A 72,089-nucleotide genomic window follows, 5' to 3' on the forward strand; every position below is an offset into this window, starting at 1 on the left:
CAATGTTTTTAATAATATAAGTATTTAATCCTGAAATAACTCCAAGAGGCTGGCATCCTGTCACCAAGTCACCCTTTATTTACACATGTATATTGTTTGACACTGGTCCTGCTTCCTCAGATCCAGCTCGCACAGTGAACAGAACCTCTGACACTCCTGGTTACCTCTGTCAGTCAGGGCTCCCTGATTGGACCAGGTTAAAAGCCTCAATCAGGGAATTCCTATTCTATGAGGCTACCTGGCTGACCTGGTTACAATCATTACATCTCTCCCCCTCTACTTTCGGGGGCGTAGGCCTATTTTATTCTTGTAGCCTGTCCTGGGGCTTTTGTACCAGCTACGATTCCTCCGACCCAGCCTCAGATATAGGCACTGTGTCCCAAATGTCTCTTGCATCCAGAACATCTCGGAAGAAATTCATCCTCTTCTTCAGGTGGTAAAGAAATCTGCCTTGTTCATTTCAGATTCCGAGCTTTATCTGACATGCGATGGGGGATAAGAGCCCAGGGTTTCTAACAGTCTTTCCAGGTGCTCTGACAGCCCGTGTATCTTTTGCTCCTGCCCCATTTGCGAGTTTACAGCTTTCATGTGGCCCCTGTGCTTGTTCAGGGCCTCCTCACCTCTCCAAACTTTGTACGTCACGGGATCCTGACCTCACAATGACAACGCCTCTTACCCATGCAGGGCCATTTCTCTGGTTTTGGCACCAAACTTGGTCTTCTGAAGTAAACTGTCTCTCTCACTTGGAAGAGTCTTATGTCTGGCATTGGCATTCCTAATGCTGTTTCCCCCCAACCCCAACCCCTGCACCACCACCAGGCCTGATTTAACCTCATGTAGAGCCAGCTGCTCATTAGTAATTCTGTTAGAATTATTCCTGTGGTTGCATGAGTTCAAATAGGAAACGAGATATATTCGATGAGGTCCACCTGGCTGACCTCATTACAATCACCTTGCTGGAAAGATGCAGTCATATTTATGATGACTTTCTCATTCACAGTAGAGTTCTGATGTGTGCAAAATCAAGAATCATTCCTCCCTTAAGTCTGGTGGGTATGAGTTTGGGATTATTCTAAGTACCAAGAAAGTACAGCAGCTAGGTGGCCGAGTGGGACTGAATAGTTTGGTACACGTTGTGGATGTGATCAGTTAAGGAGCTGAATATAATTTAACATTTGACAAGTAGCAGTAACCAATTTTTTTCTTTAAGGAGCTAAAAATCTGTATTCTAAACAACCAGGACATTGTTATTTAGTGTTCAAAGTAAAAGAAACAATACTACACATTGAAATGGCTCATGCCAATCCAAGAATATGATCTTTTATTCGGGTCAAATTGCCTTGAATTTGAATTCAAGAAGAAACCGTACATTTCACAAAGCCTTTCACTGTGCCTTGGTACACATGACAATAAATTCAATTCAATCAGTTCATTCTTTTCATTTACAGTATAGCCATAACAATATAGCAATTGATACAACAATACACCAGAGATGACATTACAAATTTTTAAAGAAGTCATGGGGCTGGAATTACATCCCAGAGGTGGATGGTAGGAGCTGAGAAATTTCCCTCTCAGCATGTCTGCTTCAGGAGAAAGTGCCAGAGAATTGGTGATTTTCATGTTGGGAGCGGGTGGCAAGAGGAATAAGACACAGCATCTACTATCAAAATTCAGATACAGCCATTGGTGATATCAGATGTAAATGCAGATTGTTCAGAAGGTCTACCTCCATGATTTGAGCCTTTATCTCAATTAAAGTCAAATCAATAAAGAAGATGGTTCATTAACCTGGCACAAAGATTTAAGGTAAATGTCAGGAGGTTGATGGGGGATTTAAGGAAGAACCTTTTCACTCAGAAGGAGGTAGCTATCAGCCTGAAATGATAGTAAAGGTGGCAACCATCACAATATTTAGATAAGCACTGGAAGTTATATAACATACATGGGTACAGGGCAAGTTTTTGTTTGGGACTTGAGTTGATAACTGTTTGATGACCATCGCAAACACAACGCCTGAAGGACTTCTTTCTTATACTATGTTCTATGACAATGAATCGGATTTAATAAAAAGACCCTTTGCCCTTACACCTTAAACTCCATTGTATCCCATAAATTCACATCCCTAATCCATATCAAATCATGCCATCTCCTGCCCCCAACAAGTTATCATAGCTCCTCATATCATCCATGACAATGTATGCCTCTCCATCCATTCCATCATCCCATTCCATGCCAATCTACGACAATTTTATTGCCATTCACACACAACACACACTGTGCAGAGCCAATAAAACTTGTCCTAACTGTACAATATTTGAAAATTTCGCGATTACAGTAATTCATTCATAATTTCCTCTTTTCTCTCATAACAGTTTCACTCCCAGGACATAGTTAGCCATTTGGCCAGATCCATGAGCAGTCCAAGTGGATGACTGACCATAGACAAGCCCAAGGATGATGTGTGGACTGTTCTTATGACTGAGGTACCAGACACATCTGACAAACAGCTGTAGCCCCCCGGCTGGACTGAGGACCAGCCCCACCCTCCCTCCAACATGGTCAGACGTTTGAATAAACATGCAGAGTTTGCTGCACAGGTAACTGGCACATGTTGTTGCCATACTGATAGATTTTAGGTCTCTCTAAAGTAATGTGCTGACAGAAATGGCATGAGGGGTTGGCAAATGTCAGTGCCCATGTATGTGGAGAAGGGATATGTGCAGCCAGTGCCAGGGAACATGTCCTGAGATACCATTTGGTACTGAACACCAAGGGGGCTTCTTGCATCCAATAGTGATTTGAAGTACAACACTCTGTTGAGAATTTACGAAGAGTAGTTTCCTTCACGCAGTTGATACGACAGGAAACTGAATGATAATGGTGGAAGTTGCAACATTAATCAGGTATTTAACAAACTATAAATACTCTTTAATTGGCAAGTTAGAATTTGCCTCACTGTCTAGAAAATTTATCGAATTGCCCCAAGCTAATTAGAAGCAATACAACTTAAGGTGAATTAAGAGTCAAGACTACTTTGAATTCAAAGGTAAGTTTCACTTATTCAGACAATAAAGGTACATCTTACACAACTAAAAAAGTTGTGTTTCAGCATATATGGTATTGTTTAGATACACAGTTCCACAAGATACTGCTCTTTATGCATGTATGGCAGTTTAGAAATCCCACCCAACAATGATTTTCCCAAGCTTCATGGATAGGATTATCATTTATCAGGCACATTTTTACAAACTCCCTCTCTCAGGTCATGCCAATCCTGATAATGCAGCTTTGCAAAGTTTCTTTCAACCAATCACTGCTGGGTTCACAGAATGGTCCTCTTTTAGAAACACAAAGCAAATTATTTTGTGTCTTAAAGTTATTCAAAGAGTCTTCCAGGCTTTTGAACATCAGATCTCAATCACACACTTGCCCTAGAAATCACCTTCTGGCTCCAGACGTTCTTTGTCTTGCAACATCCCTTTGTTTCTTCCATATATCTTCTTAATATCTTTCCTGTTGGTAGTGCTTCCAGGTCAAGGATCATCAGGTGAAATGAACCAGCATTTCTTCTTACTAAGAAACTTACAATTAATCCTTTTACAACTCACACAATATCTTAAAACACGTCATTTTCAAACACTCTTAAAAAAAAGTTACAGCTGTCAGAGTTATTTTAAAAATATATAAACTTCCCTCACTGTACTGTTTCCATGTCAAATATCATTACAGTTTGGATTCTGTAGCAGAATATTATAAGTTTAGCAACATGCTCTGGAGAGAGCTGCATGGATACTTCGGGGCAGTCCAATGAATGGAGATGTCTGTCTAAATATCTGATCAGTCAAATGTCATTTGGCAGCATGTGTTTCATTACTTGCCTGCAACCCAAGTACATGTTGGTGTCATATGGCCAATGCTCAATAGATCATCCTTGTTACCCTTTAGCCACACTCTGCTTTGTTGTGCTGACTAAAATCAGATCACAATGCACACTGCCACAGAATAAAAGCATCATCACTTCAACCAACATATCAGGCATGGATCAATGTGATATTGTACATGTGGTTATCAATCAGGACCATTGGAAACTATACCATAAGGGACACTGATGAAAGATGCTTTTTGAGTTATTTGCATTAAAGTTAAATTTAAACTGATTCTATAACATTTTTCCACAATATTAATAATCAACGTTCCAATTGCTTCCAAGACCAAAAACAGAAAGATTCAGGTGTTAAAACTACTTTAAGTTCTGATGAAGTGTAATCAATCTGAAACTTCAACTCAATTTCTGCCTCCACCAAGGTTGTCTGCACAACAAAATGTTTTCAGCATTTTCTCTCTTTGTTTCAGATTTTTAGAACTTACATTTTTTTTCTTATGTAGGTTAATCGTTAATTTGAGACGTACTGTTCTCATTGACCATTGCAAATTCGATTTAAAGTCTATTCCAGTTCACCCCATGTTATTCAGCAGTTTATTAGTCTTTGTTTAATTATGAGTGCTGGGTGATGGATGTATACTTGATGTGCTTGATTGGTGAAGCTGTGGTGATGACCTGGAGTTAAAATTAATAGACGCATAAAAAGACATAGAAGATGGAGCTGAGGAGCATGGAGACATGTTATGATTGTAGAGATATTTTAAAGCACGGTAAATAAATGTACAGTACACTTTAGAAGCTAGTATCATGTCTGCATTCTCTGAGGAAAGAAATGAATATTAATATATACAACAAGCTGGTAAATAGACAACAAAATTGGCAACAAAGATGGTTGAAAGAAGTTCTGAGTGGAAATGTTAAATTGATGGGCCCCTTTTGCCAGTTTTCTTTGAAATTATAGACATCTGAATCATGAGTTGGAGAACGTCACTCATTCCTGTGAGCTTGCTTCACCATTCAGTAAGATCGTAGTTGGTCTGATTGTAACCTCAAATCTATATCCCTGCCTACATTTCATAACCTTCCATCTTGCCCTCGAAACAGCATCAAGTTAAAAACAGCTTAGCTTAAACCTGTGTTCTCTGATAAAAATCACTATTGGTCTGTGTAAGGCATTTGACTTTTATCCTATGAATTAATTTTAATAGAAAACCATGCACATAAAAACAATACAGTTACATTTACTTTCTATGTCTATATTTACACAATAATGATCTATTGTTGCTCACAAACCAATGAATTGTAACACTTACATGGAACAAATAAATCTGCTTTCAACCAACAAACACACATGAAGATTAAAGGGCACATAGCTCTGCGTATGAGTATTAAGATCACAAATGCAATAAAGGCATTTAGAATTCTTGTTCTATTTGGTAATCAGAAATGTAGTTAGGCCAATGGTTAACTTAATGAACAACTCTTGCCTGATGTAAAGTAACTGTCACTCCACTATATTTCAATGAAGCATCAAACTCTTTTTTTTGAGAAAAGGAACTGTGTTGCATCTGTGTAATATTTTTCCATTTTCTGCACTAGTCATCTGCTTGAAGAATCAAGCACTTGTTTTAGAAGTACGATTCCTGCCTCTGCATTAGAAAGCAGAGTTCAAATCCATGCCATCCTGTGTTAACATCCAGTGGATGCTTAGCCTTCTCATCACACTGTGGAATTCTAGAATCTTTCTTTGCTTCACACTAACTACCTCATCAATATAAAGATTATTTATAACCATGCAACTTGCACCTCACCACCTGACAGATTGTTAATCAGCCTGAGAATCCAATCACCTCTTCATCTTTTTCTGCAGGGAAGAGTGTGGTGATACATTATCGTGAGAACATCTTTGTTTTTAAGTCTTTTGTGTAATTCGTTTTAAATTTCACCCGAGATGTTTATTTTCACTTTGGGCTGTTAGAAAATGACATCAATAAAGAGATTGTTTGTCTTGAGATATTATTTGATCCAAATAATATTTTCAGTCAATATCATATGCTGTATTTAAAATATTGCTGGTTCAAAAATACTAAACATATAGGTAAATAAATTGATCGTTATCGTTTCACAACCGATCTTTTCTAAGGGAGCTGGGTTAGACCAGTAGAATAGATTACCTATAGTGTGGAGACAGGCCCTTCAGCCCAACCAATCCACCTCCAAAGAGCAACCCACCCAGAACCATTTCCCTCTGACAAATGCACCTAACACTATGGACAATTTAGCATGGCCAATTCACCTGACCTGCGCATCTTTGGACTGTGGGAAGAAACCCATGCAGACACAGGGACAATGTGCAAACTCAACAAAGACAGTCGCCTGAGGCTGGAATCAAACCTTGGACCCTGGTGCTGTGAGGCAGCAGTGCTAACCGCTGATTCACAGTGCCAGTATATACTGCTCATTCCTAATAACCATGAAGCAAGTGTTGGTGAACTGAATTCTTGTAACGCTGCGGTCCATATGACGTACTTACATCTTCAGTGTCGTTAGAAAAGCAATTCTAGGATTTCAAACCAGTGATCATGAAGAAATGGCAATAAGAGCTTTAACTCAGGAAGCAGAGGGGAACCTGCAAGTGGTAGTGCTACCATGCATCTGCTTTTCTTGTCTTTATAAACAGTGGAGTTCATGGTTTAGAAGGTGTTGTTAAAAATGCCTTGATAGGTTGCTGCAGCACACCCTGGAAGCAGTGCACGTGGCTGTCACTGTGTAATTGGTGGAAGTTAATGTTCAAAGTGAAGGATGCCTATGAGCCAGATTGCTTTCTCCGAAATGTATTTGAGTTTCTGGAGTGTAGTTGAAGGCATCCAGGAACTTGGGGAGTATTCTATCACAATCCCAACACTTACACTGAGAAGATAACCTGCACAGGCTTTGTGGAGCCAAGAGATGAGTTACCCACTGCAAAATTCCCAGCTTTTCACCTTGTGTTGTGACTATAATATTCATGTCAAATCCAGTGCAGTTTCTGGTCCATAGTAATCACCAGGATATATGTGGAAAATACTTACCTGCGCAGTCCTGAATGCTTTCTATGTCTTGCTGTGAACATGGAATAAATTTTTAACAGAGGAGTCATGAATGGTCCTGAACAGTTATCAGCAATCATTCTCACTTCTGACTTTATGATGGTGGCAAGATCATTGATGAAGCAGCTGAAGATAGTTGGGGCTAGGACATTATCCTTAAGCATTCTTGCGGTGAAATCCTGGGACTGAGACGGTGGACCTACATCAACCACAACCTTCTTCCTTGTGCTAGGTATGACTCCAAACAATGGAATATCTTCCCCTTGGCGCCCAGCAAGTCTAGTTTTGTTAGAGCTTATTGATACCAAACTCAGCTAAATATTGCGCTGAGATCAAGAACAGCCACTCTTGTGTCACCTGTTGTGTTCCATTCCTTTGTCCATGTTTGGATCAACGCAGCAATGAAGTCAGGAACTAAGTGGCCCTGGAATAACGCAAATTGAGCATTACTGAGCTGGTTATTATGAACTAAGTGCCAATTGTTTGCACTGTTAGCAATTCTTTGGATCATTTTGCCACTGATTAAAAGTAGACCAAGGTAGTTGTTGAGTGTTTTTGTGTAAAGGTTATGTATGGGTAATTTTTCATATTGCTATGCTCCTGAAACAGTCCTGGAAAAGTTGATGCAGGACAATTGTAGAGCAGGTTGATTTGATTGATTTGATTTATTATTTTCATATGTACCTAGATACAGTGAAAAGTACTGTTTTGCAGACTAACTAGACAAGACATACCTTACAAAAGTACATCAGAATCAAGAGTGTGGTGCTAGATAGGGACAGCTGGTCAGGCAGCATCCGAGGAGCAGGAGAATCGACGTTTTGGGCATAAGCCCTTCATTAGGAATGCGACTTGTGGGCCAGGGGGACTGAGAGATAAATGGGAGGAGGTGAGGTTGGGGGAAGGAGCTGAGAATGCGTTAGGCAGGTGAAGGTGAGGGAGAAGGTGATAGGTTAGAGAGGAGGGTGGAACAGAATGATGGGAAAGGTGATGGACAGGTCTGAAGCGCAGTGCTGAGTTGGAGGCTTGGGACTGGGATAATGTGGGAGGAGGGGAAATGAGGAAACTGTTGAAATCCACATTGATCCCATGTGGTTGAGTTCTTCCTCCAGGCGTCATGTGGTAAGGGTTTGGCAATGGAGTAGGCCCAGGACCTGCATGTCCTTGGCGGAGTGGGAGGGGGAGTTGAAGTGTTCAGCCACGCAACGGTGGGGTTGACTGTTGCAAGTGTCCCAGAGATGTTCTCTGAAACAATCCGCAAGTAGGCGTCCTTTCTCCCTGATGTAAAGAAGACTACACTAGGTACAACGGATACTGTTGGAGGTACAGGTAAATTTCTGATGGATGTCGAAGGATCCTTTGGGGTCTTGGGTGGAGGTGAGGAGAGTGGTGTGGGTGCAGGTTTTGCACGTCCTGTGGTAAGAGATAAATGGAAGAGGAGTGGGGTTGGGAGGAGAAGGTAGCTGAGGAAGCGGTAGGGAGATGATGGTGAGGGAGATGCTGATAGGTTGGAGAGGAGTGTGGAGCGGATAGATGGGAAAGAAGGTGGACAGGCCAGGAGAACGGTGTCGAGTTAGAGGCTTGGGACTGGGATAGTGTTGGGGAGGGGAAATGAGGAAACTGTTGAAATCCACATTGATCCCGTGAGGTTGCAGGGTCCCAAGACGGAGTATGAGGCGTTCTTCCTCCAGGTGTCTCTGGCTTATGCCCGAAACATTGATTCTCCTGCTCCTCGGATGTTGCCTGATCTGCTGTGCTTTTCCAGCGCCACATTCTCAACTCTGATCTCCAGCATCTGCAGTCCCTCACTTTCTCCCATAAGTCCATCAGAGTAATAGAACAGAATGCAGAATATAGTTTTACAGTTACAAAGAAAGATCAACTCTAATATTTGAAAGGTACATTCATAAGTCTGATATCAGTGAGGAAGAAGCTCCTCTTAAATTTGATGGTACGTGTTTTCAAACATTTGGACACAAGTTGCCTTGTTTTTGAAATGAACAAGGTGGAATATTTGAAGAAAAGCAAGAAATGACGTTGCTCCATAAGTCTGAATTATGAGAATTACCAAAGGACCTCAAGCCTGATTTCATAGATACTGAATTCATTTCTGGATTACCAGGTATCCCTTTGAGCACTGTTGACAAGATATCACGTTTCACTGGAACTGTTTACTTGACCGTCTCAACGTAAAAACCAATTGTGCTGTTTTTTTCTCAACTTTGCTTTTATAGAAACAGTCCCTGAGGAAGTTCAGAAAACGATCTCTGTTTTCACAACCCGACATGCTGCTCCCAACCTTAGTGACAAATTGACATATTCAGCTTAGAAGCAAAGTTATAAGTTGAAAGGCTTCTGTCAATATTGCATTAAATAAACTTATCTTGGTTGATTGGATCCGAAGAATTTACAGTTCAACTGTAAAGTATGTTATTTTGTGCTTTATTGAGTGGAGAAAAGAATTCAGAACAGTTGCAACTCTTCAGGAATAGTCAACATGGTGTGCACAACAATGAACTGCATTCCAGTGAATACTATTGTATCAAGAAACCGTCCAAGGAGCTACAAGGCAGCATATTCTGAAAGAAATGGGTTCCTAACCAAAGTACAAATTATTAAGGATTATAATCAAAAAAGGAGTTGTTAGAGATTCTAATCAGAAACTAGTTCAATGTCGTAGATTTAAAGAAGAGAAAGATTTAAAGGAAAGATTTTAAAAAGACAAGAGGGGAAATTGTTTTCCACAGAGAATGGTTTGTGTATAGAATGAATCTCCAGAGGAACTGGTGGATGTGGGTAGAGTTACAATAGTTAAAAGGCATCCAGATAAGTACATGAATAGGAAAGGTTTGGAGGGATATAAGCCAAACACAGGCAGGTTAGTTTGAGATATTAGTGGGCATGGGCAGGTTGGACCGAAGGGTCTATCTCTGTACTGATAACTCTATGATTATTTTGTAGGGTGGCACGGTGGCTCAGTGGTTAGCACTGTTCCTCACAGTACCAGGAATCTGGGTTCAATTCCAGCCGCAGGTGATAATCTGTGTGGAGTTTGCACATTTGACTCGTGGCTCTGTGGGTTTCCCCTGGCTGGTCCAGTTTCCTCCCACAATCCAAAAATGTGCAGGCCAGATAAATTGGCCATGCTAAATTGCCCATAGTGTTAGGTGCATTAGTTAGGGGTAAATGTGGGGAATAAGTCTGCTTGGATTACTTTTCGGAGGGTCGGTGTGGGCTTATTGAGCCAAAGGGCTTGGAGGGAATCTAATCTAATCTAAGAGAACAAAATGGAGAGGCGCTATGTTATAAGAAGAAAATTTCAGAGTATGTGGCATAAGTGGCTAGAATTGTAGCTGCCAGCAGTTCAAAAGGTGAGAGATATTTGTACAGATGTGCAATGGCAGTGAAGGGAAGAGTTCATGGAAAGGATCTCCAACAGAAAAGGCCAGAATCATTTCTATAGATGCTGTTTTCAAAGGCAGGAGTATAGATGAGGAAGAGAGAGCCAAGATTCTAAAGGAAGGACAGGAAGAGAACTCCATTTGAAAACTCTATGAAAATTAGGGGATTGATAAGAAAAGAAATGTGATTAATTGAGATGACAGCAAATTGGCTTGGAGGAGGATGCTGAAAATGTGTTGCTGGAAAAGCGCAGAGGTCAGGCAGCATTAAAGGAGCAGGACAGTCGACGTTTTGGGCATGAGCCCTTCTTCAGGAATGAGGAAAGTGTGCCAAGCAGGCTAAGATAAAAGGTAGGGAGGAGGGACTTGGGGGAGGGGCATTGGAAATGCGATAAGTGGAAGGAGGTCAAGGTGAGGGTGATAGGCCAAAGTGGAGGTGGGGCTGGAGAGGTCAGGAAGAAGATTGCAGGTTAGGAAGGCGGTGCTGAGTTCGAGGGATTTGACTGAGACGAGGTGGGGGGAGGGGAAATGAGGAAACTGGAGAAATCTGAGTTCATCCCTTGTGGTTGGAGGGTTCCTAGGCGGAAGATGAGGCACTCTTCCTCCAGCCGTCCTGTTGCTATGGTCTGGCAGTGGAAGAGTCCAAGGACCTGCATGTCCTTGGTGGAATGGGAGGGGAAGTTGAAGTGTTGAGCCACGGGGTGGTTGGGTTGGTTGGTCGGGGTGTCCCAGAGGTGTTCTCTGAAACGTTCTGCAAGTAGGCGGCCTGTCTCCCCAATATAGAGGAGGCCACATCAGGTGCAGCGGATGCAATAAATGATGTATGTGGAGGTGCAGGTGAATTTGTGGTGGATATGGAAGGATCCCCTCCTCCCTACCTTTTATCTTAGCCTGCTGGACACACTTTCCTCATTCCTGAAGAAGGGCTCATGCCCGAAACATCGATTCTCCTGCTCCTTGGATGCTGCCTGACCTCTGCGCTTTTCCAGCAACACATTTTCAGCTCTGATCTCCAGCATCAGCTGTCCTCACTTTTTCCTTGGAGGAGGATGCAACTGACAGTGCAAAATGCTGCTGAGAGATTGAAAGGGCAAAGGGGATTCATGCACAGAGATCACAGTTACAGCCACAGAATTGTAGGAAATAGAGACGAACATGGATTTGTGAAACACATCTACATTAAAAGATATAGCATCAAGACAGAGATTGGTGCTATGACCACTGCTTGTAAGAACCAGGTCATTGAAGGCAGATGTTTGAAAGGCAGCTGTTTTAAAAGGAAGAAGAAAACACTGAAGACAAGGAACCATTTATGATTTCTGCTTTCTTGGGATCCAGGAATAAAAGTTGGGTGGTCACTGAAAAGGAAGAAATTGACTAAGTTATGCTTAGGATTAGCTACTTATAATGGGATAGAAATTGATTAATGTTGATGTGTTTTGGGCAGGGATTTGCAATGAGAGATAGAAAGGTAAGGTTCTATGGGAAGGGAATGTGGGCTGAGTGAAGATTGTACCAGTTAGTTGGAACATCATTATTTTTATTGACTCACCTCATCTGTCTGGGCCTGAGTGGCTCCAGTATTGCTTCTCTCTCCTCCAACTGTCTGTGGTCTCTTTGGCTGACAGAAAATTATCTTTCAAAATTGGAAAATTAATCTGCTGGAAGGGAGAAGGTTGACTGACACTACACTTCATGTTCGAGTGGGCAAAGTTGAGTCAGGAAAGAAGGTAATGTTCCCCTGGAGGAGGCAAGAGGGGAGGAGTCAAATTAGGAGATGGAACAGGAGGAAAGCAAAATGACTGAGAGTAGAGTACAGGTTGAGAGAGATTAAATGATAACTGCGTAATCAAAGAATAAAGCAATGGGCTTGGTAATAGTTGTTGTAAAGAAACAGACATTTGTCCAAAGTAGGTGTGATTGGCAGAATGAACAGTTTCATTTGAACGTAACAACATGTAAAACCTTGTTTAGGCTGGTATAGAGGGCAAAGAAAGCAAAATCAAAATGAAAAAGAGTATTCATGGCCTGAAACTGTTGAACTTACCATTGGGTTCACATGGTTGTAAAAGTGTCTGATTAGTAGGTGAAGTTCTGTCACCACTGAAAACAACAAATGCTGGAGATCACAGCAGGTCAGGCAGTTTTCATGGAGAGAAAGTAGGCTAATGTTTTGAGTCTCCATGAATCTTTATCAGAGCTGGTGAAGGGTGGAGGGGACAGCATTTATCCAACAGTGACAGCGGGTGGGTTGGGAGAGAAAGGTTGATAGAGCAGATTAAGTGATTGGAATGGGAGAATGGCAGAACAATGGTATGTCTGACTGCCAGACAGGAAAGAACAGACAGTCGCATTGGGGTGTGGGAGAGAAGTGAGGGGGACAGAGAATGGAGCAAGTAAAGCTAAAAGAAAGGGAAGGAATGGATTCAAAATTTCTGTTCACCCGGCCTTATATTGAGCAGCACTGAAACACGACAGCAAGCAAAGGACAGAAATCTGACAGAGAGAGGCAACTGGTGAATTAAAATAACAAGCAAATGGAAGCTTGGCAACATATACATAGAGTCATAGAGATGTACAGCATGGAAACAGTCCCTTTGGTTCAATCCGTCCATGCCGACCAGATATCCCAACCCAATCTAGTCCCACCTGCCAGCACCCGGCCCATATCACTCCAAACCCTTCCTATTCATATAACTAAATGCCTCTTAAATGTTGCAATTGTACCAGCCTCCACCACTTCCTCTGGCAGCTCATTCCATACACGTACCACCCTCTGTGAAAAAGTTGGCCCTTAGATCTCTTTTATATATTTCCCCTAATTCTGGACTCCCCGACCCCAAGGAAAACACTTTGCCTATTTATCCTATCCATGCCCCTCATAATTTTGTAAACTTCTATAAGGTCACCCCTCAACCTCCGACACTCCAGGGAAAAAAAAGCCCCAGCCTGTTCAGCCTCTCCCTATAGCTTAGATCCTCCAACCCTGGCAACATCCTTGTAAATCTTTTCTGAACCCTTTCAAGTTTCACAACATCTTTCCGATAGGAAGGAGACCAGAATTGCACGCAATATTCCAACAGTGGTCTAATCAATGTGCCTGTACAGCTGCAACATGACCTCCCAACTCCTGTACTCAATACTCTGACCAATAAAGGAAAGCATACCAAACGCCTTATTCACTATCCTATCTACCTGCGACTCCAGTTTCAAGGAGCTATGAACCTGCACTCCACATAGCCTGACTCCACAAAATGATCATCAAATCTCTGCTTTTTTTCCATAATGGAAGAGAGTAACATTGAGAGCAGCAAATACAGGACGATAAAATAAAAGAAGTGCGAGGACATTGCTGCTGCGTATGCTAGGAGTCCATTAAACCATAAGATGTCAGAGCAGTGGTAGGCCATTTAGCTCATCGCGTCTGCTCTGCCAGTCCATTAGATCCATGGTTAGTCTAATAATGCTCAACTCCATTTTCCCGCTATTCCCCATAACTTTTGATTCCCTTACTGATTAAAAAAGTGTCTACCTCCACTTAGAATGTAATTAATGCCTCAACATCTACAGCCATCTGTGGTAAAGAGTTCTTCAAATTTGTTACCTTCTTAGCAAAGTAACCTTTCCACATCTGGACTCTGCCACAAGGGGTAACAATCTCTCCACATATACCCTCTCAAGTCCCTGAAGAATCTTGTATGTTCCATAGAGTCATAGACTCATAAAGCACAGAAACAGATCTTTTAATCTAACTCATCCACGCCAACTAAGTTTCCCAAAATAAATTAGTCTCATTTACTTTTTGAGTAAAAAGTGAGGGGTAACAATCTCTCCACATATACCCTCTCAAGTCCCTGAAGAATCTTGTATGTTCCATAGAGTCATAGACTCATAAAGCACAGAAACAGACCTTTTAATCTAACTCATCCACGCCAACTAAGTTTCCCAAAATAAATTAGTCTCATTTACTTTTTGAGTAAAAAGTGAGGTCTGCAGATGCTGGAGATCACAGCTGAAAATGTGTTGCTGGTTAAAGCACAGCAGGTCAGGCAGCATCCAAGGAACAGGAAATTCGACGTTTCGGGCCAGAGCCCTTCATCAGGGCCAGAGGATGAAAGGCTCTGGCCCGAAACGTCGAATTTCCTGTTCCTTGGATGCTGCCTGACTTGCTGTGCTTTAACCAGCAACACATTTTCAGCTCATTTACTTTTTGGCCTATATCCCTTTAAACTTTTCTTATTCGTGTAAAGTTGCCTCAATCTTCCAAACTCCAATGAGTATTGGCCCAAACACATGTTACACAACATGTCTATACCCAGGATAAACTTGTTGAAGCTTCTCTGAACTGCCTTCAATATAAGTACATCTTTTCTTCTATGAGGGGTCGACCTGTTCACAGTATTCCAGTTATGGCCTGGCTAGTGCCTTGTATAGACCTTAACAAGCTTCCTTATTTTTCGACTCCATTCCCTTTGAAATAAAGACCATCATTCCATTTGCCTTCTCTATTGCCCGCAGAACTTGAATGCTCACTTCTTATACTTCATAGATGAGGACTTTCAAATTTCTCTGTGCGGGAGCTTTCTAGTCTTTCTCCATTTAAATAGTATTTCACTGCTACATAATGCATAATTTCACATTTTCCCACTTGCTGAAGTTTTGTCCACTTGCTAAACTTGTCTGTTCCATGCTATCCTCACCACTTGTCTTCCCATCTATTTTTGTGTCGTTGGGAACCTTGGATATAAAATAACAGATAGTACATCTCCTGAGATGGCAAGCTAAGATTCTGTGGGAAGGGAATGAGGGCTGATTGAGGATTGTGCCAGTGTACTGTAGAGAGAATGGAAGGTTTGATGATGTGTTTGATGGTGACATTATACTGGTGGAAATGACAGACGATCATCCTTTCAATATGGAGACTGGGTTGGATGGAAAATGAAGATGAGGGGAATTAAATCATCATTTTGAGGGGCAGATGAAAAGAAGTGATAATAAAAGTCTGGGAAATGAGTCATGCACGATTGAGTTCCAGGCAAATCAAATCAGGAGTCTCATTAGTTGAGGAACGAAAAGGCAAGATAAAAGCCTTTAAGTGACGATTTACTGCACAATGTGCACACAGCCCTTTACTGAAAACTCGTGGGGGGAGCCAGCTAGCATTGTCGCACCAGTCAGACTAATGTTACAATGTGATCAATGATAAAGCAGCACCGTATCCGCCTACTAGCCAGCTATACTTCAACAGGCAGAGCTAGGACTTCGCATAATGCTGATCTTGTCAATGTTGACTTTGCCCAACACACATCCTGTGTGGTGTAACCTGTATGCCTGGCTTGATCCAAGCTTTATTTTCAGCCAATGATCTGAAAGTCCTTGCTTACTATGGTCTGTCTGTACTGCTTGCAAATAATGCCTTTCACTGTACTTAAGTGCACTTAACGATAAATAAATGAAATGAAATGAAATCAAAGCAGGTCATAAATTTTGATCTTGAAATCAATGTCACAAATCAATTTTAACCCCTGTATCTTGCAAGATTTTATGTAGAATATCTCTATTTCAGCTACAGGTCTTACCAAGCTGATCTTCTATGTGCTATCTGTCATGGATGCATGAGAAACGGCAGTAAAACTGTTTGTAATTGGACAGCAATACTCTGGGTGAAATGTCATCGCCAATGACCAATAACTGACTGCCAATCACTAATGGCAAAATAAGGGCCTTTATCCTCATGCAAAGCTTGCAAGCAAACTAAAGGTATGCAACTCGAAATTTCAAGATTGCCGGCAAGAGATCTCGGAGTGAAATGGAGACAAACTCTCTAACTCAGAGAATTTGGTATGTGCTGCCTGGGAGAGTGGTGAGGTTGATTCCAAAGAGAGCGAGATATATCTTTGAAAGTGATAATTTCAGAAGGCTTTGAAGATAGGGCTGAAGAAAGGAAGAAACTGGGTAGCCTTTTCAGGAACCGCTAGAAATACAATGGGCTGAATAGCCTCCTTCTGCAGTGTAAACATTCAATGATCATAAGTCTAACTTAAGAGCATATGAACCTTGGTAAGACCAAAAAAGACATTGATGAAAGGCCAGTCAAATCTCTTTGGGTGACTCAAACTAAACAGATTTATTTAAAACAATTCAATACTGAACAATCTGTAGAGAATGAAAAAAAACATGCAACACGATGAAAAACATCCAAATAACTGAAACTACATTCAATAAGTAATATCAATTTAGCTTTTGTATGTTGGATGGAGTATAAAATGATCAACTAGCTATTTCCTGAATGGTACATAATCCTACTTTTATTTTTAAATTATTTTGTATAAGTATAATTGACTATGAGGGGATCTAAGACCTTTCACCCTAACCCTAACCCTAACCCTGTTGCAGCTCTTGAAACATTACATTTTTCCTGGAATTATATACAGAAAGGATATAATGAATGTGAATACGTCCAACAGCAGAGAGAGGGGAATTTGTTTTCATAGGTACACACTGATATTATATTCTAACAGGAAACTTGGAACAGAACATTACAGCAGTTCATTTGGTGGGTAGATGACTGCAAACTCTTGCTGTTATTTAAAGTCATTTATCACCTGCTGTTTCCTCTCACTGAGAACATCCTGCATGTTCTGTACAGTTTTCAGTACAAGAGCCTTCTGTGACTTTAATTTACGAAGTACAAAGACCCTAAGCGTTGTATCTGGAGAATTTTGGCATCCTGCCTTAGGTATTCAACACATTTTGCTGCCTGCCATTCACTTCCCTACAAATTGAACTCCAAGGAGAGGAATTGTGGGCCTACAAGGCATCACTTTTTCTCTCTCACGATGATGAATATGTTAATGAAGCTACCAGCAGCAGGAAACAGGATCTGTTTGAAAGAGTTTTATCAACTCACAATTAATTTTATGTGTTGAGAACCATGAGGAGTGGGATCCATCTTTACTCACTCGGCAGTAATTAATCCTCCCTGTTGATGAAGAGGTAAGTGTTAGAAGTGCAATATTGTTATGCCACACTTTCAATGGACAGCCTCTGCACAGTAGGAAATTAAGTGTTCAGTGATAAATGTAACCTCTTACCTTTATGTCAATAAGTAATTTCAGTGCCATCTACAGAATAGTGATTTGCCTTTTCAGGCAAATTAATGGGCAGGAATCCTTAATTTCTTCGCGAGTATATCCCAATATGTCATTTCTGAGTCCTGGCAAGCAAAGCAATTCAAAATGAATATTCTTTTGGCAACATCTGTCCAGTTTGTCAGGGTGCTGTGAGGAAATCAACAACAACAGCTGCTCTGTATGTCATTGGCAAAGGTGGAAAGTGAATCCGAGTGGGAGTGTTGGAGGGGGGTGTTGGTGGGTGGGGGAACAAATATAAAGTGGATGCATGTTTGAAAACGCTTACATGTAGAACTCATTTTATATCTTAAAGTTATGATTGGAAGCATTGCTGGGATATGTTTCATAAGTTATTTATATTTGTAAAGTTGTTGAAAATAAATTGTACTGTTTTCACAGTGATTTCCATCCCCTAATCAAATTAAAGATTCAAATGGAAGCAATGTTGTCACCAGGGTTTCAATAAAGTGTAATAGCTGTGTATTTTGACTATATTATTCCCAATGGAACTGTGAAGAACAAGCAGTAGTGCCAAATTAAATCAGCTTTTATTTCAGTTCAGCTTCTAAGAATTTGTTTGTTTATACGGTTTCCCTGTTGGATCCTCCTGCCAAAGTTACAGACCAGTGTTTCAAACTCCCCATTTATAAACATGCCAATATTTGTTCAGAGAAGACTGGAACTTGGAAAATGTTGGGAGAGAAGGAAATTTCTTCACACATCAGTTCTTTTTGTTTTGAGTCCAAATATTAAGGGAGAATATGTCAGTGCTTGCATTACACACCATGAGCTGGAGAATCAACTCTTGAGTCAACCCAATCTCTGGTCCATGGTCCTTTCATGGATGCATGGGTTTGCTGTATTTCCAGCTTACTTCTGATTTAAAGTACATGAGAAACGATATTGATATTGTGAAATCACTTCACATCCAGATCCCCCAGACAGTAGTTAATAAGTTTCACACTATCAGCTTGAACTGAATGTAAAGTCTGTCTCCAACCAGGAATTGACAATGTTGTCACTGAGAGCATCAAGCAGTTCAAAAATGGATCTTCAAGGTCAAGTGACTTAATCCAGACTGAATTCAACTTATCACATGCTTATTTGTCTTTTTATTTAATTTTGAGAGTTTGCAGGATTGTTAATAGTTATCTGAATGTGTTTACATCCAAAGTAAGTTTATCTTAAACCAGAATACAAATAAGTAAATGAAAACTTTATGTACAACTTTCAAGGGTCTGTTAAACCTATGAAGATTAAAAAGCCCTGAAATAAATGAGAGATCTGTCTAATTTTACGGATGTTCCAGTTTGCCACTTTGAGAGAAAGGCTGATTGCGAGAATCCTGCATATCTAATATATTCCCTGATGAGATATTCTCCGAGAAAAAGAAAAGACCTGCATTTGTAAGGGGTCTGTCAGGACTTCAACATATTCCAAAGTCAATTCCAACTGATTATATCATATTTGCAGGCAGGTCACTATGGTATTGTAGGAAATGTGGCAGCCAATTTGTGCACAGCAAGGCCTCAGAACAACCTGAGATAATGACCAGAGAGTTTGTTTTATTATGTTGGTTGAAGTACAAAAATTGGCCAGTCCTTCAGGGACAGCTCATAGCTTTTTTTTTAATACAATGTCTTTTTTAGTCTACCTGAGAGTGCAGACCAATCACCATGGCTTTTTGGAACATGTGCACTGTTTCCTTTATTCCATTATTTCCACTGTACTGGCTTTACTCTACTGCTGTTTCACTGTCAGTACTTAAAAACATACAGAAATCAAACAAAATATATGAGTAAAGACTCTCCAGATTGACTTAAATGAGAAGCCACTTTCTAATATAACGTTGGTCTGTTGAGCTCAGCTAAAATTATAAAAGATGAAAGGGAAAGTTATTTTACTGAGGATTAGTGAAAATGGCTGCAGCTGTCATAAAGAATGTGTGAACATCCAAATTAGAATTAGGCTACTCAGCCCCTCTGAAGGGCTTATGCTCGAAACGTCGAATTCTCTATTCCTGAGATGCTGCCTGGCCTGCTGTGCTTTGACCAGCAACACATTTGCAGCTGTGATCTCCAGCATCTGCAGACCTCATTTTTTACTCAGCCCCTCAATCCTTCTGCACAATTCAGTGACATCATAACTGACCTGATTACTTCACATCCTGCCTAATCCAAATGAACTTTCACTCCCAACTTATCAAAAATCTATTTATGTATGCCTCATAAACATTCAAAGCCTTTGCATCCAAAAGCCTTTTTTCGAAATTAGAATTCTAAATACATCCACACACTGAAGAACAAACCCTTCTATCTCTGTCCTTATTGAATAACATTTTAAAACTATGATCCCTCGTTGGTAAAAGCAATGACTGCAGATGCTGGAAACCAGATTCTGGATCAGTGGTGCTGGAAGAGCACAGCAGTTCAGGCAGCATCCGATGATAAAGGGCTTTCCTGATGAAGGGCTTTTGCCCGAAACGTCAATTTTACTGCTCTTCGGGTGCTGCCTGAACTGCTGTGCTCTCCCAGCACCACTAATCCAGAATATGATCCCTCGTTCTTGATTCTCCCACAAGAATCTGAATGTTAAGGTCAACCATTGACAGATCCTCTCTATACATTCTCTCATTCCAGCACGTGATGACTGTTTAAGATTTTGTGTTTCAATCAAGGCGCCTTTTATTCTTCTCAACTGCAGCTGATACAAACTTCGCCTGGCAACCAATTCCTCACAAGATAATCCCCCATGCTTCTAGCTATTAGTTTTGAAAACCTTTTCTGAAATACTTCCAATGCATTTGCATTCTTCCTTAAATAAGGAGACCAATACTGTCCAAAATGCCTCAGATAATGTCTCACCAGTTCCCTGTATAACTGAAGCATAACCTCCATACTTCTGTATTCAATTCCTTTACAATAGATGATAATATTCTATTAACGTTCCTAATTAATTGGGGTACCTGCATACTCATCCAACTAACCTGCTGTAATTCATGCACAAGGAAACCCAACCCAAGGTCTCTGCAATTCTCGTCATCTAAGTAACATGCTTTTTATTCAATCTCCCTTCCAAAATGGGTAGTTGCAAATTTTTCCACATTAAATTCTAATTGCCAGATCTTGTGTCACTCTTTTCAATTATTTATATTATTTTATGGTCTCTCTTTCACCTCATCATGACTTACTTTTCTGGTTGTCTTTGTGTCATCAGAAAATATATCAACCATATCTTCACCCTGACACACCACTTATTACATCCTGCCAGCCAGAAAATAACCCATCACTTCCATTAGCTAGTCATGTGTCACGTGACAGAAAGGGAAGTGTAATAAACCCCACTTCCTACCATGGGTATTAGTAATGAACAAATGAGGAATAAAAACGACTTGCTGTATTTTCCTGAGTATTAACTCTGGTGTAACTACATGTTAATTCTTAGTGCCCAAATTGGCTCATATTTGTGTTGTTTCAGCAGTTCAATACTTGCAGTGTTTCATATTTATAAAGAAAATGTATTCTTGAGGTAAAACCACAAAGACAATTCAACTCAGTATGAACAATAGTGCAATGAAATTCATGACAAAGACTTAAGTTTTGACTTCACATACAATGAATTTTAGGTAGAAATCCTGCCAATTACCCATTCTGTTAAAGAATGTACGCAATTACTCTTGGGGTTTCATTGAGTTTGAGTGGAAGAAAGGAGTAATTAATGTTAGAATTTCTTTGGAGAAACCATAAACCAAAACAATTAATAATACCAACACGATTTCACTTCTTGTTGTTTTTACTTCAACCAATCTCAACCAATATATATAGCATGAATTAACTGGCCAATGATACTTGGTGCATTTTTCTGTGCACAGTTAGAGGAAAAATATTCTAGAGACTTCTTTCCCTTATTCCTGTTACTTACATCTTCAGAGCACTGTATTTGAAATTCCCCATGTTTATTATTCTATTTCTCCAGACACACAGCAGTGCAACTAACAATTGACTGGAATCTCAAGTGGCCCAGAAAGCATCTCCATTGCACCAAACTGTGACAATAACATATAATAGAAATAAAATTAGACGAACATCGCATAACCAAGAGATCAGATCAAAGCTCTGCAGTACTGCCACATCCAGTCATTTATGGTCGAGGACAATCAATTATATTTGTCTTAATTTTATTTCATTTTTTATATATAATTTGTGAAATTAAATGGTGCTGTTTTGTGATGACTTATACACGTTTTACTGTATTTTCACAATTCAAGTAACAATCAATTTCTATCTATCTTTCTAAATTCATTATGCTTTTATGACATCAACATCAAAATCTGTAATTTCTATTGCTCAGCAAAAAAAAAATCTGACAGTTCACTTTCTTGACTCATAATACTCTTAAATGAAACTATATCATTGTTCCTTCATGATTGTGTCAAAATCCTTAAGCTCTCAATCTTAATGTACCTAACCACTTGGACCACAATGGTTCAAGAAGATAATTCTTTTGATAATTAGGGATGGGTAACAAATGCTGGACTTTCAAGTGATGCCAGCATCAGTGAATGAATAAACAAAATCCTGACATTGTTTGAATATCATATCCTCCCGCTCCCTTCCACTCTCAGGAGACATTCCATTGGCAAAATGTTTACTTCTTGTCATAAGTGCCAACAATTAGATCGCAGGTAGAGACAGATGAAGATTGTTTCCTGAGAAAATGCATCATTCCAATATTTGACCAATCTTACTACTCAGCATAACCAGAGTAACATGTTGACAACTCAAAAGTGGAATTAATGTAGCCATTATGTGCTTCAATGTTCAACAGTATGGGGGTGTTGAGTTCCAATGACATGATATGGGATGTGGTCAGCATGAAGCCAGCTTATATTATTCCTGTTTAATGCATGATACTGTTACTCTAGACACATACAGCTGAAGATGGCCAAAGGAGAGGCCTGGAGGCTTATGAATGACAAGCATTCATTTTGGTTTAAATATCTCTGGATTTATGTTGCACTGTTGCTATGATGACATGCTTGTTAATGAATGATTTCAAAAGTGAAGCAAAGCTGCATCTACAAATATGCAAAGCAAGTCATTATAATGGAGAAATTTAAGTTTAAATGATCCTAATATTGACTTCTATTTCCAAATATCTGATTTGTGTTTCAACTGGTCAGAGTATTGAGTACAAGAGTTGGGAGGTCATATTGCTGCTGTACAGGATATTGGTTAGGCCACTTTTGAAATATTACATGCAATTCTATTCTCCCTCCCTCCTATCAGAAAGATGTTGTGCAACCTGAAAGCATTTAGAAAAGATTTACAAGGATGTTGCCAGGATTGAGTGATTTGAGCTATAGGGAGAGGCCGAATAGGCTGGGGCTGTTTTCCCTAGAGCATCGGAGGCTGAGGGGTGACCTTATAGAGGTTTATAAAATCAGGAGGGGCATGGATAGGATAAACAGACAAAGTCTTTTCCCTGGGGTCAGGGAGTCCAGAACTAGAGGGCATAAGTTTAGGGTGAGAGGGGAAAGATATAAAAGAGACCTACGGGGCAAGTTTTTCACTCAGAGGGTGGTATGTGTGTGGAATGAGCTGCCAGAGGAAGTGGTGGAGGTTGGTACAATTGCAACATTTAGAAGGCATCTGGATGGGTATATGAATAAATAGGGTTTGGAGGGATATATGCCGGGTGCTGGCAGGTGGGACTAAATTGGGTTGAGATATCTGGTCGGGATAGACGAGTTGGACCAAAGGTTCTGTTTCCATGCTGTACATCTCTATGACTCTAATTCCAAGAAACTATATACCAGAAATGTATTAATTTCCATGGAACAGCATACTCGTATGTTTTAGACTGCCACTGTAATTCTCGGATATGTTAATGTTCTTGTTTCTTTGCACATATCTAGGGAGACTAACCAGCTTTGGCAATACTGGCAATTCTCACGAAGTGTCTCTTAAAATCAATGCATTCCCAAGTTTCTCAGGATTTATTTTCAAAGATTAAATAATAATTGAAAAGGATTAGCAAAATTCATTTTGTTAAATGTTTTCAGACACTTCTTCAGAAAATTTCCTATTTTAAAGTAAATGACTCGACATTCTCTCACACACAGTCAGGGTCAAAAGGAGACAAAACAGATGGAAGACAATATAACAAACACACATCTGCCACTGAGGAGCAGAAATCTCAGAAGTCAGATTCAGGAGTAAACAGTTATTGCCTTGTTAGAACCACAGTCTGATGCATAGAAAGATTTGCAACTATATAGACAGAGCGAAAGTGTCTGCTTAATCACAAGAGTGACCTTTTACTTTGTTATGGTATTTTCAGTGGTATCTGCTCTGGATTTATTGAAATTTGTGGCCTATTCTGAAGATGTACTTGTTGTATCAAGGGAAGAAAAGAGCAGGACTTGCATTTATATAGCACCTTTCACGTCTTCAGAATGTCCCATAGTAGGTGCAGCAATTGAAATGATTTTGAATCATTGTCACTGGCCTATTGTGACCAGGTGAGAAAGGTTGAACTGTTCAATCACTTTCAATTTCCTATTTTTCACAACAAAAGTTTAAATTCTTTTTACATAAGGCTATACCTCTAACCAATTAAAAATGGTAATTGGTTGCGTTTCTCCGTGAGCAATAAGGAGACGACAATTGGTTTATCATGAGTCAAAGTAAGGAAGTTTGTTACCTGTTAAATCCAAGGTCTCAAATAAGAAAGGAGAAAGTGAGGACTGCAGATGCTGGAGATCAGAACTGAAAATGTGTTGCTAGAAAAGCGCAGCAGGTCAGGCAGCATCCAAGGAGCAGGAGAATCGACGTTTCGGGCATGAGCCCTTCTTCATTCCTGAAGAAGGCTCATGCCCGAAACATCGATTCTCCTGCTCTTTGGATGCTGCTTGACCTGCTGTGCTTTTCCAGCAACACATTTTCAACTCGTGTCAAAAAAGAAAGGAAAGTAAAATATCATACTGCCTACAATCCTTTCATTGTTTCTGAGGTGTAAGGCTTTTTTAAAAATCTGAGTTTAAAGTTATTTAGTTGGCTTCTGCATTGTAATCATTCAAAACGAATGCTTCAGTTATTTGATAAATCCTGGTTCCTTAATAGCTATTTCCTGCAGTTTTTGCTGTGGAAAAGAAGTGAAAATTTCTTGATGAAAAAGAATGTGGAGACCCTAGTTTTTCTTCAATTATCTCTAAAAAGCTCTCAAAATTTCCCTTGAAATATTGGTTCCATTGTGTATTTCCAAGAGATTCTTTATTTTGCATTGTTGAGATGGTGAAAGGTTTAATGGATATCTGAATTGTGGGAAAGTCTTTATACATACCCACCCTCTGAGCAATGTATTTGTTTTCTTACCTCCATCTTAGAAGGTGACCTTGCTATTTATTTCAGTTTAACTGCAACAGTTACAACCAACTTTTAAAAACAAATGATGAAACCCCCACATCCACAAAAAGTAAAGCGTTATAACCTCACAACAGCTGTAATGTAGAATATTGCAACACATTGTAAGGAATATGCTGTTCAAGCCCTCAAACTTATTCCAACATTTGGTTAGATTATGGCAAATTCTATAACCCAACCTCATTTTATTGTCTCTGATCAAAATCCCTTGATACATTGATTGAACTCAGTCTTGAAAACATAACTAACCAGCATCCACATTCTCTTAGGGAACAGAGTTCCAGATTTCCTACACATAAACACTTCCTGAGTTTGTAATTGATTGGCTTAATTGTATGATTATGAGTATGAATTAATGTCCAGACTTTTTGTAAAGAGTAGTCCCAGTCACTCACACTGTTGCTATTTTGGCATGTCATTGTGAAAGATGCATTGGCATAGGATGTCCAAGCAACTGATATGATGGTACTCTGATATCATAAAATCTCTGTGGTGTAAAGGCAGGCCATTCAGTCCATCAAATCTACATTGACCCTGTGAAGAGTATCCCACCCAGACCCATACCCCTACCTTCTCTGTACACTGCAGAGCAATTTAACATTTCCAATCCACGTAACCTGCACATCTTTGGACTGTAGAAGGGAACAAGAGAACATAAAGGAAACCTGCACAGACACAGGAAGAATGTACAAACTCCGCAAGGTTGGAATCGAGCCCATGTCCCTCACACTGTGAGGCAGCAGTGCTAACCACTGAGCCACTGTGCCTCCCTGATAATATGAGGCCTATGTGCTAATTATGAATCATGTAGTCGATTGGATAAGTATGCACTCCACTCCACAAAGATTCAGTGTTCAGCTACAAGATGAGCTCTGTACCAGTGCTAATTAGAGGGTCACTCACCAAGATCCTATTATCTCATCTTGGTTTAAACGTATGAATGTACTGTACTGAAATTTTGACATTTGTTTTATTACAGACAAATAAGAAAGAGTAATATTTAAGTGAGAAGTAGTTGTTGCAGTGTCTCTTGGTCTGAGATATGATCCGGAAGTGGAGCAGAGGATGTAGAGAGGAGAAGCTCAGCGAAGGGGAATTATGAACAGGCCACTCCACTGAGGATCCTACCTACTGAGGGTTTACAAAATGCACTTCTCCCAACATCAATTGACCCAGGCCACAATCCCAAAAGCCCTTTCTTAATTTGATCAACAAGGTGTTCAAACATCGTATTCGTAATGGTGATTCGGTGGTTAGCACTGCTGCCTCATCAGCCCGAGGGACCCGGGTTCAATTCCAGCCTTGGGCAACTGTCTGAGTGGAGTTTGCATATTCTCCCCATGTCTGCATGGGTTTTGTCTGGGTACTCAGGTTTCCTCCCACAATCCAAAGCCATGCAGGTTGGGTAAATTGCCCATAGTGTTCAGGGATGCATAGGTTAGGTGCATTAGTCAGGGGTAAATGTAGGGGAATGGTTCTGGGTGTGCTATTCTTCGGAGGGTTGTTGTGGACTTGTTGGGCCAATTGACCTTTTGCCACACGGTTGGCATTCTAATTTGTAACTTGATGAAAACCAGTTTCAGAAGATGCCTTTCTGATTATGCAGACAAGAAGGAAGCAGCTGCTCTGTTCAGGTATTTCCACTCACCAACAATACTGATGCAAGTTTCTAGAAGCATCTGGTGCTGCTTTCATAGGCTTCTCATTTGGTATACAACAAGGCCTATCATTACAACGTTCAACAGTCTAAAACCTTTGTCTTATCAACGCCTTAATGAGTGATGAGAAGACCCCATAGTTAGCTCAATGATAAGAACAGCTGACCATGCATGCTCAGCGACGGTCTGAAGCACCTATGCAGTAGCCATGTCTTGCACCAAACCCCAGGAGTTCATCCATGTCAATGACAAAGCTCAGGTGACAAGGTCATTACTGCAGAAGTAGCAAGTGGGAAGCCCACTTAGTGACTTGGAATAATACCTCCGGACCTGGATCCTCTGCTTCACTTCAGTGAAGAGAGCTATATTTGTGTTCCATCTGAACATAACTCATTGTTATGACTTTGTGAAGAGTGGTAAATTGGCCCTCCTCTTTCTAAATCTGTTTTTTTTTAACCACAACACAGATTTTAAAATATTTTTAGTGTGCAGCTACATCATACAATTTTAGCATAGTACCTCCCCATTATCCCTGGTACCATATGTTAAGTTCATCCCTTGTCCTTAGGATTTTGATAATGGGCATTCAGCAGTAATACTGACATTAAACTTAAAGGGGAAGTGCTAAGATTCTCTCTTGTTGAAACTGGTCAGTGTCTGTATAATACAAATGTTATTTAACACTGAGTAACACAAGTGTAAATAGCAAATAGATTTTGGCAATTCAGCACAGATTGTAGAATGGACCAATGTGCAGATATCAATGACTATCTCCACATTTGTTCTCGATGTGGAGTGAGCATCATTGAGGACAAAGTTAAAGAAAGTTGGACTCGGATCTAATTCCGCAATTGGAATTGAGATGTTCGGCATCCTACTTCAAGTTTCACCTTATTTCCATTAACTTCAGTTTAACCAGGGCACCACGATGTCAACCCAGTTAAATACTGTGTCGGTGTTACCCGCAATCACAATCATCTCAACTCTGGAACTCAATTCATTTGTCCATGTTTAATCCATGCCTATTGTGAGATTGGGAGTTGAATGGTACTGAGGGAAGCCAACTGAACTTTGAGAAAAAGGTCATTGCAAGTGTCACCTGATGGTATTGTTAGCAACACGTTCCATCCCTTAGCTAATGATTCAATGTAGACTAATGTGGAGGGAAATGGCCAAATTGAACTTCTCTTGCTTTTTATGGACAGGAGATGGCTGAGCAATTTTCTACTTTGAAGAGTAGATTCTGCAGTTGAAGCTGTACTAAATCATCGAGGTACGGCAAGTCTTCAGCACAACAGTTCCAATGTTAAAGTGGCTGATATCCTTTGCCTTATCCAGTGAGCACACCTGTTTCTTGATATCATGGGATCTGAATCAAATTTGCTGAAGACCAGGAATTTTACATGTCTAAAATTCAGGGTAGCACGATGGCACAGTGGTTAGCACTGCTGCCTCACAGCGCCAGAGAGCTGAGGTCAGTTCCTGCCTCAGGCAACTGCTGTGTGGAGTTTGCACATTCCCCCAATGTCTGCATGGGTTTCCTCCAGGTGCTCCAGTTTCCTCCCACAGTCCAAAAATGTGCTGCTTAGGTGAATTGGCCATGCTAAATTGCCCGTAGTGACAGGTGAAGGGGTAAATGTAGGGGGGTGGGTTGTTCTTCAGAGGATCAGTGTGGACTTGTTGGGCCGAAGGGCATGTTTCCACACTAAGTAATCTAATCTAAAAAAAAAGTGTTAGGATCTCTGATGAGATCAAGAACAAATCCATAAAGTGAAGTTGAACTTCATAGTGAGAGCTAAAAAGGTGATACAATGTCATCTCTGAAGACTTCTAATGTAACAAATAGACCAAAAGCATTATTGAACAAACACTATCTTTTTAGGCAACTTAGGCTTTAAATAATGGAACAAGATGTTGTCTTCTTACCTTTGAACACCATACATCTTTCTAGAAAACAATCTGAATGTCCTTTTAATCTTTAATATCTATATCATCTAGGCATGGAAAATTTGGGAAATTTCCTGATACCACACTCTTGATGAGTGAGAAACTCCCCTGAATGGTCTTATTTTTAATCTGAGGCTTGGCAAGGGCGATTTGAAGTTGGACTTGGTATTCCATGGAAACATTGCGAAGGCAGCCATACAGGTTGCTGAGTGTTGAGACAGAATATTTGCCACTTCATCTGAGGTAATAAGGCTCTGATGTATCATGTTAGTCACCCTCCACCCACCCCTCATGCCACTCTCACGCCCATGGCCCTGCATACCCTCCATTCCAACATATACCTTTCTGTGCAATCCCTCCAAAGCTTCTTAACGCATAACACCACTCATCTCATGGCAATTTACAGCCCTTATGCCAACTCTGTTCAAATTCATGCCTGAAGATCCATGTCCCCTACCCCTGCAACTACTCTTTACCCTTAGACTCTCCAAGCCAACTCGTCCAATATCCACCAAGGACAGATCTTGGGAATCATGCTGCGAATTAATAAATCTAAGATGTAAGCATCTATTATAGCTTCACTATATCGATAAAAGCATTTTGTCATTAATAAGATACATTTAAATCACTTTAAATATTTAAGCTGACATAAAATAATGGTTTTCCTTCATCATTCCATATCAGAGTCAGCTAATCCTTTTATAATCATGTACCGCTATCAATCAAACTGTGAACTTGTAAGCCCCCACTGTGATAATCATAACTTATTGAAGATGTTAAGCTATCTAATACTGTGAATATAAAACTCAGGTTTAAATAAACAAAAGCCATAGATACAGCAAGCACTATTTTTTCTGACTGTCTGTTTTCATTTTATAAAGAGCAGGAGATTGAAATGGCTTGATAGCTTGACTGTTCCTCAGACCTTCTCCACATATTTCTCTTTTCATAACAATCCCAAAGGAGTATCAGGGCTCTTCAAAAAGGATACCTGACCTCATCAACAGCTTTTGCGAATTTAGATATTTTCATCAAACTCATAAGTCTCATGAATCCCACTTCAGAAACCAAGGTGATGAAAATTGCTTTTGAGTGAAGGCAACTGCAAAATTAATTGTGCAATGCCTCCATGATCCATGGATGTGTTAAATAGGTTCCTACCTCCATTTAAGCCTCCACCCATCAGCATCTACAATTAGTGGGTACTTCTCATGGGGTGATTCTCCAAGTTCAGAGCTGTAACATTGGTGAGGTGCAGAGTCCTTCTATCTCTGAAGGTTTGGGCCCTGGGATGTTTTCAACTGCTCCAACTTATCATTTGCACTGCTACTCTGAACTCCATCAAATCCAGTTTGAGAATTTTCATGGAGCTATTTCCTTCCCAATCATGATGAATGAATCCCTACAATGTCAAACCAGGTCATTCAACCTATTGAGTCCATACCAACCCTCTGAAGATCATCCCCCCCATCCCTACGCCCAGTCCGACATTTTCCATGGTCAATCCACCTAACCTGCACATCTTTGCACTGTGGGAGGAAACCCATGCAGACATGGGGAGAATGTGCAAACTCCATACAGACACTTGTCTGAGGGATCGAGCACAGGTCCCTGGCGCTGTGAGGCAGCAGTGCCAACTACTGAGCCACAATGCTTCTCCATACCAATTGCTATTTAATCGTCTACCAGTATCCAAAATTGGCAGGACTGCAGCATTTTCGGATGATCCATTCGTTGTGAGATTGCATTTCTCTATTTGGAGGATGCTGCTTCGGGCTCTCCACTGTGCAGTCAGTATTGGGTTTCACCAAGTCAGCATCTCATTATCCGACACATCTAGTGCTGCTCCTGGCATCATAGACTACACCTCATTGAGATAGGATTGGTCACCTAGTTTAAGGCTAGTGAGAGTTAAGCTGAGCTGTAACTTTACAGATTAATCTATAATTTGGAATACAAATAACAGGGAGCAAGGGAGGGAGATGGCACAAAAGTTGATTCTGATTAATCATGTGTATCTCCCAACACAAACAGAATGGCTCACGGTATTTGGTACAACAACAAACAACAGATGTTACATGTTTCCTCTTTTATGTCATGAGCTGGCTGCTTCACTGAAGAGCAGTTAGCAGGAGAAAAGAACGCAAACTTAACAGCATGCTATAATTCCCACAAAGGCCGATGCCAGTCAGTTCTACGGCCCTCATAAGCTGAGTGAAGTTTGCTTGCTGCAGAACTTTATTCCTCATTCAGCTGCTGTGCAAGCAGTGATCTAAAACGGCCTATGGTGTTGGCCCAACTTTTGTTCTGTGATCTGCATCATTAATCATCTCCAAATAACCCAGAGTGGCATCGCAGATGTCCCAGGGATCTGTGCATTCATTCTTGAAAGGTGAATGGAGGCTAATTTGCTACGCACCAGCTAGGATAACTGGAATTCTCTCACCAAAGCAGAGACTCAATGCTAACCATCTCACCCTTTTTTCTACCTTTCCCATCTGAAAACTGAGCAGCATATGCTGCATTTTAAATGTCACTTCACTTAAAACAAGTGAGCAACTGAAGAACAATCTACTGCCCTATGTAGCAGTTAGCTATTAATGGGGAACAGCTATGCACTAATCCAACATTTAGTACAGAAAGCAGTTTTGGGGAATCAGATTCTACATTTTGCAGTGATTAGCCGTAATGCATCATCATCTCATTTGCCACATAATCCACACGAAAGCCTTCATTCTCTTTTGTTTTATTACAAATGCCAGTTTTATTTTTTAACAATCAGGCTTGTTCTGTTAAATATTTAACACAGCGCTAAACAGCATGTACAAATATTTATTGGCAGTATTATGCTTTCTGTACGCACAGCTGAAGCTACAGTAGATAAAGAGACTCCACTTTACAAGCTATTCACTTCAACACACTAATTCCTGCTTCCTCCACACACCTGTAAAAATATTTGCTTGAATTTTATACATCGCCAGTTTATGATAGCAGAAGCCCCTGGCCTATTCTTTTACTAATTTCTTATTAGTAACTTCCTTTGTACTGAGGAGTGTTTCACATTACATATTGTGAGTGTTGGCCTATCATTATTTTCCCATCATTTTCTCCGTCTATGTGTGGATGCAATTAATACTTTAAGACACCAGTTTAATGCTATAAAATACAGCTGTCTCTATACCAAAGAAGTCTGACCTTTTGTTTCATGCAGCAATGTATTCGGAGGATATCCCATATTTATTCAGTTGCATAAAACTACTGTGCTGTCTGCAGAAGGGGAGAAAAACATGACAGGGTAAGTTGACATGCCTGTAGCTGCTGGCATAGTGCCCTTTTATATAACACAGCTACACCCAGGAAATGAAAGCACAGATTTTCCTGTGATCAAGAATTAGATGTACATAGGTCCTCAAGATCCGTACAAAGCAGTTACAGAGTTACTCGGAACCTGCAAAGAGTGAATGTGTCAACATAGAATAAAAGAGAAATGTTTTGAGAAACCTCACATATTTTTACTTCCATCGAGATCTGAATCCACATGACAGGGCTGGTTTGATTCCGACGTGTGTTTCCCACCCCTCTGGTTTTATTCTCTATTCAGGTCAATAGACTGTGAAAACATGAAGGGTATAAAAAGGGCTTTTGACCTGACGACAGCTCATTCTTGTCAAATACATGAGGCTAAAATTGAGGCTTACGTTTACGCTGCTTCTGGACAGACTATGAATTCAGGGGCTGTCGTGATGTCTAAGGGCTGATTCAACCTGCGTAAAATATGAGGTCATGAAATGACGACGTTTCATCTTATCAATTTCTTCTTATGTTGTAACAATAACATTATAGAATGCTAAGGTGGGTATACAATACAACACTCAAAACACAGTCATTCCTTCATTTTCATGGACCTGCTAGTTGTGTGCCAAGCTGCCATTCTAATGGAGCTTATTGGTTTATGTGGTGGGAAACAACTGTCTAGACTAGAGACAAACGTCGGTCTGAACTTAGAGTGGAAGCACAAAATCATCCCAGGCAGGCTATACATTGACTAAATGGACTTATGACTGTTCCTCCTTTGACAAAAAAACCCATAAACCATATTTTGAGAAGCATCCAGAGGTTCCTGTGAGGATCACTGTTGCTGAATTCTGGTAAAGTCAGCCAGTCTGTGTGTGTTTCCCTCTCTGATCACTCATTCCTCGGAATTTCAACTGGGGCATTTTGTACAGTGTAGGGTATCTTTTAATCTCAGTGACAATCACTATCTCAACATGCCCTCCACTATAATTGCATTTCTCTTCTCAGGAACAGACATTCCACTCATTATCCTGGCATGTAAGAAGGCACAGATTTATTTTGTTGCATTTGTTTCATATACATGAGCGGTAAATGCCAAATTTATATGTGTCTCATGTGTACATTTTTTAAAGGGTAAGAATCATGGGTGGCACGGTGGCACAATGGTTAGCACTGCTGCCTCACAGCGCCTGAGACCCGGGTTCAGTTCCCGACTCAGGCGACCGACTGTGTGGAGTTTGCACGTTCTCTGCGTGGGTTTCCTCCCACAGTCCAAAGATGTGCGGGCCAGGTGAATTGGCCATGCTAAATTACCCGTAGTGTTAGGTAAGGGTTAAATATAGGGGTATGGGTGGGTTGCGCTTCGGCGGGTCGGTGTGGACTTGTTGGGCCGTAGGGCCTGTTTCCACACTGTAAGTTAGATAAGTTGATGGGCTTCATGGTGGTGGTTGTTGGAGGGGGATAGGTGGTGCATGGGGCATGTAATGGCATTGTAGACCTGAGAACAGACCTATTAGAATATAGTCTGTATGACAACAGCATATTCTACTAATTTAAAACTAAATAGACTAAATAAATATGTTGAACTTCCAAGCCAGATTCCTGGAGAAGTTATATCAGAAACTGCTTACCTTGAATGAAAGACCAAGAATTTGTAGGTATAGATTTAACACAATTAACAAAAGAACCAGAAGTGACATAAAGAAAAGAAAATGTTAAAGCTATGTTTGATTAGGATTTGGAATCCTCTTCTACTTAGAGGGAACACTGAGCCTTTCAAAGATAGTTGAATAAATGTATGCAGGAAAATTGAGAAAGGACAGGGGATTTGGACTGGATTGTTCTTTGAAAGGATCTCCATTAACTCAATGAACCAAATGGACTCCTTCTGGGCTGTACTGTTCTCTGATGCTTTGAACTCTCAATGGGAAATGCTCCATGCTGTCACCATGAATGAATGAGAAATTATTCATTAGATGCATTGAATATTTTAATGACAGGATCTTTAGACCAATGTGATAATTGGACCTTCACAGAAAACTATGATTTTGTCCCATCATTTAATAATGACATTTGACTTTGTTTTTTTTAACAGCATGCTATCAATCATAGAGGTCTGCTACATTTTAATATCCTCTGCTACATCTTGAACCTTCCTTAAGTATCACACAATAATTCATTGGGAGAAACAAGTGCCTTAAATGTAGAATGGGCTTTGTGACTAATACTGACAAATGCAACTCATTGAAAGTCTCCCATTTGATTCTTATGCTTGGTAGACAGATTCACATAAATGTCACAATCTTCAAATGTCGCTTGAAGTGACTCCTGACTTTATTTATATGTTGTTCCTCCATCATTCCTTGGTGAAAATCTAGCAACCCCCGAGTTAAAATATTATAGGAGTTCCTTCACCACATGAACTCTACAAGTTCAAGAAGAAAGCTTGGCAACCACTGGTCTTGCAAATGATGCTCACATCTTAAGAATGAATTATAATATGTACAGCAAACCTGACCAAGTCAAGAAATAAAACATTTTACGTGCAGTCCATGTGACAGTGCTAGGTTGCTTTGTCCTGAGCAGTGTCAAGATTCTTGCGTTTTGTTGGAGCTGCATTCCTCTCAGTAATTGGTAAATATTTCATCAATTTCCTGATAGTACCTCCAACCTCATAGTACCTCAGGGGATCTCCCATCCACCGCCTCCAACCTCATAGTCCCACAACCCCACACCGCCCGTTTCTACCTCCTGCCCCAAATCCACAAACCTGACTGCCCCGGCCGACCCATTGTCTCAGCCTGCTCCTGCCCCACCGAACTCATCTCCGCGTACCTCGACACGGTTCTGTCCCCCTTAGTCCAAGAACTCCCCACCTACGTTCGGGACACCACCCACGCCCTCTACCTCCTCAATGATTTTCGCTTCCCCGGTCCCCAACGCCTTATCTTCACGATGGACATCCAGTCCCTGTACACCTCCATCCCCCATCACAAAGGACTCAAAGCCCTCCGCATCTTCCTTTCCCGCCGCAGCAACCAGTACCCTTCCACTGACACCCTCCTTCGACTGACTGAACTGGTCCTCACCCTGAACAACTTCTCTTTCTAATCCTCCCACTTCCTCCAAACTAAAGAAATTGCTATGGGCACCCGCATGGGCCCCAGCTATGCCTATCTCTTCGTAGGATATGTGGAACAGTCCATCTTCCACAACTACACTGGCACCTCCCCCCACCTTTTCCTCCGCTACATCAATGACTGTATCGGCGCTGCCTCGTGCTCCCATGAGGAGGTTGAACAGTTCATCAACTTTACCAACACCTTCCATCCCGACCTCAAATTCACCTGGACTGTCTCAGACTCCTCCCTCCCCTTCCTAGACATTTCCATTTCTATCTCGGGTGACCGAATCAACACAGACATCTACTATAAACCGACTGACTCCCACAGCTACCTGGACTACACCTCCTCCCACCCTGCCCCCTGTAAAAACGCCATCCCATATTCCCAATTCCTTCGTCTCCGCCGCATCTGCTCCCAGGAGGACCAGTTCCAATACCGTACAGCCCAGATGGCCTCCTTCTTCAAGGACCGCAGATTCCCCCCAGACGTGATCGAAGATGCCCTCCACTGCATCTCCTCCAATTCCCGCTCCTCCGCCCTTGAGCCCCGCCCCTCCAACCACCACCAGGATAGAACCCCACTGGTTCTCACCTACCACCCCACCAACCTCCGTAAACAGCGTATCATCCGCCGTCATTTCCGCCACCTCCAAACGGACCCCACCACCAGGGATATATTTCCCTCCCTTCCCCTATCAGCGTTCCGCAAAGACCACTCCCTTCGTGACTCCCTCGTCAGATCCACACCCCCCACCAACCCAACCTCCACTCCCGGCACCTTCCCCTGCAACCGCAGGAAATGCAAACCTTGCGCCCACACCTCCTCCCTTACCTCTCTCCAAGGTCCCAAGGGATCCTTCCATATCCGCCACAAATTCACCTGCACCTCCACACACATCATCTATTGCATCCACTGCACCCGATGTGGCCTCCTCTATATTGGGGAGACGGGCCGCCTACTTGCGGAACGCTTCAGGGAACACTTCTGGGACGCCCGGACCAACCAAACCAACCACCCCGTGGCTCAACACTTTAACTCTCCCTCCCATTCCACTGAGGACATGTAGGCCCTTGGACTCCTCCATCGCCAGAACATAACAACACGACGATTGGAGGAAGATCGTCTCATCTTCCGCCTGGGAACCCTCCAACCACAAGGGATGAACTCAGATTTCTCCAGTTTCCTCATTTCCCCTCCCCCCACCTTGTCTCAGTCGATTCCCTTGAACTCAGCACCGCCCTCTTAACCTGCAATTTTCTTCCTGACCTCTCCGCCCCCACCCCACTCCGGCCTATCACCCTCACCTTGACCTCCTTCCACCTATCACATCTCCATTGCCCCTCCCCCAAGTCCCTCCTCCCTACCTTTTATCTTAGCCTGCTGGACACACTTTCCTCATTCCTGATAAAGGGCTTGTGCCTGAAACGTCGAATTTCCTATTCCTTGGATGCTGCCTGACCTGCTGCGCTTTAACCAACAACACATTTTCAGCATCAATTTCCTGATGTATGCCCTGTAGGTTGTAAGCAATGACTAGGGAGACAGGAGGTGAGTTACTCACTGCAGACTTCCCAGCCTCTGGTCAGCTGTTACAGCCACAGTATTTAGGTAACAGGCCAAATTTAGTTTGTGGTCAATGGTAAGCCCCACACATTGCTGTGATGGTCATACCATTGGCCATCTTGAGATGATCGTTAGATTCTTTAATGTAAGAAATGGTTAGTGCCTGAGACTTATAGGGTGTGAATGCTGCTTGCCACTAATCAGTCTAATCAGTCTCAGTAATTCCTGAAGAAGGGCTTATGCCCAAAACATCGAATCTCCTGTTCCTTGGATGCTGCCTGAGCTGCTGCGCTTTTCCAGCAACACATTTTCAGCACTAATCAGTCTAAACATGGATATTGATCAGGGCTTGCTGCATACATGTAAAGCTAATGCAAGGAAAAGAATAATAATGAAGAGTCAAATTTGTCTTTGAGTAACTGTGATTATAGCTTGTGTTGTTAAGCAAAAAATATTTTTAGTCTTCCACCTGGAGTTCATATTTTCTTTTGCCACCTAGCTTCCCTGATTCTAAAACCCTTTTACTATCACACACCAAAGCATTTGGATTTGCAAATCATGGCTGACTGTTGCATAATCATTAACAAATATCCCCACTTAGTCATAGAGTCATAGAGACGTACAGCACAGAAACAGAACCTTCAGTCCATCTCGTCCAGGCCAACCAGATATCTTAAATTAATTTAGTCCCATTTGCCAGTATTTGACCCATATCCTTCTAAACCCTTCTTATTCATATACCTATCCAGAATCTTTCAAATGTTGTAATTGTACCAGACTCCAACACTTCCTCTGGTAGCTCATTCCATACACTCACCACTCTCTGTATGGAACAGTTGCCCCTTAAGTCTGGTCTTACAATGACTAGAAGGTCATTGAAGCAATTGAAGATGGTTGGGGCTAGGACACTACCCTGAGGAGTTCCTTCTATCACATCTTGGACTTAGATGATTGACCATCAAAAGTAGCATCATCTTCCTTTCTGCTCAGTACAATGTTTTTCCTCAATTCCCATTCATGCCAGTTTTGATTGGGTTCCTTCACGTCACACATGGTCAACTGGTACCTTGGTGTGACAGGCTGTCACATTTACCTCACGCCTGGAATTCAACTGTTATATCCACCTTTGGGCCAAGTCTACAAAGAACTCAGGAGCTGCGAGGCCTTGGCAGAACCCAACCCTTCATTTATTTACTCAATGTTGTTCCATCAGACAAGATTTAGTGAAAATCCAAGGAGGGTCAGGGGAGCAGTTAACCTTGTCAAACAGTTTTGTGTCTGTTGTTTTTATGTGCTTTCCTAGTTCTTTTTTCCATTTATTTATCAATATTTTGACATTCTAGCATTTTGATTTTTTTATCATTTAATCCTCAGTGCATTCTCTTAAACCATGTCAATAGTTTATTGTACAATCAGGTTCACTGGAAACCGAAAGTTAAAGCAAAGAAAAGAACAATAACAAAGAGTCAAACTTGTGTTTAAGTGACTGTGCATTCAGCTTGTGTTTTCAAGCCAAAAGTTATTTTTAGTCTTCCACCGAGACTTCATATTTTCTTTTGCCACCTAGTTTCCCTAATTCCAAAATCCTTTTACATACCGAAGAATTGTAGGATCACTATTAAAGAAATACGATGGCTGATACTTGGTCTCTGATCAAGTATGTGGAGTACCATTCCAGATTAAATACAGAAATTACACCCCACCACCCCCCGAGCCTTCCAGTGAAGTGCTTTTGTCTCTCAATTCAGTTCAATATTTGACTTGAAGCATACGTATATCTGAACTGGTCCAATGACATTCTTATGAAAGTTATAGACTTTCCGATATCTTTAACATGACTAAAAGCATATTGTTTAATGTCCCCTCCTCACTAATTTCAAAGAGAACTTTTTTTTTAACAAGTAACTGGAAAAGGACACAAACTTTATCTGTGCTTCCTGCCCCCAGCTGCTACATTAATTAACATCCTTTCAACTGATGAAATTGATGGTATTTCCATCAGGAAACAATAGCTTGGTGAATTTGAGAGGTGTATATTAGAGGATAGAGACTTCAAATTTTCTCTTTTTCATGAACATTTGCAGCGCAATCGGTTAGCGCGTTCAGCTATTAACTGAAAGGTTGGTGGTTCGAGCACACCCAGGGACGCTCGTGTGTATTAAGGGGCGGCACGGAGGCTCAATGGTTAGCACTGTTTCTCACAACACCAGTGTCCCAGGTTCGATTCCAGCCTTGGGTGACTATCTGTGTGGAGTTTGCAAATTCTTCCCTTGTCTGCCTGGGTTACCTCTGGGTGCTCCAGTTTCCTCCCACAATCCAAAGATATGCAGGGCTGGTGAATTGGCCATGCTAAATTGCTCATAGTGTCAGGTGCATTAGTCAGAGGGGAAACAGATCTAGGTGGGTTGCTTTTCGGAGGGTCGGTGTGGACTGGTTGGGCCAAAGGGCCTGTTTCCACACTGTAGGGAATCTAATCTGATCTAAAAAATTTCTAAGGAGTTTGTTTCCTTTTGAAGTTACTAGGTATTAGGCAACCTATAACAAAATCATTGTTCACTCAAAGGCTTCAGGTTAAGATACAAAGATGAGGGCTGACAGCACTGAAATATTCCCCAAACTTCCACTATATTTATTTTCAGAAAAGCATTTGGATTATATAAATTGCATGAGCAAACAAACATGATTATATTTAATTATTTATCTCTCTCTCTCTCTCTTTCTTACTCTCACGTCATCTTACGTTTCTTGTTTGATAATTAGCTACTTGATTCCATTCACATCCTAACATTTTGGTTTGCTAAATTTGTTTTCAGATTGGATTGTCATTAAAATAGATGGAATAAAATAAATATTAAATTGTGATTTGAAGTTTTTTTAAAAGATGAATTTTTAAAGATATTCCTGACTCCCTTTCCTTTGACTCAATAGACTGCATAATGTCACTTTAGGATTATCACTTGAATAATACATTTTATCTTTTCAACAAAATGTCTCTTTCAGACATCTGGAAATATCTCAGTTTCAAGGATAGAAGGCAATGCCTTAGAATACACAGCAAAACAGATGTCAATCCAATGCCAAATTCAGGATATATACACACATAATTGACATAATGCAAGGTAGATTGCTTTCCCACTGGAAAATGGGAGGTGCAGATGTTAAAAATCCATTGGATTTCCATAGATTTCTGAGCAATATGTCAAAAATGTGATAATCAGATCATTATACATCAACAATTAAGTGGTTTGACTCAAAGTGCGATCAAGGAATCATATGCCCAAATCTATCATAAGTAAATATAATCACAATGGCCATAATATACGCTCAGGTTGACGGAGCAAAACTGAATTATGTTATTAAAATAACTGATCGAAGCTAGATTTAATTGATTTTGCACAAATTTCATTGAGTGAGATTCTTAAGGTTCTTCACAGAGCTGAGCTACATTAATTCAACAATGATAACTCTTCAGTTACTGATCTACAAATGAATAAAGAGCATTTTGTGGGGAAATAGGTGAGCAAGCAGCATTTCAACAACTTAACTTGTTTAACTCTGTTTTTCTTCAGCAATGCAGAGATTTAGGCTTTTTTAAAAATATTGTTATATTACTCCAAAAGCCCTAGAAAGTAATTATTAAGAGGATGTATATACAGGATGTTACAATTTATTGTTGCGTAGCAGTCAGGTATTAAGGAAAAGTATATTAATCCAGCAGTCACACAGAGATCTATGAGAAACACAGCCAACGAAGCTCCAACATTTAGAGTCTAAAACAATAACAGTGATTGCTAGAAAAGTTCAGCAGGTCTGGCAGTGTCTGTGAAGAGAAATCAGAGTTGACTTTCAGGTCTGATGATGCTTCCTCAGAACTGATGGTAGCTAGGAAAATGTTGGTTTATATGCAGAAGTTAGGGTGGAGGGAGGGGGTAAGGAGTAAATGATCGGTGGGGATAGTTGAAGAATAGTTGGGCGGGGGATAATGATCTGGCTTGGAGGGTGAATAGCTGTTAATGGAAACTGTTAGTGGCCAACAATATGTGGTGTGTAATGGTAGACTATGTGATAACAAGGTCTGGTGCATAGGTTAGGAGCTAGGATGTGTGAGAGTTCAGTCCCTAAAATGATTGAATCCAAATTGAGTCAGGAAGGCTGCAGGGTTCCCAAATTGAATACAAAGTATTGTTCTTCCAACTTAGGCTGAGCTTTGCTGGAGCACTACAGCAAGCCTGAGAAAGAGATGTTGACCAGGGAACAGGATGGTGTCTTAAAGTGGCAGACAACTGGAAGCTCAGGGTCTTTGTTGTAGGTAGAATATAGGTTTTCTGCAAAGCAGCCACCTAGTCTACACTTTGGTTCCCCAATGTGAAGAAGACCACATTGTGAGCAGCGAATGCAGTAGACTAGATTGTGTGAAGTGCTGGTGAAGTGCTGCTTCACCTGGAAAGAATGTTTGGGCCCTTAGACACTGAGGAAGGAGGAGGGAAATGGGCAGGTGTTCCACCTTCCGCAGTTGCGGGGGAAATTGCCATGGAGCTGTGGGTTGGTGGTGTGGGTGGTGTTGGGAATGAAGGAAGAGTAGACCAGGGTCTATTTATATATATATGTTCAGGCAAAATCATGGAGTCAGTATCAGCAGGACTGAAACAGTACCTGCAGAACACAATATATTCCCACAAACTCTGATACCTGGAAGGGAAAGGGCTACAGGTCTTTGACCCAAGGAAGCCCTCATGCCAACTTTACTGAAACCACTTGTAATTTGGCAAGGAGCCACACATATTTCACTGAAACATTCTCTGAATGGGTGCAATCCATTGGATAGAATCCTTTCTCATGTGTTGACTGGGCTGCAGGCACATGCCTGAGAGGCACAGAGCAGTGATAATCTGCCCGGTTTCCAGGTGGATTCTGAGCCCCTGACCTTTCAAATACTGCCCCAAGATTCAATTCTGTAAAGGTCATGACAGTCAGAGATGCCACAACTGACCATGTGACTCAAAAATGATCCATCCACATACATGTAAAATTTGAAATAGATTGGAAATAAAAGACAACACCTTTAAATGCATGCAACTGTGGCATCAATATATAACTACGTGAAATATATTTACATTTCTATTTTATCTATTCAATGAAATGATACTTGTGCCAGCTTTGTCCCTTTATAAATGTTTAATCTTTCTTATGTAGGATATAAAAGCATTGGAGGCAATTTAAATAATGTTTACGGGACTAATACAAGGATTTGCCAGGGTTGGAGGACTTGAGCTACAGGGAGAGGCTGAATAGGCTGGGGTTCTTTTCCCTGGAACATCAGACATTGAGGGGGGACCTTATAGAGGTCTATAAAATCATGAGGGGCATGGATAGGGTAAATAGATAAGTTCTTTTCCCTGGGGTGGCGGAGCCCAGAACTAGAGGGCATAGGTTTAGGGTGAGTGGGGAAAAGTTAGAGACCTGAGAGGCAACATTTTCACACAGAGGGTGTTGCGTGTATGGAATGAGCTGCCAGCAGAAGTGGTAGAAGCTGGTAAAATTACAACATTTAAAAAACATCTGGATTGGTACATGAGTAGGAAGGGGTGAGAGGGATATGGGCCAAGTGCTGGCAAATGGGACTGGATTAATTTAGGATAACTGGTCGGCTTGGACGAGTTGGACTGATTGGTCTGTGTCCATGCTGTAAATCTCTATGACTTTATGACTGTATCTGATCCTTTGACTCCATGTGGTAATTGGGAAGAGTGTAGACTTCCACCCATGCTGCATAACCTGTTGCACTCCTCAAATATGCATCATCAACTGGTTGGCTGCGACACGATCACACATGACCAGTCATCACGTATTCCCAATATTACTAATGCTTGTCCCGCTGCCAACAACTTTGCATGAGTGAAAGACTGTGCCCAACAATTCACTAATGTATCAATAGAAGGAGGTCAATGTTTCAACAATGATGCTAAATCCCTGCCTGCAATTCAGCAGCAGTTCTTGGTAAAGCTGAGGCTCCAAGGTCATACATCAATGAGACGGAAACTGCTCAGCAAACACAGAACAGAGACATACACCTGAGCTGGAAAAGCAGGAGAGATTATCTGTAACATCTGCTATGTCATCAGTGAGACTATATTAACAGCATCACAGGCAAACATTGCATTCTCAAAAACATCACCCGCCAGTAACACAACATTAACAATATCAAGCATAATTCCCACAATAGCATGAACAATACAAATTGTCTGCACAGTATGCCAGTTCCTTACTGAGGGCACTGCTGCCAAAACAAGAAAATGGAGGCACAACATCCTGTCACCTAAGTGATACCTTGAATGATATTTTGAGAAAAGAAACACAACTATAATTTATAGGTGTTTAGTTCAATTAGAAACATTGATTAATAGGAATGTTAATTTCTTTCCTGAAGAAGGGTTTATGCCCGAAACTTCGAATTTCCTGTTCCTTGGATGCTGCCTGACCTGCTGCACTTTTCCAGTAACACATTTTCAGCAAGCATTGATTAATAACCTCCTTTTGTTTAGCTAATACAAAGAAAAGAATTAATTATTTCAATGGTTATATTGATATCGGGCGTTATGAAGAAAGAATTGGGTACTAATTTTCGTGAGAATGTGCAGTTGAAATCAGTTACTGAGTGACAATCACCCAGATCTTCTGATCAGATTACCTCCATGAAACAAAAAGATCACACACTTACCTTCCTCTCTGATTCTTAACATTCTTCAGGTGGAGGATCTTTCCGAATTGACAAGAGGAAATTTCAAAGGGAGCACTGCAAACCATCCATGCAGAAGTTATGTCTCCTTTACATATTAATAGCTGTACTCTGGGAATGTAAAGTATTTGAATCTTCCAAATCTTCATTGAAAAGTTACAGCAAAAAGACGAGTGTGTAAGTTGAATGTCTCAGGGATTATAGGCTAGGTAAAAAGGGGGAGGATGGTGGGTAGGTAGAAGCAGTGGATGAGGTGATACATTGGTATTTGGATGAAGTGGGTAGGTGATACAAGAGTCATCAGGTGGGAATGGGAGTCGGGTCAGGGAGGGGAACCAGAGACATCAGATTAAAGCTAGTTGGAAGGGTCAAACTGTAATCGGTAGTTTGGGGGGAGTCAGGATGAGGGGATTTGTTCAAGATACCTGTGGTGAACTGAATTGAATTTTCAAATGTACTCAAATTAGTACAATGAAAAGTTAAAAGTTGCCACTTACAGCATCATCTAGGTACAAGTCTTAGTTACAGAATAGAGAAAAGAAGGAAAGGCTACATTATAGTGATACACGGAATAACTATTGGTCAGAAAAACAAGAGGTTAAAAAGACAAGCCTCACAGTAGTCACTATTTCAGTTGTACAGTTACCAAGGTGTTAAGGGTACTTTTTTTTTTCTTGATTACAGTTCCATGATAACTATTTGGATAAGTAAATCAGAAATGTATAAAATCTCTGACACTATCTCAGAGAGTTATAATATTCATAGAGCTATAATTCTTCACCATGAGAAGGCTGTAGAGATGAAATCATAGAATATTTTAAAGAAAGAACTAAAAAGTCATTAAGGGATTCAAGGTGTTTGGGGAGAAACTAGGAATATAATGTGGAAACAGAGGTTCAGCTATAGTCATATTGAATGGTGCTGCAGGTTCAGTGGCCTTGTTTGGTCTTTTATTGTTCCTTTCTCCTATGTGTATATGTGTGCACATAAACAATTCCTAGCTCCATGACTCGATTGTTAAAAATTATTGCTGAACATTCCATTTTTGGTGTAGGGTGAGGTGGAAGGCTGGATTGGAATGCAGATGGGTGACTAAAAAGAAGCTGAAGAGAGTGCGCTGTCCAGATATGGAATGGGAGGAAATCTTGCCTCAGCACTTGAATAATTCATTAGATGTTTAATAAATAAGGTTTAACAGAAAAATTATCCATTCTGCTCTCCCTTTGTTCAAACACCCACCCCTCCACCCATTCCAAAGCATACAACCTGATGCCCTGTCTTCAACTGCATGGCCACCCAGTCTCTCAATGCCAGTCTATGCTTCTGAACCAACTCGCTGACCTGCTATAGCCCCTAGGAAAATTTAGACTCATAGAATCATAGAACTGTACAACAAGGAAACGACCCTTTGGTCTAATAGTTCTTTGAAAGTGGGGTCGCAGATTATAGGATAGTGAAGAAGGCGTTTGATATGTCTTTCTTTGTTGGACAGAGCATTGAGTATTGGAGTTGGAAAGTCATGTTGTGGCTGTACAGGACATTGGTTAGGCCACTTTTGAAATATTGTGTGCAATTCCAGTCTCCTTCCTATTGAAAGGATGTTGTGGAACTTGAAAGGGTTCAGAAAAGACTTAGGAGGATGTTGCCAGGGTTGGAGGATTTGAGCTACAGGGAGAGGTGAAGAGGCTGGAGCTGTTTTCCCTGGAGTGTCGGGAGGCTAAGGGGTGACCTCATAAAGGTTTGAAAAATCATGAGGGGCATGGATAGGATAAATAGACAAAGTCTTTTCCCTGGGTGGTATATGAATAGGAAGGGTTAAGAGGGTGTTGCATGTTTGGAATGAGCTGCCAGCAGAAGTGGTGGAAACTGGTAAAATTACAACATTTAAAAACCATCTGGATTGGTACATGAGTAGGAAGAGTTTAGAGGGATTTGGGCCAAGTGCTGGCAAATGGTATTAGATTAAGTTAGGATATCTGGTTGGCATCGATGAGTTGAACCGAAGGATCTGTTTTTGTGCTGTACATCTCTATGACTGCATGCCGGCCAGATATCCTAACCTAATCTAGTCCCATTTGTCAGAACTTAGCCCGTATCCCTCTAACCACTTCCTATTCATATACCCATTCAGATGCCTTATATATGTTGTAATTGTACCAGCCTCCAGCAGTTCCTCTGGTAGACATTCCATACATGCACCGCTCTCTGCTTGGAAAAGTTGCCACTTTTATATCTTTACCCTCTCAGCTTAAACCTATGCCCTCTAGTTCTGGACACCTCCATCCCCTGGAAAAAGACTTTGAGTAATCACCTATCCATGCCCGTCATGATTTTATAAACTTCTATAAGGTCACCCCTTCACCTCCAGTGTTCTAGGGAAAATAGCCCCAGCCTATTCAGCCGATAGATCAAACATTGGCAACATCCTGGAAATTTTTTTCGGAACTCTTTCACAACATCCTTCCTGTAGCAGGGCTTGGTGCTAACTGGAACTAGGCCATGTCCCAGCATTTATCCTTTCATCTGGCATATCAACTTCCCTAAAATCCAACATCTTAGGACCCATGCAAAGATGACAAAAAGAAAATAAGTACATTTAAGACTCCACTATATTGATAAATGTACTCTCACTCATAAAAGTACATTTATTATATTTGAATTACATCACCTCCATTAAACCTTATAGCGATAAACTTATTATTCAAGTGCCACAAACATTGATAAACATAGTTAGGCATAAAAGAATCCAAAACCACTGATAGCTGTCAATCCAACTGTGAATTGTGTTAATGTATCCTTATCTAGTCATGAAAGTCATCAGGTTTATGTCAACAGACAAGCTGAAATAGAAATGAATCTTTTAAAATCCTTCACATTTTTAAAATACTGAAATAACTGCAGTTTTAAAAAATGCCTTGACAGTGTTGTTGCTTGCTCCTGAATCCTTGAAGCTGACCCTCTTGGTAATTTTGACAGATCCGTTTAACAACTTAGCAAATTCTTTGACAGTATTGATGACACAACACCTGGACAACTGTGTGCAGTTTCTCGTCTTAGTTGAGGAAGAATGTTCTGTCTATTGAGGCAGTACAAAGAAAGTTTCCCAGTCTGATTCCAAAATGATGGGATGATGTATGGGGAGAGATCCAGTCAGGACTATATTCACTGGCATTTAGAAGAATGAGGAAAGATCTCATAGAAATCTATGAAATTCTAACGGGATTAGACAGGGTAGATGCAGGAAGGATGTTCTCAATGATGTGGGAGTCCAGAACCAGGGGTCACAGTCTAAGGATCAAGGATAAGCCTTTTTAGGATATAGATTACCCAAAGAGTGGTGATTCTGTTGAGGCCAAAACACTGAAGACTTTCAAGAAAGATGTCGATATATAATGAAGGAAGCGAAGGACATGAGGAGAAAGTGGGCACAGGCTGCTGTGATGGATGATCAGCCATGATGACACTGAATGGCTGAAAGGGCTAAATAGCCAACTCCTACGTATTCTATTCCATGTTTTGAGAGTTCATTGTCAGCTTGAAAGTTGGAATGAGGTTATGTACATTTTACACAAAAGTATGTCAAAATTTAACAATTCCACAAGTGTACTTCACTTTTCCCAATGTGTGCCTTCCCTCTACTTAAGGACAGCTTAATGGTCGCAGACATAAACAGTAATTGCTTGAAAGGCTAAGCAGGTCTGGCAGTGTCTCTGGAGAGAAACTAGAGTTAATGTTTCATGTCCAATGACCCTTCTTCAGAAGCTCCACATAGATTCAGTTCCTTTCTTCTCTGGGAAGTTAAGCTGAGCGAAGGAGCCAATAAGGTGTTCCCAGTCAGTGGGTTGGAAGTGCAGAGGGAGGAAGTGTTATTAACTCAGCATGCTGGTGTGGATGACAGCCACTGAGGTGGGCTGTATGTATGCAGGTCGAATGCTTTCAGAAGGAACCACATTTGACCGGAGCATGGGTTAGAAAAGGACAACAGAGTCAAATCTCTGATCCTCATTGATTTGTGCTGGCACCCTGCTCTGATCTAATACTAAGCTTGGTCTGTTGAGCTACTGAGAAGCTGCTGTCTTAAATTCTACAGGCCTTACCTGAGCTTACTGCATCTCTGTCACTGCCTTTTGAATCTGGAGTTCCAATCAACTCTCTTATTTACAGCTTTTATTCATGGCACTGGAGTTTGTGTTACAGCTCTCTGGTACAAGTTGTTCTGTCCTTTCTTCTGAGAATCTAAATAGCTTGTGTCAGTTTACATCATGTTTAACATCATTATAAAATTAACATATTCAGCCTCATTGTGCTACATTCCCATCCTTAGCTGTTCACATGTATCATTCCATATTGTCTGGCAGAGTGGGTTCAAAGGGCTAAATAGCTAACTCCTACGTATTCTATTCCATGTTTTGATAGTTCATTGTCAACTTGAAAGTTGGAATGAATTTATGTTCATTTTACATTTAACAATTCCGCAAGTATACTTCACATTTCACAATATAATATAATTATGTTATATTATACACCTTGTAGAAATGAGGTGAAACAACAAATTATATTATTATAATTATGTTAAAATAGATCTCACAATTTGGAATTTTTCAGAAGATTGCAGCTGACATTGACAAATATCACTCTAAACAAATAAACATTATTAATTTTTGTTTAAGTTAGGTGAAGTTCATTTTTACCAATGCTGAAGGTAAGTGTTCTGGACTGAAATTAAATTGATGTTCTTGAGATGATGTCATTCTCCTTTGGTTGGGTGCTATCACTGCTGACCCGTTATCTCATTCAAAAGATTAATTCTCTTGAGATTTTATCCAGAAGCAGCACAGCTAAAGGGAAAGATAATCTCTGGTCTAGCCTTGTTGAACCAAGCGTGTTGGGGTCAGCTTGCTGTTATTGAGTCTTTGTGCTTGTTTTTTCTTGATCTGAATCAATGCCAACAGGATCAGTTTCCAAGCAAAATGAGACTATTCTGGTTATGTATCAGTTCATCTCAGAGAAACTAAAGCTGCATTGGTCAGCGATAGAGTTATGGAATCAGCTCATTTCATTAGCCTGTCTTAGAGACATCTTAGTTCTATCAGCTGTGGTAATCTTAAAGTATTTGCTCTGATTTTATGAAGGTAAGTCCACATAAATTAAAGAAGTGAATTGGTGAGTTTTAAGGATTGCTGCTCTTAGACTAGACTGTTTGCAAGTGCACAACGTTAATTGAAATATGGAGATTAGTAAACTCCACAAGTCTTTTCAGTCACACTGATTGAGTGAAACTCCCTGTGTGAAACATCAGAATGTAACATGATTATTCAGGCATTTAAAATATATTAAAATGACAACAACTTAGATTTATGGCATGCCTTAAATATAATTAACATCCCAAGGCACTTCCGAAGAATGTCACAAAACGAAAGTGTGACACCAAACTATTTAAGAAGATATGAGGCCTGGTGATCAAGGACTTAGTCAAGGAAGAACGTTTTAAAAACTGTTTTGAGGGATGAAAGTGAGGTAAAGAGGTGGAAAGTTAGTGGGAGGAAATTTCCACTGTTAGGGCCTCGGAAACTAAAGACATGATCAGTAATCATGGAGGAACAATGATTGAAGTTGAAAAAAATTGTAGATATCTTGAGGAGTTGTGGGGTGGAGGAATTTGCAAGGATCAGATGATTTGTCCTTCCCCTCCCTTTTCCTGGCTTCATTCTATACTCTTCAATATCCTTCATATCAACAGCATTGTACATTTTTACCTTCATTTACTCCAGTGTAGAAATATCTAGTCAGTCATTTACAAAGCTTAAATTGTCACCTTTAAGGTCAAAAACCTTGCCAGTCAGCACAAAGAATAATCATGCATAGAAAATATTTTGGATGGAAAACAGAATTTTAAAAACAATGATCAAAAGCTTGGTAAAACACAAACATTCTGATTCAAGGAGAGAGGTGAGAGGTAAAGTGTTGTGGACAAAGGATCTCACCGGGCAGTAAATGTTGAGTCAGGCAAACTGAACAATCTGATAGTTATAGTAATAAGCCAGCAATGGGCAGAAAACAAAATACTTTCTGAAAAACTGTTTCCTGTTCTATTGTGCTGTTAAGAGTTATCAGTTTGTGTTCACTGAGTGCTCCTTTTTTATATAAATGACATCTCATTAGGAAGTTCACTGCTGGCACACACAGTCCTCCTTAACGTAGGGTGTATCATCCCCTACAAAATTCCTCACAAAATGAAATGCAATTCTATGTCACTCAGGTTTTTCTACTTGGCTGCAATGAATTGAATTGTTACACAGCAATACTGCACCAGGAAAAAAACAGAATTAACCTCTGCCTTCTTTCCATGCTTAACTCCTCTTGGTAAATCCCTATATTTATCAGTTACAGTAGTGCAGACCAGACTCCAGTACGATGGTATTACTTTCCGGAGGTCTGTCATTGATGCATCAGAATTGTCAAAAGTCACAGTCACATTCCTCTTACGTGAAATGTAAAAGTTTAGTTCCTGAATATGACAGTAATTAAGAACTTTAACTTTAAGAAAGCAAGACAATGTTTTCAAAGCTTTTTTTTATCAGGAATGAATGATTTAATTGATTAAAACTCTGACAGTTTGAGGGTAAGGTGGCAACCTTGAGGCTATGGTGAAAAGCGAAGGATGTAGGTGCTGTAGGTTCTGTTACGCAGGTTATGGAGAAGAATGAGAGAAGTTCGGATAGACATAGCATTTTGGAGGAGTTGCCCCCAATGCACACATGATGTTACCCCCTTTTCTCCTCTAGGTCATTCAAAGCAGCCTGCCCATTCCCAATTGCCTACCCATGCCATCTGGTGTGTGCGGCATACAATTCAGATCAGAGTCCAGTGTGTGTTGCCAGAAAAGCACATCCGAGGAGCAGGAGAATTGACATTTTGGGCATAAGCCCTTCATCAGGAATGACTCTGATCTCCAGCATCTGCAGTCCTCATGTTGCCTTACTATTCAGTTCAGTAGAATCGTTGCTGGGTGTAAATAGCCAAATTCAGCACGGGCCTACTTAGTTGATTATGGAGGAGTGCTCTTGTATTGGTGAGAAAGTGGGGGTCCAACCACTAAAACACACCTGACAGGTACATGTAAAATCCAGGCCTAAAACACAACAACCACAAGTTAAAAGTTGTGACTATTAACAGCCTGTTTTCAGTCACCCTGTACACGTTATTTCATCCCCTTCATTAAAGCCTGTGACATAATTGTTGCTGTAATTGTACTGACTTAGGTCTCGAATTACTGCCAGCAAATTCTCCAGGGTGATCGCTTTCACTTCCTTTCCACTAATGTTTTAAAACAAATGCATTGCAATGTCAAAGGGCCTTAATAAGTTTGTGTGCCGGGCTTTATCCTGCTGCGGTTTGCCTCAACAGGTATTTGCGCTCATTTCTGACTAAAAGTTTGAATATATTCTTGCATTAATATTTCAAGGTAATATGTTAGCTGGGTCTAAGTACTGCTTTCATGATTAACAGTGAAATTATCAGTAGAATATTACTCCAGAGATCCAGGTAATGTTCTGGGGACCCAGGTTCAAATCCTGCCATGGCAGATGGTGGAATTCATATTCAGTAAAAAGAAATTCAAGATTAAGGTTTGAAAGATGACCATGAAGCTGTTGCCAATTGCCAGAAAAGCCCATCTGGTTCACAAATGCCCTTGAGGGAAGGAAACTACCATTCTGACCTCCACGTAACTCCAGACCAACAAAGATTGGGTTGACTCTCAACTGCTCTCTGGGCAATTAGGGATGGGCAATAAATGCTGCTTTAGCCAGTGATGACCACAATCTGTGAATGAATACAGTGGTGTGTGGTTAGGTGAGGATGACTAAATAATTTATAAATATATCAGGAGTAATATTAATGCTGGATGATAAGAAAACAACAACATAGCTTACTTCCCCACACAACATGCTGTTTTAATTTAATGTTTGAGGCAATATAGTTTAACATAAAATCTGTAGTGTCATTGTTACACCATTATATCTGTGTCATAAAGAATGGTCTTTGAAAAGCGATGGTCTGAATTTTGCCAGGCCCTAAATGATATAAGATATCAGCGGTACTGCCACACCAACGCCTCACCCACCCCTTCCCATGAGCACCTTTTGCCCCAAGTGTGGCAGAGTCTGTGGAAACAGCATTGATTTACACAGCCACCTACAGATTAACTCGGAAAGTGGAAGAGTGTTATCCTTGTCTGTGAGGGATCGCCGATGATGGTGATGATGATGCTGATATAAGGGATGGTGAGTCAGTGGGAAACTGAGATTCTCAATGTTCAGAATAAAAGTCCAATTTTACATCCAACAGTGAGATGAAAATTTTGCTTGTGAGTGACAAGAGGCCTATTTGCATACATTTGCACCTCAATAGGATTTATATGAACATTCTTTTTCTCCCACATACTGGAGAGAAATTAGATGTCTGTAATTCCTGACACAAAAGTGAGAGGAGGTTTCCCGTGTCTCTAAGGGTTGATGCTTGCTCCTGCTGGGTTCTGACTTGGTCAGCAAGTCCACCATCTCAGGTTACATTCCAAGCACTATGACCTTTTGCAGAGATTTACATTGGGTCTGCCCCAGCTTTGACACATCACTATGGCAACCCTTTGATTCAGTTGGAATAAAGTAGTCCCCTTCAATGCTCCTTTTGGAGTGCACCAGTCACTTTTCTATATAATACTACTGCCAAGCCAGATTATGTGCAGGGACAAACACCCAGCTCATGGACTGGACCAAGAGCATCTGCCTCATTCTGAAATTGCAGCTTCATAGTCCTGTCTGGAGGAGAAGAACTGAACATTATTTAAAAGAGGAAAGATTGAAGAAATTGCCATTTTACAGGGATATGGGATTCCTAGTGCACAAACCACAAAAGGTGAGCATCCAGATTCAGTAGATGACAGGGAAAGCAAATAAAATGTTTGTCTTTATATTAATATAAAAATAGGGGTGAGGTTCTGCTAGAAGTTTACAAATGTTAAGATGCCACAGAGATGATAATGGGACGACAGTATTGTACAGCACTTGACAATGAATCTTGCTTAATTACTGGGATGTAGAGGTCTCAACATCACCAGAGTCCTCTCCCCGCCAAAGCAATTCTTCCGAAACTGCAACTATGAGGGGCAGCTCCGAGCTGACAGTGGTGCATAGGTGGGGTCTAAATGCAAGTGCATGCTGGTGTGAACATTGCAACATAGCTGCCTGGTGCATACATCAGGGGATGAGCAGCGAAGAAAATGTATTGGGGAAATGAAAAGAAAGTCTTCAAGAAAACTCCTCAAAAAAAATTGGCACTTGCTTGATTTTTTGGTAAAATCCAGCTCAATATTTCACTAACAGAACACATTTGAGCATTGTTCGTGTGAACCTGTAGTATTAGTGTTCCTTTGGAGGTTCTCAATCACCAAGTTCTGACTTCCTTTGCCTTCAGGGAATTGATACCATGGTGAGTGCAGTGCAGGAAAAACCAGTGCTCGAGTGAAACTAAAGGAGTAAAAAATGAGGTCTGCAGATGCTGGAGATCACAGTTGAAAATGCATTGCTGGTTAAAGCACAGCAGGTCAGGCAGCATCCAAGGAATAGGAAATTCGATGTTTCGGGCACAAGCCCTTCATCCTGATGAAGGACTTGTGCCCGAAACATCGAATTTCCTATTCCTTGGATGCTGCCTGACCTGCTGTGCTTTAACCAGCAACACATTTTCAACTGAAACTAAAGGAGTGCAGTATTGCTTTAAAATTTCAAATTTCAAATCCAAGTATTGATGCTAGCTTCATCCATTAACTGAAAACCTGCTGTCTTAAAAAAAATTAAAGCTTGCTATTAGTCTAATGTCTTCTTTTGAACTCACTCTTAAAGAAAAGATATATATTGGATTACTTTATATTATTTATTATTCTAGAAGAGAACAGTAATTTATTTCACTTGTATTTTTACAAAAAATAGTGAGAAGTGGTTAGGTTGCCTCAAAAACAGAAATCATACTGAAAAAAATGTTGTTTCCACAATTATTCTTTGCCCTCTCGTATCTAAATAGCATCATAAACAAGACTGCTTTAGCAATCTTGTCAGTTAAAATTGGTAATTTAATGAACTTATTGTCAGGATCTATATTCCTGCCAAGCAGTTCTCCTTGTGATATATGACCTGCAAGCTCCCTGCATTTGCACAAAGGATTGTAAAAACTTAAGTGCAAATTGAATTCAGCACAACATGATGTTCCATAATATTTGAAGCAGCTTTCAAGTACATGTGCTAAAAGCTGGCCTCCACCCCTCCTCCCCCTGAGCGAATACACCAACATTAAGAGTTTCAGCGAATTGTGCTCATTTGCAGTCCTTTGAGGAAGCTCCAGAATTTAGCTGCGACCTTTCAGTGCAAGCACAGAAAGTAACGTTTGTTTCGGTCAGAAAACAGGGATGTCTGATGGCTTGCCAAGACTGACCAGCGAGGCTGAAGGGCCAAAGAGGAGTTTGGTCATGATATTGCAAGGATGTTGTTTTTGAAGTTGGATTATGCTGGGCTGAAACTGCCAGATAGCCCACTCTGATTTGCATGTCAGAACCTGACATCATCTCAGGGAAGGGGAAGAGTTTCACCTTGGTGTCCCAATAAATAATGAGATGTAAAAAGCATGGGGTGGAAATTTCTCCAGAGTAGTCTGAGAAATGTTGGAAAAATGGCCAAAAGAAAAAAAAAATCAGAATCTCAACTTTGATGAAAAAACTGTTAAAATTGGGGTGGCACAGTGGCTCAGTGGTTGACACTACTGTCTCACAGCACGAGGGACCCAGGTTCAAGTCCACTTTGGGGCAACTGTCTGTGTGAAGTTTCTAAGTTCTCTCCATATCTGCGTGGACTTTCTCCAGGTGCTCCAGTTTCCTCCCACACTCCAAAGATGTGCAAGTTAGATGGATTGGCCATGCTGAATTGCCCATAGCGTTCAGGGATGTGCAGGTGAGGTGTGTTAGCTATGGAAAATGTTGGTTTACAGGGTAGGGTGATGGATGTGCGTGGGATGCTCTTCAGAGGGTTAGTGTGGACTTATTGGGCTGTGTGGCCTATTTCCACGCTGCATGGATTCTATTCTATTTTCTACTTAAAGTTTAAATGTAGTCTAAGAATCGTAATAACAGACAGTGACTACCTTATTTGCATTTCATTGATTAGATTAGATTACTTACAGTGTGGAAACAGGCCCTTCGGCCCAACAAGTCCACACTGACCCGCCGAAGCACAACCCACCCATACCCCTATATTTACCCCTTACCTAACACTATGGGCAATTTAGCATGGCCAATTCACCTGACCCGCACATCTTTGGATTGTGGGAGGAAACCAGAGCACCCGGAGGAAACCCACGCAGACACGGGGAGAACGTGCAAACTCCACACAGTCAGTCGCCTGAGTCAGGAATTGAACCCGGGTCTCAGGCGCTGTGAGACAGCAGTGCTAACCACTGTGCCACCGTGCCGCCCACAAACAGTGACTACCTTATTTGCATTTCATTGGTAAAGTATCTCATCCAATTTCTATTCAGCTTTCAATTTTCCCCAAGAAATTGGATGGCATCACCTCCTGACATGGAGGTCAGGGCAATTTCCTGGTGACAATTACTCACTGCTAGTATCTCCAGACCTTAATCATGTTATCCCTTGTGCTCTGTGGATACTGTCCTCCTCGACCTTTTATCCAGACAGGTCAACAGCAAACCACTAGCCTCTTGGAACAACTCTCACATCTCTTCAGGACCTCACTTTGGAGATCAGGGATACCAGCAGCTTGCATTGCTCTGACCAAGAGGCTTTGTGCAAAGGGACATAAATGCATTTCATGCACCCATACGTGTGTATTATGGTTCTTATCTTCATTTCTTAGCATGCACTCACTTCAAACTTACTTTCCAGCCTTTGTTACTTTTATTGTTTTTTAGCACAAAGGCAGAGGCAGAAAACTTAACACAGTTCACACTGAACAGTCATGGAAATGGATGTATTGCTGTATAAGTACTGTCCTACATCAATGTCACTCCTGCAGCGTGTGACAGCAGCTTAACTGACAAACACACAGCATGTAACTAAGTCAAGTGACCATGTTTGAAAGAGAGAGGAGACCATAACTGAGCAGGGTCAACAGTAAGTATGGTTGCTAAGAGGATATTACTAGACTCAGTCAAAGAGTTCCTCTGATTCCAGTCTAGAGGTTGGGCAATATTCGGTATTGAGGTGAAGTCCAAACAGTTCAGGGATTTCAGGAAACTCTCGGGGTGTTTTATGGAAACTTCAGTTTAGGGAGAAGGTCAATTTCCCTTGCAATGAGGCTAAGGGAGGGACTGAGTGAGATGGAAGGTGAGTTAGTCACGATGCACAAGCAGGAGAGGTAATGAGGCTATCACAGTGGGTTTGTGGGAAGTACAGAGTGCAGAACAAGTTGATAGTTTGGGAGTTTGATGTGGATGAGAGCCATTGTATGGACTTGATGCATAGAATAATGAAAGTTGTGATCCATGAGCCGTGTGAGAGGTGTGCACAATGGCAGAGTTAGAGTTAGTAATGGTTCTATAACTGGAAGGTAGCAGAAAGAAGAGAGTGGGACATGGAAACATAGAACATAGGTGCAGGAGTAGACCTTTCAGCCCTGCAAGCATGGACTAGTATTCAATATGATCATAACTAACCATGCAATCTCAGTATCCCATGCCTGCACTCTCTCCAAACCCCTTGATCCCTTTAGCGACAAGAACTACAAGGAGCTCCCTCTTGAATATATCTAATTAACTGGTCCCAACAGCTTCCCGTGGGAGAGAATTCCATAGGTTCACAACTCTGAGTGAAGAAATTACTCGTCACCTCAGTCCTGAATGGCTTATCCATTATTTTTAGACTATTACCCTTGTTCTGAACTTCCCTCACATTGGGAACATTCTTCCTGCATCTAGCCTGTTCAATACAACAGGATTTTATGTTTCTGAGATTTCCCCGCATTCTTTTAAATTTCAACGAATACAAGCCCAGTTGATTCAATCTTTCCTCACATGTCAGACCTACCATCACAGGAATCAGCCTGGAGAAACTTCACTGGACTCCCTCAATAGCACAAATGTCCTTCCTCAGCTTAGGAGACCAAGAGCCGTGGGGTTTTGCTGCAGCTCTATAAAACCCTGGTTAGACCACACTTGGAATATTGTGTTCAGTTTTGGTCACCTCATTACAAGAAGGATGTAAATGCTTTAGAGAAGATGCAGAGGAGATTTACCAGGATGCTGCCTGGATTGGAGGGCTTGTCTTATGAAGAGGGGTGAATGAGCTAGGGCTTTTCACACTGGAGAGAAGAAGGAAGAGAGGTGACTTGTAGAAGTGTACAAAGTAATGAGAGGCATAGATAGAGTAGATAGCAAGAGACCTTTCCCCAGGGCAGAGATGGCTGTTATGAGGGATCATAATTTTAAGGTGATTGGAGGAAGGTATAGGGGAGATGTCAGAGGTAAATTCTTTACACAAAGAGTGGTGGGTGCTTGGAATGCACTGCCAGTGGTGGTAGCAGAGTCAGAGACATTAGGGACATTTAAGAGACTACTGGACAAGCACATGGATGTGTAGGTTAGGCTAATTTTAGATGAAGATAAATGCTTGGGATAATATTGTGGGCCAAAGTACTGTGATGTAATGTTCTATGTTCTATGTTCGAAAACTGCACACGACACTCAAGGTATGGTCTCACCAGGCCCTGTATAACTGCAGCAAGACATCCTTACTCTGATACTCAAACCCTCTCACTATGAAGGCCACCATGCCATTAGCTTTCCTCATTGCCTGCTGGATCTGCTTGCCAATCTTCAGTGACTGTTCCACCATGACACCTAGGTTGCACCTCACCTTTTCCTAAACTGCCACAATTCAGATAATAATCAGAGTTCCTGTTTTTGTGATCAAAGTGGATAACCTCACATTGATCCACATTATATTGCACTTGCCAAGTATTCGCCCACTCAGCCAGTCTGTCTAAGTCACCCCGCAGCCTCTTAGCATCCTCCTCACAGCACACACTGCCACCCAGCTTAGAATCATCTGCAAGTTTGGAGATATTACATTCAATTTCTTCATGCAAATTGTTAATGTACATTGTGAACAGCTGAAGTCCAAGCACTAAACCCTGTGGTACCCCACTTATCACTGCCTGCTGCTCTGACTAGCACCTGTTTATTCCAACTCTCTGCTTCCTGTCTGCCAACCAGTCCTCTATCCATTTCAATACCTTATCTCTGATACCATGAGCTTTAATTTCCCTGACTAATCTCATAAACAGAACCTTGTCAAAAACCTATTGGAAGTCCAGAAACACAACCTTTGATGATTCTCCTGTGTCACCTCTACTGTTCACAACCTCAAAAAACTCCAGAGAATTTGTCAAGTATGATTCTCCTTTAGTGTATCCATGCTGACTAGGACCAATTCTTTCGCTGCTTTTCAAATGCTCAGTTATAATGTCCTTAATGATTGACTCCAGCATTTTCTCCACCACTAATGTCTGGCTAACCGACCAATAATTCCCCATTTTCTCTCTTACTCCTTTTTTGAAGAGAAGGGTTACATTAGTGACCCTCCAATCCATTGGAACTCTTCCAGAGTCAACAGAATGCTCGAAAATGATGACTAATGCATGCGTTATTTCTAGGACCACTTCCTTAAGTCCACTGGGTTGCTGAGCATCAAGCCCTGGGGACTTATCTGGTTTTAATTCCCATCAATTTCTCCAGCGCTATTTCCTGACTAATAAGGATTTCCTTCAGTTCCTCCTTCATGATTGACCCTCTGTCCTGGAGCATTTCCTGAAGGTTATTTGTATCCTCCTCAGTGAAAAACCTTTCCAAAGTATTTGTTCAACTGGCCTGCCATCTCTTTGTTGTCTGTTGTGAATTAACCTGATTCTAATTACATTTGTCTTCACCAGTCTTTTTCTCTTCAGGTACCTATAGAAGCTTTTGCAGTCAGGATTTTTATATTTTCCACAAGCTTACTTTCAGATTCTATTTTCCCTTTCCAGATTAAACCCTTTCTCCTCCTCTGCTGATTTTTAAATTTCTCCCAGTCCTTGGGCTTGCTGCTTTTTCTGGTCGCTTTGCATGCCTCCTCTTTGGCTTTAACACTGCTCCTGATTTCCCTTGTTAGCGAATTACTTACCCTTACAAAGTGCAGAGAACTAGTTAGCTTCATCCTGTGTTTCATTTCACCCAAGACACTGCACTGATCCGGGACTCTATCTCAGTCCAGACTTGTTGGATGTAGTGTCAGTCTGCATCTCCCTCCCTTCCAACAACCTGCTCAGCAGAACCTCTAGATGTCTGTCAGTGAACTGAGGAACTAAATTGCCTTTATTAGCTATTTGTTTGGAGGTAGCATTGCAAGACCGTAACATTTCCCGGCTTACAGCACCTGTAGTGCTGAGAGGCTGAGGTTTAATTATGGCATCAGGACTGTTGAACATTTCTGTTTTTCCCACCGTGAGATTTCACATTATGATGACTCGAAGGTCAGTTGTGTAATTAATGAGACAAAAAATCCAAAGAGTCTGAGAGAAAAGTTACCATTGGCTGTGATAGTCCACATGGATATGAATTTCATTCTTAAAAACTAGTTTGCTAAAAATGGGAAAATTCAATGTTTGGAAATAAGGTAGTCTCAACTCAATGGTGAGATTCTGAAGTTGCCATTAAAATCCTGAGGGGAACATTACCAAAAATGTTGAAATTTGATCTTTTTTCATTCACTGTACATTTTCCCACCTTTCCTGAGCCAGCTCATGTCATACTAGGGAAGAGAAAATCACTTTTAATTTTAGTTGAACATTTTTTGCTGATTATTTATAAAAGAAAATGTGGCAGCTTGGGAATCAGGCTGTTTGGCAATCCAGGGTGGTTGGTGAAAGGAGTATATTTGATAAAATCTCCATGAACGGGTTCAATTAGAGGTGGCTATCAAATGCCAGGAGCATGTATTACAAAACAGTGCACTGTCTGTTAACTGCATGAAATGTTCACTTCTGTGGTCTATAATCTTGGTGCATTAGGGTTGAGATGGTAAGAATTTTCCCCAATTTATTGTCAGTATTCTTTTGTTGACTCCTACCAGTTCAAATTTGAACTCAGGAGGCAAAAACTTAAAAGAATGGTGTTACTGCAAGCAAGTAGGGGACATCTATTTATGTGTTAAGCAACTAGCTTATAGCAGGCACACAATTAAAAATAATCTTCATGAATTAATTAAACAATATATAATGACAAGTTTATAATGACGTTTTGGCTGGGCATAGGAATACCATTTCTGGATTCATTATAGCTCAAATTAAAGGGAAAGACAATCAAGATATATCCATATTCTATCCCATATGAGAAAACTGAGCGAATTATTTGTCAAATCTTAAAACTTGGAACAATCAACACATTTTTAAGCCATTTTGAAGTACTGCAAACTGCTGTGTCACATTAAAGGTTTTCCTCTCAAGAATTATGCTCAAAGTGAACATGCTTTTCCTTGCCATTCCATCATTTCAGTAGGTTAAAGACAGCTCATTCTAAGAGCATTACGTGACCTCAGGGAATCTGATCCCCTACTCTGCCATTAATCTGGGCTCAGAAGGCTGAAGGAGCAGGCTTGGGTTAGCAGAAACATTCCTCTACTTGTCACCCGTGGAGGTAAGTAGTATTGCAGGCTTCGCCTGGGATCATCTTGCAGCCATCACATTGAGGGCATTGTACTGTCTCAGAGACGAGTGACGCCAAAGCAGCACACCCTGACAAGATGATAATGGAGTCTCAGATGGCTGAAAAATGCTTAAAAGCTTTTCCCCCCCGATTGCATTCCCGTCACTCTGGCATTTTCCTAAAAACAATTCTCCATTAGAGAACTTTGTCAGCAGGTTTAATAGGAAGGAGTTAGTGTATCAAAGAATGATGAAAGAAGTGTAACTTTCAGTTAGCTTTAATGCAGGAGTTTGTAGATACTGTACTGCTTATCAGGGTGGCCTTGTAAATTAGTCTCCTTCCTGTATGAGCTAATACCTTAATTTGTTTAGAATCTTTTCCATTAATTGTTTCCTTTGGAAAGCAAATGGGCAATGGTACGTGTTAAATGGAGCACAGACTTTGATTCGGATAATAATTACAGCTATGTTGTGACTTTATCCAATCTGAATGCTGAAATGAACTGTTAAAGATTTCAGACAAGAGCAGAAGCCAAAATGAAATGACTTTATTTCGCTAGAGTAAAGGAACAGTTCCAAGTGTCTCTCTCCTGGCCATGCAGTCTGAAGGAATTAGCCTGAGATAAGAGATTGGGAGATATTTTCATCAGCATTCCTCAATGCAGTACTCAGATTATTAACTCCGAAATATGAGAGGATAAATTGCAGATCATTTCAGGACTCTGCTCGTAAAATGGTAACCTTGAAATGAATTATCCAAGGAAATACTTAAGATTTTTTTAATGTATAAAAAGGTAAAATTTGCATTTATTTAGCATCTTTTGTGCCCACCAAGTCTACAGCTGATAAAGTGTGCTTTTAAAATGTAGTCAGTGTTGTAATAAAGGAAACATGGCAGCCAATTCACACACAACAACGTCTCACCAAAAACCAGATAGACTGCTATTTTGATAACAGGAGGGATGTATAAAAGCAGAACCTCTGATCCACTTCAAAATAATTGTTGCAGGATCTTTTGCAAAAAGAGATGTGGTGGAGTAAAGTACAGTTGCGTTTTATTTGTCATTTCTGCCATATACAACTGATACAGTAAAAATGAAACAGCGTTCCTCCAGGACCGAAGGTGTTACATGGACAACACAAACTACAAACTCGTACACGGCATAAAGTGCATAAGAAGTGCAAAACACGCAAGTTCGATAAAGGTCAGGTAGGACCTTCATTTACTGAAGAATCTGGACCTAGCTTCCTTGTACCTAAGCTGGTGTCGTAAGAGGCAACAAATAAACCTTTCACGATACTCATGGGTGTACATGTGACAATAAAGCTCATTCATTTGTTCATTCATTCATTCATTCATTCATTCATTTATTCATTATATCTTATCTAAAAGTTGGCACTTCAGACAACACAGTACTCATACAGTACTGCATTGGAGTTTCAATCTTAATTCTTGTGCTGAGATCCTGAGCTGGAATGTATGACCCTCTGGTAATATGTTTAACACTGTAAAATGCAGCAGGTGCCCTGCTCACTGCCATTTAATGCCACAAAAAACATAGCTTTCCTTCACAAAAGAAAATTCAAGTATTTACAACAATAAATGAGCCTATGACTCTCTATAATGCATAGGTATTTTACTGATATATTCATATTTCATTATAGTGAATTTGTCTTGAGATACTAGTGATAACTACATTCATTTGGCTTCATTTGTAGGTGCCAATGTTGGACTGGGGTGTACAAAGCTAAAAAAAATCAAACAACACCAGGTTATAGCCTAACAGGTTTATTTGGAAGCACTAACTTTCAGAGCGCTGCTCCTTCAACAGGTGGTTGTGGGCCTGATCAAGTAGCAGCGCTCTGAAAGCTAGTGCTTCCAAATAAACCTGTTGGACTATAACCTGGTGTTGTATGATTTTTAACATTCCTGAGGGATATTCCAAGTGTTAGGAGAAGATGATTCCTGATGAAGGACTTTTGCCTAAAATGTCGATTCTCCTGCTCCTCGGATGCTGCCTGACCTGCTGTACTTTTCCAGCACCACACTCTCAACCATATTCTATATGTTGTCAGTTTTCTTTCAAGGATTGTAGACACTGTCCTTGAATTTTCATATCCTGATGTACTACAGCCAAGTCTTGTTTCAGATTAACCACTGAATGAATAAAATCCAAATGAACTGTGGATACTGGAAATCAGAAACAAAAACAGAAAGCGTTGGAAAAACTCAGCAGGTCTGGCAGCAACTATGGAGAGAAATCAGAGTTAACGTTTTGGATCCAGTGTCTCTTTCTCAGAAATGAGTGACACTGAGTGATCTCATTTTTCAAGTCTCATCTAGTGGTTCAAATTTTTTTTTTGGCATTTACGGTTTTGTTACTCGAAAGATGTCCTGGATTGACATCTTAGATTCTTTGAATTCTATCAAAAGTTTAGCTTTCTGCTGGTCTGATGTATTTTCACCTTCATAGTGTGTTGTTGTAATTGCCCCACCTCTCTAACTTCATGTGTTCTTTAAAGTCTGCACCTCTTTCATGTGCTACTTCAGTTTCTCATTGTCCTCCTTGAATTCTTATGTTAGAGCAACATTATTGACGTACATTTCTTATAAGAACAAGTTCATAAGTCATGTGCAAGTCTTAGTTTTGTGTGCTGTGCATCTACATCTGTTTTTTTGCAAGTCTGCCATTTTCTACAGCGTTGTGCTCAGGCTTATGTATCTGTGAATGCTCCTGAATAACTTGATGTGATTACTGTGTGATTTCCTCCAGATATTCCTATTACCTGGCAATTGGATTGATGATAGAAAACTTGCAGTTCCTCCTGCTTTCTTTATTTCTCTTTCAGCTTTTCATTAATTTTTGTGAACTGAGTTGAAGTAGATTAGATTACTTACAGTGTGGAAACAGGCCCTTCGGCCCAACAAGTCCACACCGACCCGCCGAAGCGCAACCCACCCATACCCCTACATTAACCCCTTACCTAACACTACGGGCAATTTAGCATGGCCAATTCACCTGACCCGCACATCTTTGGACTGTGGGAGGAAACCGGAGCACCCGGAGGAAATCCACACAGACACGGGGAGAACGTGCAAACTCCACACAGTCAGTCGCCTGAGTCGGGAATTGAACCTGGGTCTCTGGCGCTGTGAGACAGCAGTGCTAACCACTGTGCCACCGTGCTGCCCACTCTGGAATACTTCACCATCTCAGAGGTGGTATTCTCAAGTTTGGATTTATCCTGTGTTTCTTATCCAGCATTTTTCTCTTGAAGTTTAATTTTTCTCTCCACAGTGGCGAAACATTACGTCCTTGAATCTTGAAGATATTCAGACTTCTGAATTCTTCTTTCATATACAATTCGGCAAGTTGTTTTCAAACAGTTTGCTGCAGTTTCTTTTGAATCTCTATTTTGACTGGTTTCATGGATTCTGATTAGTGGGAAGTCAAGGCATGCTCACATGTCTACAATTACTGATCCATCAGTTTCACATTGTATGACGTTTGCAACATCTAGTCAGAGTAATTGTCCTTGTACTCCAGCGACTTCCATCCTGCCAATGGAATTGGAAACCTGTCGTATGCTAAAAGTCTTACATTTGTAGCTTTTGTCAAGGCTTCCAATATCTGTGGATACATGCTTTAGAATTTGCAGGTGTTGTATATTGGCATTTGCCCCGTGTCAAAATTAGCTAATAATAGTCATCAATTTTCTGACTATAGATCATTTAAATTTTTACAAACACTTTGAATGTTGTGATGACGTTAATGGTCTTCATGAAATTGAGAGCATTTGATATGTTTTCACCATTGTTAATCTCATTGTTCACATTGCCAGATAATTACTTTGAGTTTCGGTTCATGGAAGTGGGTCTGGTCTTGTCTTTACTGCCTCTTGAAAATATTCCCTGTGCAATGTCTCTTTATGTCAATGCTCTTTGTAGCTGCATTAACCTTTGCTTGAGCTCAACCCTTCTGTCATTGGTGTCTTCTGCCACATGCCTTGCAAAATTGCGTCAAAACTGGGTATTCCTTGATATATGCAGAAGGCTGTATCTTCCACATAAATTGCTTTGTTTGGATTTTCAAGTGGATGTGTCAACCATCAACTTTGCAATATTGACTGCAAGAGTCGCTTCACATTTAAACCTGGCCTTTACTAGTGCTCCCCTAATTAATCTAATTCAGCTAATTAAATATACTCCTTTAATCTGATTCCCCTAGCAGGGCAGTCTCTACAGTGTAAAAGCAAGGCCATAAGTGACTTGCAACGGAGTGGAAATACTGGAGGTTGAGCCAAGTGGCGGAGGAAGGCATTGCAATGTCTTGTTCTGGCCAATTTCTTCTGATGGTGCAAGGGACCTGGGTTCAATTCCAGCCTTCGGTGACTGTTTGGAGTTTGCAATTCTCCTTCTGACTGTCTGGGTTTCTTCTGGGTGCTCCAGATTCCTCCCACAGTCTAAAGATGTGCAAGTTAAGTGCATTGGCTGTGGGAAATTACCTGTAGTGCCCAGGGGTCTGCTAGCTAGGTAGATTAGCCATGGAAAATGCAGGGTTACAGGGATAGGATAGGAGGGTAGGTGTGTGGGATGCTGTTCAGTGGGTCAATGGGCCCAAAAGGCCTGTTTCCACATTGTAGGGTTTCTATAATTCCACATTCTCTACAAGCCTTCGGGTGGATGAGTTATAAAAGACAATATGTGAGCTGCTTGTAATTTACAATGTTCTGAGTTTTTGCTCTTGTGAAGTTTGCTTGACTTCCTTTTGGAGGTTGGATTTTCTTTTTATTAATTTGGCCATAGTTTCTAACTAAATACCGACATAAGGTCTTTATGGAAGGGTTAGTTGGGCGGAAGGCTGGGGTCAGGAGGTTACAACAGTATATAGAGCTGGACTATGTCCAGAGAGGGAATTGATTATCTTTTCCGATTCATCTTTTCAAATGCTCATATGTACATCCAACACATCAAGTATCATTCAATAATTACTATCTGACAGTATATGTAATTGTCACTTTTAACTTATAAAGATCCTGTTCAAAATCAGCAGCCGAACTTTCCACACCAGCCTGTCACAGTCTCCAAACAGCTGAAGAGCTGTTTTCTGCACTCAGACCTCATCTCCAATATTTCCAGCAGCTGCTGTTGCTGTCCTTCAGTTGCCCTCCTGATTTTGTTGTTCAATGCAAACTTCTTTTTAGTGACTTTATTCCTTTCATAGAACCATCTCCTGATTCCCCAGTCAGGTTTAATTGCTTGTGTGGGAATTAACTGCAGTGTGGTCTTCTCCCAGGCCCCTCCCATTGTGTAAATGTTGAACACAGAGGTCAGTATGTGCTATTAAAGATCTTCAAAGTACAGGCTGTGAATTGGAAGCTGCAGTGCCCTGGATAAATAACTACCAAAAATGCCTCTGCAACTACCTGTCTGACAGTCACTTCCATTGAGATTTTATAGGTAGAAAGGTACTTTATCTACTGATGTCACAGCTACTGGAAGTAGCTGACAATAATTTTAATTATAGAGGGTAATTCAATATAACCTGAAAGTTGATTCACTTAGCACTGTCTATATTTAACTAGTAATTTTTTTAAAATGGAGGGACTTAGCAAATTGATAAAAGGACTCTACTTTTATTGTTTCATGATAAATTTTGTTCTTGCTAAAATGAAACATATTTTTGGGACCAGCTACAAAAAGACCTTGCTTCTGTTTTGGTAGTTTTTGTGCTTGTGGCCAATGGAGCTTTTTTTTTGAAGCATAGACATGGTTATTGTCTGAGCAAACTTTGCATTGACTTGTGCATCAGTAATGTCCAAGTTAGTTATAAGTGAGATAAGTGACCAGTTAATGTTTTGGTGGCATTAATTAATTGTCAAATATGGACATACGCTGAGCAAACCCCCAAATCTTTTCCTAATTATCTCATGAGATCTTTAAAATCTATCTGGGAGGGAAGATGAGATCTTAGTTTAGTATTAAGTAACTGTGAAGCCTCACTCCATATGGGTGGCATGGTGGCTCAGTGATTCGCACTGCTGCCACACAGCGCCAGGGACCCGAGTTCTAGTCAATCCTTGGGTGACTGCCTATGTGGAGTTTGCACGCTCTCTCCTTGCCTGTGTGGGTTTCCTCTAGATGCTCTGGTTTCTTCCAACAGCCCAAAGATGTGCAGGTTGGGTGAATTGGCCATGCTAAGTGGCCCATAATCTTCAGGGATGTGTTGGTTAGGTGCACTAGTCAGGGGTAAGTGTGGAGCAATATGTTCTCTCGAGTCAGTGTGGATTTATTGGGCCAAATGGCCTGTTTCCACACTGTAGGGATTCTATTCACACCACACGAGTATACATCTAGAAGGTGCATAGTTGATTTTTCTCTTCCACCTTCACATAAGATCCATAAGTGGTAAATTGATAATGCAAGCATGTATTCCTGCCTTGATTGATACAATGTAAGGGGCCCCATCAAATGAGTAGAGTCATAGAGGTGTTCTGCATGGAAACAGACCCATTGGTTCAACTCATCCATGCTGACAAGATATCCTAAATTAATCTAATCCCAGTTTTAGATTAGATTACTTACAGTGTGGAAACAGGTCCTTCGGCCCAACAAGTCCACACCGACCCGCCGAAGTGCAACCCACCCATACCCCTACATTTACCCCTTACCTAACACTATGGGCAATTTAGCATGGCCAATTCACTTGACCCACACATCTTTGGACTGTGGGAGGAAACCGGAGCACCCGGAGGAAACCCACGCAGACACGGGGAGAACGTGCAAACTCCACACAGACAGTCGCCCGAGGTGGGAATTGAACCCGGGTCTCTGGCGCTGTGAGGCAGCAGTGCTAACCACTGTGCCACCGTGCCGCCCACCAGGCTCTTGGCTCATATCCCTCTGAACCCTTTCTATTCATATACCCATCCAGATCCCTTTTAAATGATGTAATTGTACAAGGCATCTGTACATGCAGGCAGCATGTTGGTAGTGGGATATGAGAGGTCATTTGATCAACACTAATTTGTGTCTAATTGACAGCGTGGACTTGGGGCAGAGTGATAGCTGTCAGCAGCCAGCTGCTTGCCTTTGTTTCTGGATCTTATGGCCTCTATTCCATGACCCTCAGTCAAAAAGACACTCTCAGCCCAGCAACATTCATATTTTGTTTCTTGGTTGCTGACTGGCGGCAGCTCCAGGTGGCTGGGACATCTTATCTCTAAGTCCTCTGTTGGGTTGAAGGAACACTAGTGCTCACTCAAGTGTGTGATGGACACCAGATCCAGCAGGCCTTTCATCTAAAGAGTCAGATGTTTTGAAACTTTTTGCAGGCAGTGTGTGAGACAAGCCACTGACAAAAAAGGGCCAAAAGGCTAGAGAAAGAGACAAAGCCTAAGAGTTGCTTTGGGCCCTACACACAATGAATCAGTCCTGAGATGTTTCAGTTCTAGGTGCCATGTAGAGTGACAGAATCCAGCACATTGCCTTTATCAGATGCCTGGATTCGATGGATTTAAGAGTCACAACAGCTTCAATTGGTCATACATAAATTAGATAACACACACTAAAAGAAGCCAGATTTAAGTCTGGATGACACAGATACTGAAACCTTTTATACTTTCAAGGAGAAAAATAACTTGAGTCTAAACCATATGAATGAATCAAGGAGAAGAGAATGCTGAAGATAAAGTTCTTTTCCTCAACTCAGTCCAGTGTCATCCTACTCTTGTCATGTTTTATCCTCCTGTTCCTTCACTGGTACCCAGAGATGCACTCAACTATACCCACTTTGTTGGCATCCTTGAAGAATGTTCTTGTGGAGTGCATGATGCAATTAGCCTCTCTTTTTTTTATGTTTCTTGAACTGCAATAACAACTTCACTATGTCAACAATTCATAACACCTTTTACCATTCTTAATTAGCACAGCTATGTTGTAGGTGACGGAGCACTGGCCAGTTGTTGACTGTGCAGAAGTCAATAGGTTAAGCTGGTAGCAGTAGAGCCATTATATGCTGCTCTGGCTCAATGCAACATACAGTAATCATGCCTGGGGATTCAGACTTCATTAGCCCTGTATGTAAAAGGGGATTGGTATCTGGGCAGGGCTCACTGATAAAGTATGCAATGAAACAAGGAGCAATGAAAACCTAATAAACTGCATCCACAAAGGAAGTGTTATTTTCACTACAATTCCTTACAAGACTGTGGTTAATAAGGGGAATATTGAAAATATGTACTAATAGTATTGGAGCTCCTTTTTTTGAAATATAAAAGAAGACCAGTATATGACATTGACAGGTTCTATAGGTTTGTCTTACCAGGGAATCTGATGACACAGCCAAAATGTGAATAGTACCAAGTGCTGTTCGTCTTTTTCTCATTTATGCAAACATTGATGTGACTGTTAACATTTCTATTCAACTTAATTCCTCTTAACAGCTGTGAATATGTGGGATTGTCTGAAGATAACCTTGACACAGGACTGTACTGAGGTCACTACCTTGGGAGTCAGAGCCTGAAGGGTCACCGAGAAGCCATCACAAAACACTTCGAAAAACTCCGCAGCCCCGGTGACATTTGGTAGCCCCATGCTTTGAAGACATTGGCCTGGCTAAATAAAAATATGTCCCCATAGTTTTAGACATTATAGCTCAGTAAAGTCTTCCCAGTGGTGCAGTTGTATACAGTCCGATACAAGTGAACAGAGCTATACATGGAAGATTGCTGGCATTGCATGGATTTCAAATATGTGAGACAATAATACTCTACATGTGAAAATAGCAATATTGCACATTTTTACTTTTAAGTCCCATGACTTTGCAAATTTGCAACAGGGATCAGCCTGAGTGGAAAAGTACACTGTTGTCAAGTTTGTGTGGTCATGCTGAAGTCTGTACTCACTGAATGGAAAACACAACTTTTCAGGAAAATGAATAAATTGTTGCTGTCCGATCCACAGCTGCCATTATTGTAATTCTTTATCTGAACTAGTGATGGTGAATCTGAGTCCCCATCACATTTACTTTTGACTAAATACATTTCTTGCTTACTTCTGGAATGCTACATGAGAATGGAAAGAGCAAAAATAATATATCACTTTTTTAAAAACTTTAAGCAATGTTAATTCATGTCCCCTAATATGTTTTTGTCCATTTCACCAGTGTTAATATAGATCCAAAAATATGAAATGACAAATTGTGACAATCCCATCATCTGGTGAACACTGATGCCTGCTGGTAGAATAATTTCCATTCAGATTTTGGGGTAGGAATTCTAAATTTTACTTGAAGCCCAAAACTTCTCTTTGTGTTCCAAGTCAAATTTATTATACGGCATTAACTATTCTGATAGCATTTTGTCCTGTGGTTGGTATTCATAAATTGTAGAACGCCTACAGTGTGGAAACAGGCCATTCAGCCCTTCAAGTCCACATCAACCCTCCAAACAGCATCCTACCCAGACCCACTCCCCTACCCTATAACCGTGCATTTCCCATGGCTAATCCACCTAGCCTGCACATCCCTGAGCACTCTGGGCAATTTAACACGGTCAACCCATTTAATACACACTTGTTTGGACTGTGGGAGGAAACCGGAAATACCCAGAGGAAACCCACGCTGACACATGGAGAACACGCAAACTCCAAACAGATATTCTTCATAGAATCACTACAGTGTGAAAACAGGCCATTTGGCCCAACAAGTCTGCACTGACCCTCCAAAGACTAACCAATCCAGACCCATTCCCCTATCCTGTTACTCTATATTTACCCCTGACTAATGCACCTAACCTACAAATCCCTGAACACTATGGGTAATTCAGCATGGCCAATCACCTAACCTGCACATGTTTGTGACTGTGGGAGGAAACCGGAGCACCCGGAGGAAACCCACGCAGGCACGGGGAGAATGTGCTAATTCCACACAGACAGTCGCTCGAGGCTGGAATTGAACCCAGATCCCTGATGCTGTGAGGCAACAGTGCTAACCACTGAGTCACTGTGCCACCCACTACCTGGAAGAAGTTTGCGATGTAGAGCGTCAAATATGAATCTGCAACTTCACTTGGTGCCGGCATAAATAACATTTGCTATCCTTGACCTATGTAGCAATCTTTCTGAAGTACCAGAATACAAAGAAATAACTCCTTTGTAGAGGTAGCTTACTGAATGGAATCTGAAGAGAGCTTTGTAATGAAAGGGGAAAGTTTGAGAAGGCCTGCTTAAAATCCTATAGCAGTCATTTTTCACCCTTCATTTCCACGAGTCTTTCATTTGTACTCTTCTGATATTGCTGGTTTGATGGTATGGTTGCATTTCTTGGACTAAATTTATGAAGGTGATAGAAGTTTAAATGCTGTTCACTGTGATGATAGAGACAAGAGCTCCAGCCATATTTTCAGTCTGCCCTGTTATCTTCAACTGTCATTGTTAATTTTCTTCAAACTGTCTTCTGCAACAAGTGTTTTAAAAAGTAAGAGTCAATGATTTCTTTTTTCTTACTGGTGAGCTTGTTATTAAAACAAATTGCTAAAGAAGGAAGCTCATAGCAGGTAAGAAGCCTGAACCATTTTTTTGCTCAAGTAATTGCTCAATTGATTTTAAAATATTTTATATGGAAGGTCTTTAATAGGAAGTCTGTTGCACAAACCTCCACTCACTGTTGTAAAATAAACTATTGTTTCTCCTGCTGAAATAACTGGGAACAGTTGACTGTGAAATTAACAGCAGTAAATTGCCAATTTTCTGGTCTGTGTTGTGTCTGCATTATTTGTATGAATTGAATCATTCATTTCCAAAGGCTCGGCTACTGCTTCAGTTTCAGGGCTTTTAAAGTCTGCACACTTGAGAAACTGACCATATAACTGTAGTTTGCTTCATAAAAGCTGAAAGAACTGGCGATGCTGTAAACCAGAAACAAAAACAGAGGTTGCCGGAAAAGCTCAGCTGGTCTGGCAGCATCTGTGAAGAGAAATCAGCATTAACGGTTCGAGTCTGGTGACCCTTCCTCAGTCACCAGACCTGAAATGTTAACTTTGATTCTCTTCACAGCTGCTGCCAGACCTGCTGAGCTTTTTCTAGGAGATAGTCAGCTCAGCAGTTGAGAGTGTGTTGCTGGAAAAGTGCAAAAGGTCAGGCAGCATTCGAGGAACAGGAAAATTGACGTTTTGGGCTAGAGCCCTTCATCAGGAATCCTGATGAAGGGCTCTGGCCTGAAGCCTTGACTTCCTGCTCCTCGGATGCTGCCTGACCTGCTGTGCTTTTCCAGCAACACACTCTCAACTGCTGAGCTTTCCCAGCAACCTCTGTTTTTTGTGACTGTGACTTGGTTGTGTAGTTAAGCTGTTGAAGATGAAATACGGTGTTAAAGATTTTGAAAGAATTTGACACTATAGGGAGGAAGAAGCTGTGTCTCCTGCTGGAGAATTAAGAGTAAGGGACTACAATCTTAAAGTTAAGATTTGGCGTTTTGTGGTGAAGTAAGGACAAAATATACTAGTAATTTGGAAATCTCTCTTCAACAGTGCTGTTGAGACTCAGTCAGCAGAAAATTTCAAATCTAAAATTGGTATATATTCGTTAAGTAAGTGCATGTAGGCATAAGGAACCAATAGCTAACTGTAAATAAGATACAGACCTAACATGTTTAATGGAATGTTAGAACAGACTCAAGGAGCTGAATCACCTGCTCTTACTCCTTGGTTACTATCACTGAGGAATTTTGAAATATTATTCCTTGTCCTGCTGTTCTTTGCCATGCTGTTAGGAAAAATAGAAGACATTTTCTGCACTGCACTCATGGGAATGTAGATTCTTCCAAAAGGTTGTTGTAGGAAAGCAATATAAATTCCTTACTGGATTACCAGCAATCACAAACCCACCTCAATTCCATACACTCAGAAGAAATTCTTGCATTGGTTACTAATCATAACAATTATATTTATTTATAATATTTTATATTGTAAAATGTAGCACTATTGTTATTTCTTTTCTCAGTCATTGATAGTGTCTGCAGATGTATTGTGGGAATCAATGACAGGGAAAACTTCGAAGGTGACATATTAAATTATATAACATATTAAAGTA

The sequence above is a fragment of the Hemiscyllium ocellatum genome, chromosome 6 (assembly GCF_020745735.1).
Source record: "Hemiscyllium ocellatum isolate sHemOce1 chromosome 6, sHemOce1.pat.X.cur, whole genome shotgun sequence".
In the NCBI taxonomy this organism is placed as follows: Eukaryota; Metazoa; Chordata; class Chondrichthyes; order Orectolobiformes; family Hemiscylliidae; genus Hemiscyllium; species Hemiscyllium ocellatum.